The sequence below is a fragment of the Adiantum capillus-veneris genome, chromosome 18 (assembly GCF_014529385.1).
Source record: "Adiantum capillus-veneris isolate H3 chromosome 18, ASM1452938v2, whole genome shotgun sequence".
NCBI lineage: Eukaryota > Viridiplantae > Streptophyta > Polypodiopsida > Polypodiales > Pteridaceae > Adiantum > Adiantum capillus-veneris.
Window position 1 is genome coordinate 154,103,611 of NC_140948.1, and position 72,089 is coordinate 154,175,699.

At 41.9% G+C, this 72,089-nt stretch overlaps 1 protein-coding gene across 1 annotated transcript; it reads left to right on the forward strand.

The window, feature by feature from the left end:
* The first annotated feature begins 30,672 nt into the window (after positions 1-30,672).
* Positions 30,673-52,436, forward strand: XYLT (beta-1,2-xylosyltransferase). Its single transcript, XM_086489492.1, has 3 exons — positions 30,673-31,506; positions 50,757-50,906; positions 51,568-52,436. The coding sequence occupies exons 1-3, from the start codon at positions 30,790-30,792 to the stop codon at positions 52,291-52,293; spliced, it is 1,593 nt and encodes a 530-aa protein (XP_086345618.1). The 5' UTR covers positions 30,673-30,789; the 3' UTR covers positions 52,294-52,436.
* The last annotated feature ends 19,653 nt before the right edge of the window (positions 52,437-72,089 follow it).

Sequence of the window (72,089 nt, forward strand, 5' to 3'; positions counted from 1 at the left end):
ATGCTCTTCTTGAAGCAACACAGCCCCAAGGCAATGTCCACAAGCATCACGATGGACTTCAAAAGATTTTGAGAGGTCCGATAATATTAACATTGGTTGAGAAATTAACTTCGCTTTTGAGACTTTCAAAAGATTCATTCTCTTTCGCAATCCATACATATTTAGCGTTATTTTTAGTGATATAATGACCCTGGTTTGAATGAGAATTTTTCTATGAAGCGTCTATAGTATGTACTGATTTCTATGAAGCTTCTCAATTCATGTAGATTCATAGGTATAGTCCATCCTTTTATTACCTCCAACTTTTCAAGGTCAATCTTGATCCTTGCTTGGGAGATAATATGACCTAGTGTAAATGGTTCGGGAATGAGGGACAAGCCTCGTTCTTCTCATGGTTGGGTGGTGAACTAGAGACCAGACCCTCTCATGTCCGTAGCGACGTTATGCTAGTGTAACATTGGTATCAGAGCATGCCTCGATTTTGGAGTGACTAGGCGCGTAAGCAATCCCGAGACCTTAGCTATTGATTTTATTACTCTTGAGAGTAGGTGGATAAATCTGGTTGAAGGTTTGTGGAGTTGAGGAGATAAGGAATCAATTGTTACGAGGAAGAAGGGGGCAGTACAGAGAGGGAGGCTATGGAGAAGCTCGGTTAAAAACCACACACACACATATTCTCTAGCTCGCTTATTTGCTCACCCACAATCTCTCTCTCGCTCACGAGCTTGCTTCTCTCGCTCTTTCTCCCTCACCCCATTTTCACCCCCTCTCTCTCTCTCTCTCTCTCTCTCTCTCTCTCTCTCTCTCTCTCTCTCTCTCATTTCTCCCTTACACTCTATCCTAAGTGTGTTCACACACATCACAACCACATATGTATGGTAACAAATCCCCCTAGAAGTGATGTAATGAACGAGAGCTGGCACATAGTGTTTAGGGGAGTGTCATGCCCTAGGGACATGATCGATCTACAAAGGGGAGTAAGCCCAAAGCTTTGCGAAAAGCTTCAAACTTCTCACGAGGCAATGGCTTTGTGAATATATCTGTAAGGTTGTCTGATGTCGGCACATAAGCCAAGCTGATCTCTCCTGGTGAGAGTCTTTCTCTGACATAGTGATAATGCACATCAATGTGCTTGTGCGAGGATGTAAAACTGGGCTCCTCTTAGAACTGCCAATTCCCTCTGACTATTAGTGTAGATGATGTTGGTAGTGTCTTGTCCAACATCTACATCTATATCAACATCACAATCTCCTTCTCGAGAACATTCTACAATAGTTGCACTTATAGTGGATTCAGCCTCTTTCTTCTTGACCTCTTTTGCCTTCAGCTTAGGACATTGCTTTATCAAGTGATCACTAGCCTTGCAATAATGGCAACATATCTTCTTCTTGCCTTTTTCACTAGAATTCCCAGAAGAAGTGCTGCCAGCAGAAGCATGAGAAACAGGTAATTAACCACTCGCAAAAGAACCATGAGAAGTGGCTACATTGCTATTACCACTTTTTCTTTGAGCAATAACAAAAACCTATCAGTTGTTCCAAATGTTCCATCGTAGGTAAGAAAAGTGATACTCTTTCCTCCCTCTTTGAACTTTTTAAGCTTGTGTGACCTCTTCCATACTGCATAGCTCCTCCATTTACCTCTTCTCTTTGCTCTCTTGGGTGGCAAGTCATTGCTCTCCTTTTTAGAAGATGATGACGATGAAGAGGAGAAAGAAGAAGAAGGCAAGGATGGTGACCACTTTCTTTGCTTTCTGCTTCTCCGATTGCTTTCTCCCTTCTTAGGATTTGCATGGGAAGGAGTGCCTGTTGACTTTCTCTTCATCTTGGGAGGGCTAGGTGACCACCGTGCCCACTGCCTTGTTGGGGATGCATTACATTTAGAGGTAATGGGGGTCTTCTTCTTGAACAATTTATCTTGGAGGTCCTTCCATCTTTTCTAAGAGGTTACTCTTTTGGAGGTCTCACTAGGAGGCCTCGCAGGAGCTCTCTCTTCTTGGGGGTGCTTGGAGAAACTTGAAGGGATTGTATTCGGTCTCAAACCTTTGCTTACAAAATACTATTTCCCATAGCTTCTTGAATCTTGCCAACAAGATAGTTGACAACTCTTCATCCTTCATCAAGGGTTATACTATGTGCTAAATTTAATTTGTCAGTATTACTTATATTCTCTTGATTATGTTGGGCCATGATTAGAGCTCTTTGTATGTGTGTGCTACCTTTTCCCTTGGCACTTCCAAAACCTTGGCTACTACTTCTCTTAACCCTTGAAAAACAAGCACTTAAGTTTTTACACCAGTGGTTTAGAATATTGTTAAGTACAAAGAGTAGTGGAGTGGGTTTAATAGTGTTAAGCTGACACTGGTTCCTATCAAGCTTGTTAATAGATCAATAATGGTTAATCCATAGAAAAATCTAGGAAGACTTCAATATGAAGACCATAGTTCCCAATGGTGTCCTCGTATCTTGTAAACATGCATGCCAATCGAGATAATAAATCCTAATCGCACTTACCCTATTGCAATGAACGACTCCAACCTTTCATAGATCACTAAAGGACCTCTCTTCTTAGATAAGAAAAGAGAAACCTTTCTGATACCAATGTCAAAGAATCTAGTATTTTCTTACAAACACAACAAAATTAAAATTATGAAAGGGGAGTTTTTCTTTAAAAGGTTTCTTTAGATTAGAGCTTTAGATTGTGTTAAACTAAGTTCATTGCACATTTTACATACATTAGAACTTCAAATCACACACATAGCTTGAAGAGAATAGCATAATTAAGACTGACAACTTGTAGGGGACTAGATTTCCTTGGAGCCGCACACCCCTCCCAAAAAGGACTATGTATTATAACTACAATACAAGCTTGTGCTCTTGTGAAGATTTCCTCAAACCAAGAAGATAATGAGCTTCATGATTCCATTATGTAACCCTCCTTCCTAAGCCCTAAACACCCTAGTGGGGAGCAAGAAGTGCGGGGTAAGAGGTAGATGAGGATGAAAAGCAGTATTTCTTAAGCAAATAATTAACTATCTCTTATATGCTTACTCCATAGCAAGCTCTTAGCATATTTAGCATAATAGAGAAGGACAAGAAGATCTTTTATGCATTCATTTGCTTGGATTCGCATCCATAGGCAAGTGCTTGGGCATAGAAACTCACTCTTAAGCTCCCGTGTGTGTGTGTGTGTGTGTGTGTGTGTGTGTGTGTGTGTGTGTGAGAGAGAGAGAGAGAGAGAGAGAGAGAGAGAGAGTGAGTGAGTGAGAGAGAGAGAGCTCGCTCTTGCTTTGCCATAACCCAAAACTTCAAAAATGGAAGAGAGAGCATCCTCAAATTCCCAGGGGCCATGAGCCCACCTCTTTTGTCTCCTTGCTCACTTGTCAAATTTCTCAAAGGGAAAGTTAATACATGGACCAATGAAAAGTAAAAAAGTAAAGTGTAACTAAAGGCTTGCTTTGACATTTGTTCCCCCTTCCATTCTTGAGCAACTTGTCCCCTCTTCCTTTTGACTTGGATTTGGCAAGGGTCCAATCACTCACTCTCTCTCTCTCTCTCTCTCTCTCTCTCTCTCACACACACACACACACACACCAACTTCCACAAAGCAAGTGTGAGCTACTTGGGACATGCAGCTTAGCCAAGCTTGGAAAAGGAGGACTAGAGTTCACTTTCTATATATTGAAGGGCTGATCTAACCTTAATATTTTAATTTTCCTTAGCATTAATTAAAAGCTATAGACCTACCTTTAAATGTATTGGTTCGAGTGTAAGACCTTTGCACTATTCTTTTGAGGCTTTATGAAGCGGACCCAAGCAAGATCCTACCTACTAATTTAGAACACGCTAAATTAGGATGAACTCTAGTAAAGGTTAAACTCACCCTTGGGCTTTAGAACTTCACCTCTTATGAAAAACTTTAGCACAATGCTTTGAAGGTACCACAAAGTTGGTCCCGAAACCTATTAAATATAGACTTGCTAAATTTAGATTGACTTTGGTAAGTTGTAACTTTATCATAAGGCTTCCCAGACTTCATACTTGGAGTCTAATGAGTAATTTTAATTACTTGAAATTAACACATCTACTTTTAAACTCCCATGATTGCTTTAGGTAATCTCATTTGTCATGTACTTTTGATTAAGGCTGCTTGGGATAGATTCATCCTTCCTTGACCTATATCTTTGATTGTGATAAGTAAACAACAATTATCCCTGCTCTTTTATAGGCTTCTCTCCTTTGGTCCCAACTCTTTGACCGAGCTGGTCTATAAACACTCTAATCAACTTTACTTGTTCTCTTTTACTTTGCCCATACTTAAATAGCCAAATTAAGAAAGATAGAAGCTAATTTTCATGACACTTATGTCTTTAGAAACGCTCTTATCTCCTCTTTTTAGAGATTTGGCTTCTTTAAATAGTATTCTCTCATCTTTTCTTGACTGGATTTACCTTGCGTACCATATTTTACTAAAATAATACAAAGTATTTAACTTTAGAAAGTGTGTACTTAGCCTTCATAACTTTCACATCCGAGGATAGATTCTTGTTTGGTGAATGTATCTTTTTGGAGAAAACATCAAAAAGCACACTTGCTTTTTTGGGGATCCCTTCTGCTTTACGAGAAGAATGACTTTTTAAGTATATTCTAAATATAATTCTCATAAAAACCATTCATAAATCGTAAAAAGTATAACATAGAAAGCATAATTCATGATGTCGAGAGTACACCATGGCATGGCAACTTAAAATATCACAAGCAAGCATAAAATCAATGGTAATGAACTCTCCCTTGTTCAATGTTTTTATAACAAGAAAGTCCCGACAACACTTGGGGAAAAGCATATGTTTCCCTTAAACATTGGAGGGAATAAAAGTGGTGGGGGAAGAAAACATTCTCTGCAAAATTATTAAAAATGTGAAAATCATATGTACACTCATGTGTAGGTATGGTATTTTCTTTTTTGGATGGGCACAAGCATCCCAATGCACGAAATGCATCTCTTTCCAATTAGAATGTGCAAATTTTCTCCTCCACATATCCATTAATGCCAAATTTCATTTGTGTTTTGAAGTGGTAGAGCTTCCATAAAGGTTCGAGGAGAGATACTACGAAGCCCTCGAGAATACAACACTAGGGTATAGGGGGCCAAGACTTTGATAAATTATGTATAAGTGGGACCAGATCATGGACATCAAACAACAAGAGTCCTCTTGGCTAGCGCAATTGAAATCAAGTCTTGACCATTTGATTTGCATTGATAGTTTCTTCTTTGAAATGGCCTGTGAAAATTTTGCCTCTGGCCCTGCTTCTTGATACACGAGACAACACCGGCTGATATCAACTTGTGAAGTATGAATTACACCAACCCTTACGTTTGTTACCATATACATCTGGTAGTGATGTGTGCGAACACACTTAGGACTGTCGGGGCATTTTTTCCCTCTCTAGGAGGTTTTTTCCCCCGTGCATTGTATGTACGCCCATTCATTCTAGGGCTATCTATCTTTCCATCACACACTAAGTAATACACTCTCTGTTGTGTGCCTTGAGCTTCCTTCGTCTTCTCCAAGCTGTGTGTGTTTCCCTACAAACCTAATTCCAACAATTGTATTAGAGCAGGTTGCATCCTCCTGGGCTTAGTCACCAGCAGCTCCAACACACGCCTGCTGATTTCAGTGAGCTTTGGTAAGCAATCGTAGGTCGACAAAAATTTCAGGAACACTCCAAGAGCTTAGTCTGCTCAGATTTTTGATTCGGGCTCATTTCGGCCTCCGTTTCCACTACAAGCAGTACTATACATGCTATTTTGTCATTTTGTGCAGAATTTTTGTCTGTGTCATTTTTTGCATAACATGTCCCTTACAGTCTTCTACGGTTTGTGCTATATAACATGTGTTGTTCCCGCTTCGTTTTTCCTCTTTTTGGACAATTTTCACATCAATTGCAGCATTTACCATGGCTGACAACAACACGGATGTGTTCAAGATGTTTGCTGGTAAGGATAGATTGGATGGGGACAATCACCCTATGTGGGCTTACATGATGCAGCATGTTTTTGTGTCAAAGGGCATCTGGAACATTATGCAGGGCATTGATCTACGTCCTGGTTCTCAGGATGTAGGCGATGTTGAGGATGTTGCAGGTCTTGCTGCAAGGATTGTTGTTGTTAGAGTTGTTTTGCCCACCACAGAACAGGCTCTTTGGGATGTAAAGGATGTGTAGGCTCATGCATTGATTGTGTTGTTTGTGAAGTGCACCATTACTCCTCACATTTGTTCAGTGAAATCTGCAAAACAGGCTTGGGATATTTTGGTTGGTCTTTATGCAAGTCGCAATGAGGCTAAAATTGCATTACTGCGTAAAGAGCTGGAATCAAAGATTATGCATGAAAAAAGATGACATGGACACTTTCCTTGTTGGTGTCAAGGATATCAATGAACGACTTATTTTTGCACGTGAAGTCATTTCAGACTGTTCCCTTGTGCAGACTGTTCTTGATGCTTTGCTAGATTCTTACTAGACTTTTGCTAGTACTTGGAGACTTATGACCCAAGGAAATCCTGAAGTTGTCAAATTTGATGCATTGTGCACATTGCTCTTGTAAGAGTCACTTTCAAGAAAAATAAGGACTAGGCAGCGTGCAGTTGAATTAGCTTTTATTGCTGCTCAAAGAAAGGGTGGTAACAGGGAATGCAACCACTTCTTATGGTTCTTTTGCGAGTGGAAAATCACATGCTCCTAATTCTTCTGATGGCAGCAATTCGTCTGGAAATTCTAGTGATAAGGGCAAAAAGAAGATGTGTTTCCATTATTATAAAGCTAATGATCACTTGATCAAGCAGTGTCCTAAGTTGAAGGCCAAGGAGGCTAAGAAGAAAGAGGGTGGTTCCACTACAAATGCTGGTTCCACTACAAATGCAGCTATTGTAGAGTCTTTTGTAAAAGGAGACTGTGATGTTGATGTTGATGTGGAATGAGCTTTTAGTGCAGAGTGTACCTATAATTGTGATGTCCATGATGCATGCATGTCAGTTGTTGCTGCAGATTCACATGTGTGGTATTTTGACAGTGGTGCTACAAAGCACATTACCTCACATCGTGATTTGTTCACCTCTCTCGAGTCTGTCCCTCATGGGAATTCAATCAGTTGTGCCAACAATGCCTCTTATCCGGTTCAGGGAGCTGGAAAGATTGTGCTTACTGCTGCGAATGGTAGTTCTTTCACACTTGTTGATGACATTATGTACTTGGGATCAAGAAGAATCTTTTGTCTGTATCTGCACTTGCTAGACTTGGTCTTGTAGTCAAACTTGTGGATGATAGATGTACAGTACATGATCTAAGTTTCAGTGAAGAAATTGTTGTATCTAGCATTTTTTATGATGTGGGTTGTATAAGCTCACTTTGTATGACAAGTGTGGACAAAATTTTGCAAATGCAGTTTTGGATGCAAAACTTTGGCATGCACGTTTTGAATTGTAACATTTAATGGCCTAGTAACTTGTGTGTAGCGGAAAATAGCATGAACATAGTGAGCATTTCAATAGAATAGATTCCTAATGAGATTAACAAGAGTGCTTGGGTGGAGAGAGCAACAAAAAGCATAACACCTAGTTAGATAGCATGAACAATACTTTAAAAGAGAGAGAAATTAAGCAATTGACAATAGTTGAGGACCGGATTTGCATGGAGCCGGTCCACCCTCCAAAAGGCTTTGTAATGGTTTCTCCCATCAAGAGAGACATTTTACAATACAATTTCTTGTGTTCCTTCAATACTAGCTAGTGCAATGAAGATGGAAACTTCATGCACTATGCAAAACACTTATCAAACACAACATCAATTCCCTCACGGTCTCAGACCCAAGACCTCACACACCTTCAAATATGGTGAGAGCTAGCGGGGTATGCGAGTAGATTGAGAGGAAGAAGGAGTATTCTTACGAGAAAGATGTACATCTCCTCACATAATCACTCATATTAGCATAGCTTAGCTTAGTAATTAGCATGGTAGAGGAGATGAGCATGCATTGAAGCTTGGCTCTTGGTTGGATTTGCATCACAAAGCCAAGAGTTGTTGGTGTAGGCCTTCCTTCTCACAAGCTTGGAGTAGGTGATAAGCTTTCCATTAAAGCTTGAGAAGGGGAGAGAGTCTTCTTTACTTCACACATGAGATTGTGTGTGTGTGTGTGTGTGTGTGTGTGTGTGTGTGTGTGTGTGTGTGTGTGTGTGTGTGTGTGTGTGTGTGTGTGTGTGTGTGTGTGTGTTGTGTGATAATGCCTTGCAAAAATCAGCCCCCTCTCTCTCTTGGTCGACCCCTCTTGCTATTTGCTCTTGCTAGCATCCTCTTGGACCTCCCCAGGCTTAGCCAATGGTAATTAAGCAACATAAGTGATAGCCTTCTGATATGTGTCCCTCATTCCCCTTTTGTGAGAGCTTTAGGTAATTATTTAATTCAACTAAACTCTCATTGGACCCCTTTGCCTCCTGGCCAATAGGAATCAGGCAAGCCATAGGGATGTTGAATGCTCATTGGTCACCTTGGGAGACTATCCAATAGTCTTCTAGAGAGCTTAATTCTTATTGGTTCTTTTATTAGGTGTTTTTAAATTAATTAAACTAGATTTATTCTAGACTACTTCTCATTGGTCCACCTCCAAGGCCATCCAATAGGAATTGGGTACACCTTGTGGACATCTGGGCTAGGGAGCTGACATGTGTCCCTCATTCCCTTTGTGTAAATGGATCTTGTATGTGTGTGTGTGTATATGAGTTTCTCTCTCATCCCCTACTTGCAAGGCTCTCCCCCTCCTATGTAGGGATTGCCAAAGACTTTTGGGACACACACAAAGCATCCAATTCCCCCAATGTTTGACCTTTGGACACAACCTTTGAATTTTGCAACCTTAGCATTTTGGAAGTCTTAATGGGCTGAACCTTAGGGTCTTTTAAGCCCATTGTTGCACATGGCTCTTTTACAGATGGCCCCCCCTTTGGATCCCTATTCTCCCTCCTTTGGATCCCTAATGTGGCATGTCTGCTAGCTTAACCAATATTCTAGCTTTTTCTCCCCTGGCACTTCCCATATTAAATGATCAGTTTAACATGAGAAAATCATTTAGGAGAATTAGATATTGATTATTATGACATTACCTCTTTCTTGAAATCATAGTCGTCCTCGACTATGGGGTAGAGAAAATAAAGCATATTCATTAGTCCTTTTCTTAGCGGGTAGAGGATCCCTGTGTTATCCTACGACATCATTCCACAATGGATGACTAGTCCATTTGGCGCTTGAGAGCCTGAGGCTGCCGCAAGAATGTCTGCACATTAGTCCTACCATCTTCCATAGTAGAGTGACAAGCTCTACTTGGTGTTTGAAGGATTTCGTCTCCGCAAACTTGATCTAAGCACGCATACTACTTCATTTTTGTGCACAATAAAGAAAAAGAGAGTCTTATAAGACAAAAATTTTGTTCATTTTTAACATTTGTACATTTGCTTACTCTTGGGAAGCATTGTAAGCATTGACAAGGTTTAGGTTATCCTTTAATTGTATGCCTTGCATCCATCTAGCATCTTCAAAAGGATAATTCTTAAACTTAATAAGATATCATCGGATAGTCCTACCGCCTCTTAGTACCTTGTCTTCATGTCGGAGAATGGACTCGGGCTTCAGCACCTCTTCTTGGTCCTCGATCTCCGGTGGGTCTTCAATAGTTGGTTCTTGAGGTGGCTCTCCTTTGTAAAGCTTTAGTAGGCTCACATGTAAAGCATTGTGTATGAGCCAATGGTTGGGCAACTTGAGTTGATAGACCATCTCATTGATTGGCCTAAGAATTTGGAAGGGACCATAGTACCTTTTTGCTAACTTAGCATAGTACTTTTGGTGTCCCGTAGGTTTCTTGCCCGTCGTGTGCCTTAATCGAGCCTTGGGGAATTTGAGTAAGACCCAATCATTTTCTTTAAAGGCTTGGACTCTTCTGTGCTTGTCAGCAGCAGCCTTTTGCCTTTACTATGCGATAGAGATAGCATCCTTAATCTTTTGGAAAGATTCTTGTAGGTCTCGGCTATACTCATCTGCAGTGAAGATCTTCCCAATAGAAATATGTTTCAATTCCCTTTAGGGTAGACTGAATCCCTCTATGCCCCGCATAAGGAGGAGCATGAGATTCATACATTACTTTCTCACGTAGTGAGCTAGTAACGCATAGTCTATTGCCATAGAGAAGATAACCATCTTGTAAAGTAAATGGTTCCTTTTTCTTCCCTAGTGCAAGGGCTGAAATCACATCTCTAAAATCGGGATCAATAGCATACTCATCTATCATAGAAGATAGATCATTGTGAGTTGCTATGGAAACCGCATTCACTCTCGGTCGTCTTGAGAGTGCATCAGCTACTTGATTATGCTTGCCAACAACGTGAGCAATATGAAAATGAAATCGCAAAATGAAATTTGCCCACCCCATTTGTTTGTCGGAGAGCTTGGTCTGCATCATGAAGTACTTAAGACTTTGGTGATCTGTTCGCAGAATGAAAGGAGTCCCCAATAAATAGTGCTTCCATGAGTCTAAGGCATGTAGAACTGCAAGGAGTTTGTTTCCATATATGCCTAGAACTTGCTCAACAGGGTCGAGCCTTAGACTTTCATAGCCTATGGTGTGCCCTTCTTGAAGAAAAATAGCTCCAAGGAAATCACCACAAGCATCACAATTGGACCTCAAATGGCTTTGAGAGATCCGGTAGTGTAAGCACAGGCTGAGAGATAAGTTTTTCTTTAAGCTTTTTGAAAGCATTGTTCTCCTTGGAAGACCATATGTACCTAATGTTTTTTCTTTGTTAGGTCATGTAATGGTCCTACTATTAGTGAGAACTTTTCTATGCAGCGTCTATAGTATGCGCACATACATATAAAGCTTCTTAACTCATGAAGATTCCTTGGTTTAGGCCATCCTTTTATTACCTCTAACTTTGATGGATCCATTTGGATGCCATCTTGAGAGATAATGTGACCTAAATACTGAATCTCTTGCAAGAAAAATTCACTTTTCTTTCGATTAACATAAAGTTTATTCTCTCTTAGAGCTTGAAATATTACCTGGAGGTGTCGCTTGTGTTCATCTAATGAATTAGAGTAGATGATAATATCATCAAAGAACACTCCAGTAAAGGTTTAGTGAGGCCTGAATAGCTTCTCCATCAAGCGGTTGAATGTGGCTGTTGCATTGGTCAAGCCAAAAGGCATGACAATGTATTCATAAAGACCAAATGTAGTGCGAAATGCGGTCTTTACAATGTCTTGATCAACTATCCTTATTTGATGATAACCACTTTTTAGGTCAATCCTACTGAAGTAGGTGGAGCCTTGTAGCTTATCAAATAGGTCTTCTACCCGTGGAACGGGAAACCTATTTTTGATAGAGATCCTATTTAGTGCTCTATAGTCGACACACATACGATATGTGCCATCTTTCTTTTGCACTAGTAGCACAGGAGAACAAAATGGAGATGAGCTAGGCCTGACCATGCCCTTCTCAATCAACTCATGCACTTGCTGCATAATCTCCTCTTGTTGAGCTTGAGAAACTCTATAAGGAGGTTTATTAGGCGGTGAACTTCTTGGAAGAAGTTCAATTGCATGGTCATCATTACCTCGTTTAGGAGGTAGCTCACAAGGGATGTCGTCAATAAAGACATCTTGAAACCCCTTGAGAAAATTGGATAATTCTAATTCCTTTTTGTTGTGTATATTTTCTTTTGCTAAAACATTAGGTTCATTTTGAGAATCTTTAACAAAAATCATGTACACGGAAATAGAGCTCTCCATTGACTTGTTGAAAGCTTGTGTATGTACAATGGGTATAGTGTTACCCATTTCCTTAGCATCTATATACATATCTTTTCCCTCAACTTAAAGGAGATTCTCCTTTCAAGGAATTTAACATTGGCAGCAATGTAATCAAACCATGGTTCCCCTAGGATTACATCCTCATGCTTGAGAGGAGAGATAAAGAAGTCCTCTTGTCCACATAGCTTTGGACATGGAGCCTCAATTTCCCGATTAAGGGAGCGACTGAAGCTTCTTGCCCCTTGAAAGCACCGTCTGCACGGGTAGGACACCTCCCATCTCTTAGGCTTGTATGCTTAGCTTGGTGGCCAACTCTATAGATATAAAATTATGAGTAGAACCGGTTCAAAGAGAATAAAAGCATCATGTTCTCTTACCTTTCCCTAAGCATGGCATAGAGGAGATCCTTTGTGGTGACTTTCCTCCTCTTGGATTTCGACCAAGGTAGCTCTAGGAGGATCATGGAGGTTATTCTTTTGGGGACAAGCGCGGTACGCATGCCCTTGTTCGCCGCACTTGAAACATCGGTTATCCTTGCGATAACGCTCAAGCTCTTCAGGAGAGAGTTTATTTTTGCCTTTATACACTCCCTTCTCTTTAGCTTTTTTGGAGTTGCCCTTGGGAGACTTTTGGACATTGTCCTTCCCTTTAGGCTCATTGGAACCCTTGTTTTCAGGGGGCTTAGAATTCCTCTTAGCCCTTGTTTGGAAATTGATTCGAGAGGCCACCATAGTATGATGTATTACCGCCAATATGGTCCGTGGCCTTTGGGAGTCGACATACTCCGCCATTTCTTCGGTTAAGCCCACACAAAATTGCTGCTTTTGCTCTCTAAAATCCAACTTTTTGAAGACAGTGTCTTTGAGTTGTAGGTCCCAAAAAATTGTCTATATATTTGTGGATGGATTCATAGGGAGAGAGCTTCAAGCTTTTCCATTTGGTGAGTTCTTTGTCTTTGGCATCAGTGGCCAAAAATTGCTTCATAATGGAAGCTCTTAAAGCTTTCCATGTTCGTGGAGCTTCACCGTTGGCCCGTAGGCTAGACCACCATTGTCTGGCGGACTTTTGAAAGTGCATAGCTACATGGCGTAGCTTAGAGGACTCCATAAAGCCCTCATCTCCGAATGCCGCATCAAATTGTTGGATAAAGGCCAAGACTTTGTCCGTAGCACCAAAAGTGCCATCATAGGCAAGGAAAGAGACGCTCTTCCCTCCCTCTTTGAATTTCTTGAGCTTGGACGACCTCTTCCACGCAGCATAGGATTTCCTATGGACTCTTCTTTTTTATGGTTTAAAGGTTGCACCATCACTTTCTTCAAAAGATGAAGAATTTGAGGAAGATGGAGAAGTGGGTGACCTCTTTCTTGCCTTTTTCTTTCCTTGATCTTCTTTGTCTCCACCATCACTTTCATAAGAGGAAGAGGATGAAGAATATGGAAAAGAGGGTGTCCTCTTTCTCGCCTTTTTCTTCTCTTGCTTTTTGTTATCCCTCTTTGAAGTATGGTGTGGAGAAGTATGCGATGGTCTTCTCCGTTTTGGAGGTGATGGAGAGCGTTTAGCCCGCCATCTTCGTGGAGCCATCTCCACCGAGGTGGCGGGAGACTCACTTATTTCTCGTTCCTTTGGTGGAGGTTCTTGAATTCTCCTTTGAGAAGGAGATGCGTCATCAAGGAGCAAATTTCTGAGCCCTTCATAGGGATCCTCTTCTTCTTCCGGAATTGGAGAGAGACCTCTTTTGGAAGTCTCACAAGGAGGCTTCCTAGGTGTTCTCTCGTCATGATGGGGAGCTTGAAGAATCCCATGAGCATGAAGCTACCGTTGCACTTCACTTTGTAGGGATGGATTGCCCATGGCTTGTTGAAGCCTAGAAACAAGATAGTTACTATTGTCAGCCATTCTAACAACTTTTAGGTATAAACTTTTTAGGTGAACTTTGGCACTTCAAGCCCTAGTTGTTACTCCTCTTTACCCCTTTAGAAAAAGCACTCAAGCTACTATACCCGTGGCTCGAATACCATTAATTGCAAGGAATAGAAGAGAGGTTCGTTCAACACCAAAACAGCACCGGCTCCTGTCAAGCTTCTAATAGCTCAATAGTGGTAAGCCGTAGGCAAGCCCCGTAGGACTCCACTATTAATACCATAGCTCTCGATGGTGATGCCCCGTTAACTACACAAAGGCAGGCGCACTGCAAGGCTGAAAAATCCCTATTCTACTTACTCACGTGCAATTAATAGTACCAACCATTTATATCTAGCTTGAGGACCTCCCTTCTTGAGCAAGAAAAGAGAACCCCTGTGCTCTGATACCAATGTAACATTTAATGGCCTTGTAACTTGTGTGTAGCGGAAAATAGCATGAACATAGTGAGCATTTCAATAGAATAGATTCCTAATGAGATTAACAAGAGTGCTTGGGTGGAGAGAGCAACAAAAAGCATAACACCTAGTTAGATAGCATGAATAATACTTCAAAAGAGAGAGAAATTAAGCAATTGACAACAGTTGAGGACCGGATTTGCATGGAGCCGGTCCACCCTCCAAAAGGCTTTGTAATGGTTTCTCCCATCAAGAGAGACATTTTACAATACAATTTCTTGTGTTCCTTCAATACTAGCTAGTGCAATGAAGATGGAAACTTCATGCACTATGCAAAACACTTATCAAACACAACATCAATTCCCTCACGGTCTCAGACCCAAGACCTCACACACCTTCAAATATGGTGAGAGCTAGCGGGGTATGCGAGTAGATTGAGAGGAAGAAGGAGTATTCTTACGAGAAAGATGTACATCTCCTCACATAATCACTCATATTAGCATAGCTTAGCTTAGTAATTGGTATGATAGAGGAGATGAGCATGCATTGAAGCTTGGATCTTTGTTGGATTTGCATCACAAAGCCAAGAGTTGTTGGTGTAGGCCTTCCTCCTCACAAGCTTGGAGTAGGTGATAAGCTTTCCATTAAAGCTTGAGAAGGGGAGAGAGTCTTCTTTACTTCACACATGAGATTGTGTGTGTGTGTGTGTGTTGTGTGATAATGCCTTGCAAAAATCAGCCCCCTCTCTCTCTTGGTCGACCCCTCTTGCTATTTGCTCTTGCTAGCATCCTATTGGACCTCCCCAGGCTTAGCCAATGGTAATTAAGCAGCATAAGTGATAGCCTTCTGACATGTGTCCCTCATTCCCCTTTTGTGAGAGCTTTAGGTAATTATTTAATTCAACTAAACTTTCATTGGACCCCTTTGCCTCCTGGCCAATAGGAATCAGGCAAGCCATAGGGCTGTTGAATGCTCATAAGTCCCCTTGGGAGAGTGTCTAATAGTCTTCCAGAGAGCTTAATTCTTAATGGTTCTTTTATTAAGTGTTTTTAAATTAATTAAACTAGATTTATTCTAGACTACTTCTCATTGGTCCACCTCCAAGGCCATCCAATAGGAATTGGGTACACCTTGTGGACATCTGGGCTAGGGAGCTGACATGTGTCCCTCATTCCCTTTGTGTAAATGGATCTTGTATGTGTGTGTGTGTATATGAGTTTCTCTCTCATCCCCTACTTGCAAGGCTCTCCCCCTCCTATGTAGGGATTGCCAAAGACTTTTGGGACACACACAAAGCATCCAATTCCCCCAATGTTTGACCTTTGGACACAACCTTTGAATTTTGCAACCTTAGCATTTTGGAAGTCTTAATGGGCTGAACCTTAGGGTCTTTTAAGCCCATTGTTGCACATGGCTCTTTTACAGATGGCCCCCCCTTTGGATCCCTATTTTCCCTCCTTTGGATCCCTACTGTGGCCAGTCTGCTAGCTTAACCAATATTCTAGCTTTTTCTCCCCTGGCACTTCCACGTATTAAACGATCAGTTTAACATGAGAAAATCATTTAGGAGAATTAGATATTGATTATTATGACCTGAATTTTGCTAGTTTTGTGCGTTTGCAGAAATTTGATATGGCTATTTCTTTGCCGCCTCTTGAAGCACCTGTCAAACACGTTTGTGAAGGCTGCATTTTGAATTAGATGCAGTGTTCTAAGTTTCCAAAGAATGGTTCAGTTAGGGCCACAAGCAGGTTGTAGCTTGTGCATAGTGAAGTTTCTGGGCCCATGCAAACTCCTTCCTTGGGCAATTACCTTTACTTTGTGGCTTTAATTGATGATTACTCCAGGTATTTCCGCTTAAAGCAAAGTCCGAAGTATTTATGTGCTTCAAACAATTTATGGCTATGACTGAAAATGTCTCGAAATGTACTATGGGCACCCTCCGTTCCAATCGAGGGGGGGAGTATATGTCTCATGAATTTAATGCATTTCTGGCTAGTTGTGGCATAAAACACCAATGTACAGTGCCTTATACGCCTCAACAAAATGGTGTTGTTGAGAGGGAAAAAAGGTCACTTACGAAAATGGCACGATGTATAGTCAAAATTCGAGCTTTGTCGTATTCTTTTTGGCTTGAGGCCATCATGTGTGCCACTTATGTACTAAACAGGTGTCCTACAAAAGCTTTGCATTCTATTACTCCATATGAATCATGGCATGATAGAAAGCCTTCTATTGAGCACATGCATGTTTTTGGATGTTTGGCAGAAGCTTTGGTGCCACAAACACAACTCAAAAAATTGGATGATAAGGCTGTCAAATGTATTTTTGTTGTTTAAAGTGTTGAAAGCAAAGGTTACAGGTTGTATCATCCACAAACAAAGTGTATTCTGGTTTCACGGGATGTTGTGTTTGTGGAAGATTCTGTTGAGCCCTTGTTGTCATGTACTAGAGACAATAATGCAAGCCGGATGGTGAGATTGATCGCTATAAGGCTCGACTTGTTGCAAAGGGTTATGCACAACAAAAAGGCATAGATTATGAAGAGACTTTTGCTCCCACTTATCGTATGACTACTGTGCGTTTTCTATGTGCATTGGCATCTCATTTTGGATGGGATGTACATTAATTAGACATCGTTACTGCTTTCTTGAATGGTGACATATTTTAGGAAGTTTATGTAACACAACCTCGTGGTTTTGTCAAAAAAGGACAAGAGGATAAGGTGTGCAAATGTAACAAAGCTTTGTATGGGTTGAAGCGATCTCCTCGTGCTTGGTATGAGAAGGCTGACACTCATTTGGTCAAACGAAGCTTTCGTAACAGTCCAACAGAAAGCACATTGTATGTAAAGCGTGAGGGTGATGTACTTCTCATTGTGGTTCTATATGTGGATGCTTTGCTGATCACTAGACCAAATGAGAGACATATTTTTGAATTTAAGGCAGATTTAAATGCTACTTTCAAGATGAAAGATTTGGGGTTGTTGCATCATTACTTGGGTATACACTTTAAACAGTGTGATGGTGGTATTTCCTTGTGCCAGAAAAGCTACATAGAGACATTGCTATTGGTAGCCGTTTTTTCGGCTCTCATAAAATCTTTAAAGAAGCCACTTCACCCCACAAAAACACCCTAGCACAATGACTAGGCTCGCTTTTTCATTGTAAATAGCGTGTGTGCGATTAGTGTTTTTATCACATTTTTTTATTAAATCATTGAGCGAGTCATTGGGCTAGGAGACAAAAAAATGAATTTATAATATTACGGTCCTCTTTACATGTAAACATTATCCATCAAATAAAGGACCTAAGTATAAAGGGTTTTTTTCAAATTTTGGTATTTATGTAAATATATATTCCTAGGTGTGCGTTATCAGGCCTAAGTATGCTAGCTTCCATTGCGTGTCATTCCTTATACATGTTTTACTATTATTCTATCCCTTAAGCTCTACTTACACAAGCCTTGAAAAAACTTTGTGTGACTTCACCGTAAAAATTCACCAATCACCTTATCAACTCCGTCATATTTTTCCATTCCTCCCAGATAAATATTCACAAGTACATAGGTTTCATCTTCAAATAAATCCCATAAAGCACTCAAACTAGAGAATAATTGAGGGTCCCTTCCCTCGTGATTTTTCTCCTTTTATTTTTTCACATATATATTTTTAGTTGCCACCATGCATCCCATGTGTCCATTTCTTCATAAGATCCATGACTAGCTAACCTATCTTCTTGACCCACAAATATATATCATATTTGATACTTATCCTATACCATACATGTGTGCAATATCCTTGGCAAAGTTAGGTCATGTTTGATGTATGGGTGGCTCACTTGGAAGCTACAAAGGAAAAAAATCAAATAATGGCCCACTTCAAGCCTTATGAGGTGCTGCACGGACAGCTTTTTGCTCGAATTTTGGTGCCCTCTTCTGCTCCGAATCTGAGGATATGTTTGAAAGAGAAAATGTAGCTCGTAAGCTGAAGTGTTTTTCATAAATTTTCCAGAATTTTTGGAGTCAAGGGCGATTTTACATAAATTTTATGGCCGACTTCAAAACTGCCACCTCATACACCCAAAAGTATTCCTATTTTCTCTCACCCTTCCACACACCTACTCACTCATACACACTCCTCCCTCTCCTTCCCACACCCAAACCTACACATTCCATGACTCTTATCAACTTCTTCACTATCCTCATTCCCTCACTTCACCATAGCTTCCATGATACACACACATACTCTCATATATCTCTACACCTACTCCCATATTCACATTCCCTCTTCACCATCATAAAAATTATATAAAAACAACAAATTGGATATGATTTATCTCTACAAATGAAGTATTTTCAGCAAGAGGACCTTGAAGTCTTCAAATCGACACAACATCACCATCAACCGCGAGTCTCTCACATTGACGCTTCATCCACCGGTGTCACTAGGTGAACTTCCTCTCCGATTCCATCTATCCCCCTAATTTTCAATACCTTTTTAAGGCATTTTACCATTGTCATGCACCTTGTATGCACCTCATTGTAATCATAATCACTAACCTACTAACACTAACCCTAATGACAAAAGAGCCTCACCTCAAGGAAGTAAGGATAAGTAGTGGTAGAACTCTCTTTCTCCCTCTTTTTTTTCCTATCCTTTTTCATTCACCATCATTAATAATGCTCTCTCTCTTGAGCCCACATGCATGTGACTCAAGGAGATAAGAAAGGCCCACTCCATTTTGAAAATGCAAAAAAATGCTAAGCTCGCTTTGTTAGCGTATAATTCAAATTAGCCATAATCCAAATAAGTGATCTCCAACCTATAAATAGACCCCTTCCCTAAATTGTAAACACACATAGATAGAATTCTAGCACTAGAGGGGTGAGAAGAGATTTGGTTGTAGACACTATAGTGTGAGATTCACACTTTAGTGCACTATAACATTGATGCTACATCTTTTAAGTGAGAGAGTGTGAGAGTTTCACATCTCAAGCCACCATTGTACCTGTCCTTACAGTCATCAATAAATTTGAGGTCTTGGTGCTCCAAAGGCGTGATTTTGTCTCCAATTCATATTCCATCCGGATGTGTAATGCCAGTCAAAGATTTGAGGTGATATGTATGCAAGGTTTAGAAGAGGTAGGCCCTTAGGAGAACCAAACTTTGCATGATGAAGAAATGCTAGATGGTATGTTATCAAAAGACTCTTACTTGGGAGGAAAGAGAGGAGTTCAAAAGTGTGCTAAGAAAGTTTCCTAGGCTTTTTGCTAAAGATTACATAGATGTACGTGGAGTGGATGCCATTCAACACAAGATCGAGCTAAAGCCAGAGGCCAAACCTAAAGCACAAAAGCTACGAAGGTAGGAGTCATTAAAGAGCAAGCACTACTCAAAGAGGTAAGGAAGATTCTAGCAGCAAGGTTCATCTACCCGTAGAGAATTTTGAGTGGGTCTCTCCAATTGTGGTCACTCCAAAAAAGAATAGTAAGTAGAGGATATGTGTCAATTATCATCCACTCAACGAGGCAACAAAAAGGGATCACTTTTCCCTCCCATTTCAAGATGACATTCTTAATGAGGTAGCATGTAAAGAAAAGTACACGGTATGTGATGGCTACTTTGGTTACTTTCAAATAGGTATTGCATTGGAGGATCAATTAAAAACAACCTTCATCACCCCTTGGGGTTGTTCTGCTTTTTAGAGTCATGCCGTTTGGTTTGACAAATGCTCCAGCAACGTTTCAACAATTCATGAACATGGTGTTTCAAGCATTCTTTGGGAAGTCTATTAGAGTATTCATAGATGATTTTTGCATCTATAGCTCTAAATCATTACATCTACAGAAGGTAGAAGAAGGCTTGAAGAAGCTATATGATATGGGAGGTCAACTCAATCCCGATAAGTGCCACATAGGTGAGGATGAAGTGATCTTTCTTGTTCACAAGGTTTTTTCCAAAGGCATTGAGGTGGATCCAACAAAGGCAAAAGCTCTCATTGAGCTACCATCACCAAAGAGTCTTAGGGAGGTAATTTCATTTATTCAAAAGGTGAAGTACATGTCACACTTCATTCACTTGGCATCAGAGTTACTTCACCCTCTCCAAAAGTTGACACAACATGTAGAGTTTGCATGTTTTGATGAGCTTGAAGAGTACTTTTCTTGTATTAAAATGGTTTTGGCAAAACTACCGATACTCATGCCTCCACGTTGAGAGTTTACATTCTTTGTTAGCTCAAGTGTGGGTAAGGAGACATTGGGTGCAGTATTGTTGCAGCAAGATCCTGATAGCACTAGAATGCGGCCTGTCTACTTTGCTAGCCGGGTCATGAATGCACTTGAAAAGGATAACACACAAGTGCATTATGTGTGGAAGTTTAGATCCTACCTCCTGCCAAAACCCTTTATCATAATCACTGCTGAAAACTTGTTTCCTTGGGTGTCATCTCAAATGACACTAAGTCCCAGGATTTCAAAATGGATCATGGAATTGCAAGAGTTCCAATACTCTTTCAGAGTAGAAGATAGTGTGCATGCACAATTGTTCAACATTGGTGTAAAAGCTGCCACAATTGTCAAATTAATGGAAACAAGCGCCTGTTGCATGGTCCACGTCAGTTAGTCCTTGCAAATGGTCCATTTGAAAAATGGGGCATTGATGTTATGGGTCCATTGCCTAGGACTAAAAATGGAAAATTGTATATCTTGGTGGCCATAGACTACATGACTAGGTGGGTGGAAGATCAAAGTGTGGCAAGAGTCAATGCTAGGATAGTTAGCAAGTTTGTGTACACTCACATTTGTTGCAAATTTGGCACACCTTTGGAGATTGTCTCTGATAATGGTCCAGGATTTAGGAAGGGCTTGCTCACAGAAGTTTGTGATGAGCTTCACATTCTACAGCGACATAGCACACCCTACTATCCTCAGTCAAATGGTTTGGTAGAAAAGGCTAATGGTATCATTGCAGGAATCATTTGGAAGATGGTAAAAAATAAGACAAAGCTATGTGATGACTTCTTGGATGGAGCATTGTGGGCCTATCGGACGACCTACAAGGAAGCAACAGAGTTTACACCCTTCCACCTAGTCTATGGTCAAGAATCTTTGCAACCCATCGAGCTCAACATTCCAACGATGCGACTTCATGAAAAGGTGGCACAAGGAGGAGAAGCAGCATGGGAAGATCGTCTTCTCACCCTAGCAGAACTAGAATGGAAACGGGAGGCAGCTTATGAGTGCTATAAAAGAAAGGCTACACAAATAAAGGACAAGCTCGACAAAAAGGTGAAAGACAAAGGGATCAAGGAAGGAGATTTGGTGCTAAGGTACGATAATTGCTTTGACAATCTCTTTGATGTCAAGTTCAATACTAGATGGCAGGGTCCCTACATTGTAAAGAAGACCTACTACTCACGCTACTATCAACTCATGGATTTGGATGGCAAGGAGCACCCCAAGAAGGTGAATGGGTATCAACTAAAGCCCTACTTGAGTCGCGCTCTACATGAGGATCCACAAGAGCATCGAACAACTACAATACCATGTAAGTCTTTGAGCTTGGCACTACAAGATGAAGATTCGATTGAGGCACCAAATATCACAAAGGATGGAAAAACACTCTCATTGGAAGATATGTCTTTCGATGGTACATGAATGTACCATCATCTAGGGGGGGGACTAAATGATAGCCGTTTTTTCGGCTCTCATAAAATCTTTTAAGAAGTCACTTCACTCCCCAAAAACACCCTAGCACAATGATTAGGCTCGCATTCTAACACTAGAGACGTGAGGAGAGATTTGGTTGTAGACACTATAGTGTGAGATTCACATTTTAGTGCACTCTAGCATTGCTGCTACATTTTTTAAGTGAGAGAGTGTGAGAGTTTCACATCTCAAGCCACCATTGTACCTATCCTTACAGTCATCAATAAATTTGAGGTCTTGGTGCTCCAAAGGCGTGATTTCGTCTCCAATTCATATTCCATTCGGATGTGCAATGCCAGTCAAAGATTTGAGGTGATGTGTATGCCGCAATTTCTCATTTAAGCTTGTGAGATTAAGTGTTTGGGTGCTTTTTATTGCCTAATACTAGTTCATTGTAAGAGGTTTAAGTGGTGAGAGGTCTCCCACAACCTAAGACGATGTGTGTGTTGGCAAAGTGTTGAGCATGTGTTGGTGTAGTCTCCATGTAGGCTCTTTGACAGTGTAGCAAGGTGTTCTTTCACCTCTCGAATTGCAAGACAATTGTTTGAGCAACTTCACTCTCCATCTCTCTCCATTCTCTCAATGGCTCCTTCTCTCCTCCTTCTATAGAAAATTGTTGCTTGTTTGTGTGTGTTTTGCGTGTCTCCTTTAAGTCTAAGGACACTCTCTTGCATCCTAGTTCGCATCCATAACTAGGTGGTGCCCTTTTTAAGTTGGGTTTGGCTAGGGATTTTGCTTGGTTGTGTTTGTGTTGTGCCCTAGCTTCATTGAGCAGCACTGGAGCCGTGAAGGGTGTCTAGAGGCCGCTCTTCTTGTTGCCCGCCCCGGACCGCTTCACTATGTAAGTTTGGACTTGAGGATTGCAAACCTATTGCCACTCCCATGGAAACATGTTTGAAATTCGGTCTTCATGATGCTGGTGATTTTGCAGATGTCACTCTTTACCAAACAGTTATTGGATGCCTCATTTATGTATGCAACACGAGGTCGGATATTCAGTTTGCAATCTCACATGTCAGCAGATTTATGCATAGCCCAGGGTCTAAGCATTGGAAGACTGTCAAGAGGATTTATTGCTACTTGAGTGGCACTCTACACCTTGGCTTGTTTTATCCCAAGGGGGGATTGTTGCCGCTAGACTTACATGTTTTTTCAGACTGAGATTGGGCTGGTTGTTTTGATACACGAGTGTCCACAAGTGGTTTTTGTTTCATGCTTGGCAGTTCATGTATATCATGGTTTAGCAAGAAGCAACCTACTGTGGCCACTTCGAGCTGTGAGGCTGAGTACAGGGCAGTCTTCACAGCTACGATTATGTGTGTATGGCTCAGACGCCTTATGGATGATTTGGGTGTTTGACAAGAAAATGTCAACACTATCTACACTAACAGTCAGAGCACATTGGCAGTTGCAAGGAACCCAATTTTTCATGCTCGCACAAAGCACATTGAGGTGCATTGCCACTATGTCAGGGAGAGGCTCTTAGCAAGAGAGATTAGCTTGGCTTTTGTGCCAACACACGACAACCTTGCAGATCTTTTCACAAAGGCATTGTTTTGTGAGAAGTTCAAAGATTTCCACAAAGCTTTGGGCTTACTCCCCTTTGTGGACTAATCATGTCCTCAGGGCATGGCACTTTCCTTCACTCATGTACCAGCTCTCGTTCACCGCATCACTCCAGGGGGGATTTGTTACCATATATATGTGGTAGTAATGTGTGTGAACACACTTAGGAGGGCTATCTGTCTTTCTATTGCACATTAAGTAATACACTCTCTGTTGTGTGCCTTGAGCTTCCTTCGTCTCCTCCAAGCTATGTGCGTTTCCATGCAACCCTAATTCCAACAACGTTGCATGTCTTAACCATCACTTGGATTGCGGCCCTCCTTGCCCAAAATGGAGCAAAGCCCATTTCCAACACTTCAAGATGGCTCGTCATTTACCACTAGTTAGGCCGCTTGATTTATAAATTTTGTTATGCCTAAAGCCGATAGGTCTTTACCATCGCCCCTCCTTGCCCAAAATGGAGCAGCACAACCCAATTCACGATGGCTCATGAGTTGTCATTTGTAGGCAGTGTTCGGGAAAGATTTGCCTCAGCTTAGCCTTGAGCTGATCGAAAGTCAAGATTACAAGGTAAAGGGAAGAAAAATCGGTAAAATCTATACTATATAAAGCAGCTTAAAATTTCCAAGGAAGGAGAAACCCTCCATGTGTCACATTCTTCTTCATTTCAAAGACAACCTTTAAAAAACATTTAATTGAAAATGCAAAAGTAAAGGGTAAGTACTAGGATGGTAGAAAATGAAAATACTTATGAGTCTTGGCAGTAGAAAGTCAAAAAGACCTTAGTACTCTATTTAAATTTATAATACTTACACCTATAGTTTTTGGGAGGCCATTTCACTCCAACCCTCAATTTCAAAGCTGACCACTAACTACTTTTATTTTTGATAATCATTTGAAGGGTGGCCTTCCTTTATACGTTTTGAAGGCCATATATAATTTTTCTCATGTGTTTCTCAATGAACCTCCCTTCGAAGGTTTGCAGAGACCTTCTATGTCATAAATGATCTTTGACCTCGATGCTCGAAGTTCAAAAGCTAGATGCATGTATTCATGTGTGTGCGTATGTGCGTGCATGTGTGTGTGTGTGTGTGTGTGTGTGAGGGAGAGAGAGAGAGAGAGAGAGAGAGAGAGAGAGAGACCCATTCTCTCGATGCATGTGAATATAAGAGACAAAGTCGATGTGCCATTCCTGGAGGTGTTGGTGCATTACACGAAGACTTTCTACATTTGCATTGCATTAATGAAGTACGTTGAGCTCGACAATTCAGTGATAGGAGTCCAACAATTTGTTATGGATGTCTTGCACGCATTATATGTGTGTGTGTGTGTGTGTGTGTGTGTGTGAGAGAGAGAGAGAGAGAGAGAGAGAGAGAGAGAGAGAGAGAGAGAGAGAGAGAGAGAGAGAGAGAACATTAAGCTCTCCTTGGCTAGAGAGAGAGAGAGGGAGAGAGAGAGAGAGGGCTCTCACACTGATACTAGAGAGAGAGAGAGAGGGAGAATAAGCATTGGTTTTACAATCAGCAATCGCCAGAGCGACAATAGACAAAAGCCACAATCGAGAATCAAAAATAAAAAACCGGCATCGACATCTACGAAATTGAGAATCAACAAAATTGAGAGTTGACACAATTTGGAAAGTTCAATCCAACAAATCCAAAACAGAAGATGTGCAAGCCCAAGGTAGAAGCAGATCTCAACAAACGGCAAAGGTGGATGAAGGGAGGGGAACTCTGACAATTCTTGACTATTTTTGAAGGTTTTTTTTCTTTAGCTTTGTCAGTGCTCCCGCCTTTGGGTTGACTTGGAATTCAAAGGTGAATTACAAAATTTGTAAGCGGGATTGCACTAAGTCTAGGTTTTCTAGAGCGTTTAAAGGCAAATTAGATTTTTTGAGGCAAATCTCAAAAGTTTGTAAGGGGGGTAACACTAAATTGAGTTGAAGCATAGTGCTTTCTCTTAAAAACTTAGAAAACTTGCATATGAGGAATTTTAGGGACAACTTTATTATATTTGAAGGCTTTTACACTCAATTTCTCACCTTCAAATCTATAATTTAGAGATAAATTTCAAAATTTGAAGGTGGAATTACACTAAATTGAGGATTTTTTAAGCATTTGACTATACCATACCTTTTTTCAAATATTTTAGAGGTAAATTTACTATGTTTGCAGGTTTTTGCTCTAAATTTATCTGCACTTTGTAGATCCTCCAAACCTTAATTTATGTTCTCTAACCTTTGTAGTTTTTTTTTAAAAAAATGCTCTTAAGAGCTTGGTTTGAATTAACTAAAAAAGAATACATGCAGACCTTGGCATATCCTTTGCATAGGGGTCTCCAACCAATACAACATATGCACACTGTGATCCAAAACATACTCGAACATTTTTGCAAGTACACTATATTTCTATCAAGTTCTTCTTCTCGGCAAGCCGCTTCCTCCTGCTTGATAAAATCCATTCACAATTAGAGATAAATCTCAAAAAAATTAGATGGGATTATACTAAAACTAAGTTTTTTCCTCCAATCGTTGTGGGTGTCCTAACATTCAAATTAAATCTTACGAGTGTGTGGCCCTTTCTAGAGAGAGAGAGAGAGAGAGAGAGAGAGTTTTCTTGGCACCCAATCCACTCTCTTTCTTTCTTGGCCTTGGTCTCCCCCTCCCCTTCCAAGCCCTTTTCTTATGTCACGTGGCAAGGGCCTCCAAGGTGCATTAGATATAGTTGAGAAAATTTGTAGGTGGGATTATACTAAACCTAGGTTTTTCTTGAGCACTGAGGCACATAATAGATTTTTGATATTATTCAATAGTCCATTATCTATACTCTTTATAATGGAGTTTGAAAAATTAGAGGAAGGAAAGGGCCTCCATATGTTGTTTTTTGGTTGATTTGCATGGCTTGTTGGATCAACACCGAAAATGAGTTGTTGAGTCCCTGTTGGGTCGTCCTCCTTACCATAGACACATTAGAGAGCCTTTGAAAATTGAGTGAAGTAGTTCAAATTCTATGCAATTCCATCCTTTTTCAATGACCTGCAATAGTCAAAATTGTACGTCTGACAACATGTTGTCAGCCTATATGTGTGTGTGTGTGTGTGTGTGTGTGTGTGTGTGTGAGAGAGAGAGAGAGAGAGAGAGAGAGAGAGAGAGAGAGAGAGAGAAAGAGACCACATAGACTGTGCAAATCATCTTTTTTTAACAATGTGTAGACTGTAGTAGCTAAAATTGTGTGTGTGTGTGTGTGTGTGTGAGAGAGAGAGAGAGAGAGAGAGAGAGAGAGAGTGAGTGAGAGAGAGAGAGAGAGTGCTCTGCCACTAGCAAGTATACATAAAAAGATAAAGAGTGAGGTGGATCATCGAGACCAAGACCAAGACCTTGATTAGTATAGCTACTAATGATCATGTAGAGGTGAGCAAGGGACAAACATTGTCCATTGGTGGGGAGTGCTTGGTAGTAGAAATGGGTGCTCAAGGCAATAGGTGCACATGGGTTTGCTTGAGCCACTAAGAGTTTGGTCTGGTAGTAAGTGAGTAAAGAGCTAACGGCTTAGGTGGGAGCAATTGTAGCCACAACTCGGACAGACTGTGTGTGTGTGTGTGTGTGTGTGTGAGAGAGAGAGAGAGAGAGAGAGAGAGAGAGAGATTGAGAGAGATGTAGAAGCCCATTCCATTGTCCAAACTTAGGGGACACATTCTTCTCCATGCTCTCTCTCACCCCCCCATCAACAGCGATGGCACTTCCTTGTACATTAGAGCGCTGTGGGGGACTGATGTATTGAGAGATATTTATCTGCAGGTTATGATGGTGATGAAGTAATTGAAGCAAAAAGTTAAAATGGGTCCTTTTCTTGCAATGATGAATAAAAAAAGACCTTAATTGGGGATAGAAGGATGTAAATCATTTGAGCATTTAAATGCATTTGGGCTTCTTCTATGGCTAGCAATGTTGTTTTAGCTTCTAGGAGCCACTTCCGTCGACTATTTAGCTTCACATATTTGGAGAATCTATATATTTTTTACATCTATCCCAAGTCATGTGTGTGCGTGCGCGCGCGCGCGCGCGTGTGTGTGTGTGTGTGTGTGTGTGTGTGAGAGAGAGAGAGAGAGAGAGAGAGAGAGAGAGAGAGAACATAATTTTAAACAACATAGGAACAATCCAAAAAGGTACATTGGTGTGTGTGTGTGTGTGTGTGTGTGTGTGAGAGAGAGAGAGAGAGAGAGAGAGAGAGAGAGAACATAATTTTAAACAACATAGGAACAATCCAAAAAGGTACATTGGTGTGTGTGTGTGTGTGTGTGTGTGTGAGAGAGAGAGAGAGAGAGAGAGAGAGAGAGAGAGAGAGAGAGATTGAATTATCGTCCATGGAGGTCAGATATGACCTATGGGACCGGACACAGAAAAACAGTACATTGTCAGATACATCTCAGTTAAGGACTGAGGGTCCATCGAGGGGTGAACAAAAAGAAAAGATAAAATGAACAAAGCCTAAGGAGGGCTAAATGAGGAGGGAGCCGGTTTGGGAGTTCAAAACTCCTAGATAATGGCTTTGCCTCCGCGGTAAACTACCCATTTTCCTGCAGTGCGCGCCTCTAGCATTTTTTGTAGTTCTACCTTCTTCTGCTTGAGTTGGGCAGGAGTAAGGTCTTCTGTAAACTAGATTTTAGTGTCTTTGAGAAGCCTCGATTGCTCGAGGAGTTTGATTCGGTTCGCCTTGGTCTTGAAAGTGATGATTGCATGGTTCATACGATGTTTGTGTGTAAGGGAGTGGATTGTGACTGGATCCCAGTGTATCATGTGGGTTGTGGATTGGATGGGGGCAAAGGACTTGTTATTGAGATCCCCCTCACCTTGCCAGTTGCTTGGAAGCCACACGATCGTCGACCTTGTGGAGGATGACTTCTTGCACTTGATTCTTGACCGTCTTGGTGATCTTGACTTCCATCTGTTTCATCTCTTCCGTCTTGGAGTTCTCTACTGCGGTGAGCCTAGCCTCGATGACCACCAATCTTCCGTCTTGGAGTTCTCTACTACGGTCAGCCTAGCATCGATGACCACTAATCTTTGTTTCAGCTCATCGTTCTCCTTGTGGAGTCTTTCGACTTCATGTTGAAGGTGGGTGGTGTTGTCCATCTTCGGGGGTGTTGCCACAACCCCAACAAAAGTTAGCTTGCCTCGAGTTGAGGCCCGAGTGGCCATGATTGTTGCTTGGAAGATGCACCCAAGAGAAACTTCCAGGATGTTGTTGCAGCCCTTGTGCTCGAAAGATGCCCCTGTGTTTACTTGTTGTTTGTTTTCGAGAGATGCATTCAATCTCTTTTCTCAGAGCTAGGGGCACAATAGAGATGTTGGCAGTTAGGAACATTTGAGTATACACGGGCTCGTGGGCGAGCAGGGCATCAAACCCGCACTCACGGGCATGGCAGTAGGGCGGAGTTTTACTGGTAGGACAATGGTGAGCAGGGCATCAAACCCGCACTCACGGGCATGGCAGTAGGGCGGAGTTTTACTGGTAGGACAATGGCGAGCAGGGCATCAAACCCGCACTGGCAGGCATGACGGCAAGGCAGAGTTTTACCGGCAGGACAAGGGTTAGTGGGGCGAGGCAACATAGGTCGACAGGGGTTCGTGAGCGGTGTAGCAGAGCTCGTCGGTTGGGGCAGAGCTGTCAACGCCCCCCCATAGGGTAGTCCCTCGCCCAGGGGGAGGCTGAGGGACGCATGAAGGGGGTGGACGCGACACAGAGCAGGGCTAGGGTTACGTACCAATATACAAGAAAATAGTTCAAAATTCCTACAAATTTAGAAAATTCTACTAGTGTTTTCGATAAGGAGGAAACCCAGTAAATTTGTTAACCCGTTTGCATTATCTTGATCTAAACTATATAACGAGGTCTTTAACGAACTACTCTTTTTTGGCCTCTAAAGGCCTTAGTATCCATAGGGATGAATGTTGTCCAATTCTTGGTGTTTGATAAGTGTCCTTCAAAAGAGCCTTAAAAGTCTTGAAGAGCATTGAAGAGAAAGCATGAAGAGCATTGAAAGAGAAAGCAGCCTTTCTTATGATCTTTCCCAACCTACATTTAGTTTATTTTGAAAAGGGTGCAACAAATGATTTGAAGTTTGAACATAATAATTTTTGGCTTTTTAAAAGAAGCCTTAGAGGAAAGTTGGGGTGGACATACTATCAATGTTTTTAGTGATGATTGAGACTTACCTTAAATGTCATTTAAGCTTTAAAATAGTAAATGGATCTTTTTATTTTACCTTTCATTTCACATCCTAACATGTCTCTAGTTTTCTTACATTCTATTGTTTTGAAATGCTAAAGTGAAGCTTCACCTTGCATAATTTTAATAAATTCTATAAATACACATACACACATATATTGAAGAGTTCTTTTTATTTCATATTTATTTTCACAGCTTTACATAGCTTGACTATTCTTGCATTCTACAAATCAATTCTAGTCAATATTCGAGAACGTCTCTTTTCTTAAGCGGCCGTTAGGCGAGTTTTCTTCTTACAAAGAAGCGAATGGAAAATACTAGCATAAATTTAAAATTTGTAAGATTTTTGAACTATTTTCTCACATATTTCACTGTTTTTCTTGCCTTTATCACTGTTTACAACTGGCTAGTCTCGATTTTCAACCAACTCAAGGCTAAACCGAGGCAATCCTGGCTAAACTGAGGCAATCCTTTCTTGAACATTGATTCTAGTTTAACTCAACCTAATGACTTGATCACTTTCTTATTTTTATAGAAAGCCACTGTGACCCTTTCTCTTTTATAAAAACTTTTGATTTAAAAAAAAACCACAAATCATTTTAAACTTAAGAACATGGCTTGCTAAAAGCATTTTTCCTAATCAAAGAAATTAAGGGCATACTTGAAAGTTTGCCAATTTATAGGTCAAAATATTAAAGATTTATCGATTTTTACATTAAAACTTGTAAAATATTTACAAATTTTTGTCAAAGCCATCTCATAATCTAACCAATTAAAAATACATTAAACTTCGTATAAGAAATAAACTGAAATCCACAACTTTACATTAAGGACTAAATAAAAGGTTTCTCCCCCTCCGCCCCTTTTTTCTCTCTCTATCTATCACCCAAGTGTGGTAGATTGGTTATGCCATTTCTCTCTTAATAACAGGTCTTGAGTTCAACTCTTGTCGTATAGATCTTTGGGGTCTCTTGGGATAGCTTCCTACGATGTTGAAATTCTCCTCCTCCTCCCCTCTCTCTCTCTCTCTCTCTCACTCTCACACACCCACACACCCACCCCAGTAGGCTCAATAGTCACCTTTTGGGTTCCTGTGAAGGCTTCACCTTGTTCAGAATGGCGATCGCCAAGCAGAAATGCCTGTTAGCTATGGCAGCCTCCGTCTTGATGGTTCTCAACCTCTCGTATATCATTAACCTGCACCCGCCCCCTACCTCGTCGCTCTCCCACGCACACAGCGACCCGTCACTCCGTGAGCTCATCCGTGGTGAAGAAGGAAGTCAAGATCAAGCTAGTTCCACTCGTCCTCCTTCCAATAAGTCTTGGCCTTCCCTCCCTTCTCAGCTTCCATGGACTCCGCGCCCCAAACTGCCTCTTGAGTCCTGCGAAGCTTATTTTGGTAACGGCTTCACTCAGCATGTACCAGTCTTTCCTCGTAAGTCCACAAGCCCATCCAAAAAATCATTTCCCTTCAAGAGCACAAAAGTCCAAGCGAAGGCAGACATGCCTTCGCTGCAATGCTTCTACAGTGAAACTTTACGAACGTCTCTCTGTGAAGGCCGCAACATTGTGATGCATCCAGGGCGGATTTACATGTCATTGGGAGGGGAGGCCCTTGATTCTGTGGTTGGGCGTACAGATGCTGAGGAGCTGCCTTCCTTCTCCCCTGGTGCTTTTGAGATTGTTGTACCGGCTGGTAGAGCATCAGATTGGACCATCTCTAAGGAGCTCCTAGACTTCATTTTGCCTCAGGGGCATATTCTCGACCATAGACTGCGCTCTCTGTTCAGTAGCATTCAGACCGTGAGCTCAGATGAAATAAACTGCTCTCAGGTACATGGTTTATATGTATGCTTCAACCTCACTCATTTATTTTCACTATGATTGCAAAAAAACATCGCCTAAAGATCAAAGGGCCAAGGTAGATATAGAAGATAGTGAGAAACATATGTCTTTGTTTAGCCGTGTTTTGTCTACCAAGATCTTGGATTTTATGCTAGAGGCATCGCCTAATGACTGGACTTGAGAAGGACTTTCTGTTACGATAGGGTCACCATTGGCGAGGTGGCATGTGTGCTTTATGCGTATGAAACCCAACAATGAGCTGGACTTGCTAGCATTTGTTGAAAAGCTTTACTTTTATACTAGCTTATTGAAGGCACCCCAAGAGGTTGCTAGAATTTTTTTGAATTGTTTGCCATCCTCCACTTTGGTGCGAGGTATGATGGATTCCACTTTGAGCCCGTTTACAAAGGCATGGGTCTAAGTGCACTATACTTTGGCAATTGCACATGCAACACATTTACAGAGGATATACTAATCAAGATAAAGCATGAATATCCATTTTATCAAACCCATGATGTGACAAACTCTTTTCCAACTTTCAACAATGCTACATGCAAAAATCTATGGAGCTAGGAGGAGGAGGTATGACTGGAGAGGTAGTTGAGAAGGGGAAGTGCGATGAAGTAGAACTAAGTGCAGATGAAGAGGAGGAGCTGCTTATAATTGAAATTTTTTGATGGATGAACTTAAGTGCAAATGAAAAGGAGACACTAGTGCAGATGAAGAAGAACCACTTCTTATGGATGAAATAGACTAATGGAATTTCAAAATCCAGTGGGTGCGTCCAAGGTGCAGAGTTAGTAATGTTGTCGATAGTCTAGAGAATCAAACCTTGCAACTCAATCTCAAATACCTTTCCCTTCGGGTTTTGTTCCTCGTAATTTTGTACGTAAGACTCATCAAGAGGACGCTTGAAATCCAAACGGGAAAACTTCCTTCAAGAATCCTATTGGGTTTCAGGCCCTGTGGCCGGATATGGCCGAGCGAACACCTGCCCACTCATTCTTTGATATGGTTATAATGAGAAATAAGGAGAGTGAGTAGTCAGTCTCACATGCTCCACAAACACAACCTGCGTCTACTGTTCTTCTTCTCCTTTCCCATCCCTTCTCTTGCACACTCCACCTTCGCTCCATCAATTGGTATCAGAGCTCAAGGCACTCGACCCCAAGCCTTGGCTAATCGTGCGTACAGCCCTCTCGAGTCGAGAAGGAAGTATGAGAGCTTTGAAGCTTGTAGGTTCTGTAGCAAAATTGGTTTTGAGCATCGAAGGCTTGAGAGCCTGGGGATAAGCTCACAATAGTGCTCGAAAAGGTTTGGTAATGAGCAGGTAGAGCTTGTGAGAACTAAAGAGAGCTTTGGAGATTTGAGCCATAGAGCAAAGCTTGCAAGGGAATCCAATGCAATTGAGAAAAATGCACAGAAGCAAATCGAGAAGCTGAGTATTGAGGCTAGTTGAGTCGGGAATGCAGCAGTAGGTCGAGCTGAAGCAAGTAATCGGGTTGCAATTTCAAGCTACAACGAGTTGAGCAAGAGTCGCCATTCGGACAGCCAGCAGGATTCAGATAGCAGGTCACGAGTTTCGCTGGGACAGTCAATTGGGGAAATTAGAGAGCCTTAGTCTCGGGCATTGGAGTTCATTAGTCTCAGCCTTAGTCATTAGAAGTGAGTCAAATCGTCAGTTAGCAGCAGGAGAGTAAGGGCGTCGTAAATAAGGCGTCCATACACCCCTCCCCCCCCCCCCCCCCAATCCTCAATTTCTGCATCTCGTTAGATGTTGCAGACAGAAATGGACCTTTAAAAAAAAAAAACTTTGATTACACCCCTTGTGTGTAAGGGCTCACTCCCATGGAGCCCTCGACACCCTGATCGTGTGACCTATCCGATCCTTCTCACACACACATCGAGGCAAAGCTGTGAGAGACAACTGAGAGAGATAGTGAGCGAGTGAGAGAGAGAGAGTGACCAGGATGACCTCGACATCCGCAAGTGCTCCCGTCCGATGGCGGGAGGTGGCCTCGACGTCGGCGATTACCCGTTCCGACACCAACTTCACAGACACTCTTGATTTTAGTCCGTCGACCTCGACATCGGACATCGACGACTTGCTGCTCCGCTCCAGCAATGCCGTCTGCGTACAGAGCAACAGAGAGTGCACACTTTCTTTCTCAGCACTCTGCATCGTCATGACACTCTTCTATACATAGGCGGATTTTCGACATCTGACCCCGACGCCGAGCGTTCCCGCGATCGAGCGCTTTCTCGCGAACAGGCGTGCTTGCCACATGCACGAGTAAGGTGCCTCTATCATAGATGAGTGACACTTGGCATTGGCACCGATCGCGCTCGATGGCATGGTTTTTGGCTACGACACTTTTGGCGGCTACTCAACTAGCGTATAATTGTCCTACGGCAAAAATCGGCACATACCGACACTGACACGCCGGTTACAGGTTACAAGGGGCTTTTGAGCCTAGTTTCTCTAGGTTTCAAACACTTTTAGACAACACTTTTTCAGGCGATTTTTGCAGTCATTTGAACAGCAGTTTTTCTGCGGACAGATGCGTTGACAGATGCATTTTTGTGTGAGCACACCTAGTGCTACTGAGCTCTTTTGAGAGCAGATATCCCCGCAGGGATCACTTTTGTTGCATGCAGCAGTTCTTGACGCCTATTTGATCACGGTTCACTCATGTACTTTGACTTGCGGACACTGCCTATTGTACTACGTGTGGAGCCATTTATGGCTATTTTGGCAGTTTTTCCCGGCCGTTCCTGCGACTTGGACAAGTAGAGCCCTTTCTAAGACTGTGGCTAGTCCTTTTGTGTGTGCATTAGCCGCTGGAGGATCGATAGCGTGAGGTTTTCTTTGAGCTGGGGTATTCTCGAATGTTGAGATACCTTTGGTGATACAGGTAGCTGGAGTTCCCCTTTACGGTACCCTTGCCATAGAACATGTATCTGGATGGTTTTTTGTGCTTTTGACGCCGAGTTGGCGGTCACAAAGCAGTGGTTTTGCGTAGTATATGCCCAATCATTGTTCTTTTTGAGCAGTTTATGGGTTTTTGAGTTGAGTTTTGACTCCTCATATGTAAGGTGCAGCGGAAGTGAATGTTGAACTTTGCTCAAGATGAGTGCTCCGAACTGTGCTCAAGGGTTCCTTTTACTTACGGAAGAGAGCCTTCCGTTCTTTAGTGGGAGAGTGCAAGTGATCACAAACAAGTGGATAAACATTGTGAATGAAGGTGCTGAGACTGAGAGATAGAGAGAGAAGAATACGACACCAAAATGTTGTCAAACTCTCCTCCGAAGGCCCCACTCTCTATGGTGAGAGTGGTCTACTATTCATTGCACAAATCTCTACAATGCTTGGACTTGCCGACGATGTCGACGACGATGAGAACGATGAGAGACGGGCGGCTGAAATCTGAAAACGCTAAAGGCTGAAATCTGCAAATCTTTATCTGCTGAATTTTGACTCTATGTCGGTGACGACGGCGATGACGACGATGCAACGACGACGCGCTGAAAACGCAGATGCTGAAATCTGCGTTTTCCGGGCTGAATCTGCAAACTATGCGGGATCTGACCGTGCGGTGAGGATCTGCTGCGGGAAGGTGAGATCTGCGAGGTTTGGGGGTTGTTTTGCTGTGGGTCTATGCTGAAAACTGAAAACGCTGATCTACTTATTGATTCTGTCGCGATGGAATTGCAAAACGCTGAGGCAACCAAAAAGGCTAGGGCTGAATTCTTGTCCTTGTTGCAAAAACGCTAGGGATTTGCTGTCCTGCTATTGCCGGGCTGCTCTGCAATGCAAAAACGCTGGGCTGATCTTGGTCTTGGTGCAAAATGCTAGGGTTCCTCTGTTGAGGGTCCTGCTGAGAAGGTGCCTGTTGAGCAAAGGTGCTCCTGCTGCCTCTTTTGCTAGAAAGTGCTAGCGTTTGGTTTCTATAGATACAAACTTAGCAAAATTGCCCTACCTAGTTTCCAAAAAAAAAAAATAAGTGAAAAATGTCAAAAATAGGAAAAATAGGTACTGTGCATTGGAAAATACTCCTGATGGTAATGCTTATGATCATGCTGTGTGCAACTAGAGGATATGCATCTAGTCTAAGTGCCTGGACATGCACGGTCTGCGAACAGACTCACAAAAGTGCGAGTACACTCCCTAAGCTAGGCTAACTGAACTGAACTGAACCGAACCCATGTCATGAAGTAGCTTTTCCACGTACACATAGGGTTTAGATGTGCACGTGACATCCCCTCCTTTTCAAAGTAAGGTACTGGTACCGAACTGTATGGCATCGAGGGAGATCGCCAACAGTGTCTGGAATCCTGGGAAGGACTCTTTGCCGGCCCACTCTGATGTGTGGGTCGTGCGATACTTGAACTTCATAAAGGTCTGCAACAGTTGCTTCTTTGGGCTGTGCCGAAAGCGACACAAAGTCATCTGTGGCTCCTTCAATGCTTCAACTTCGTCTATAGTCATGCGTCTACCTTCTTCAAGAATCTCCGAGGATGAAAATTCATGAAACCACTTCCAACACAAAATGAACATACCCATTCTATGTAAAGTGACTGGAAAAATACTATTCCTTCGAAAAAAACTGTGCATGCAATGGAGATGAACATAGAGACGGAGTGCCAAACCGTTCCATCAAACACACGCAAACAATGGGGTCGAATCGTGACTTTCTGATCTAACTTAATCAACTGTGGAAAAACACAATGGAAATGCCGATGCTTGATGCTCAATCTTTCTTGTGCTCTTTCTGATACTGTGTCATACCAAGGAAGAGACACGGAATGTAAATTCCTTGAATGCAAACATTTCATCTTTTCATGAATTGTCCACATACATCTGTGCTCATTCATGAGTGAATCGTGCTCAGCGAACAATATGTCATGCCTGTGAAAAGGGATCATTTAAGGACGGTGACTAAAATACAGGAAAGCATCATGAATGAAACACTCGAACAATGCATACGGACTAATCATTCGTACACATAATACTTCATGTGGGGGTTCTTTGGACATAGGGTTGAGAGCCAAGATCGGTTCTTCGTGATTGATCGAATCTGCAATGAGGTTAACTATACTAGAAAAAGTATCAACTAAACCATCATCTTTGTGAACAATCACATCATCTTCCTGCAAATCATTATGCTTGTGAGAAATCACATCTTGATCATGCAAATCATCATGCCTATCCTGATCATGCAAATCATTTGTGTCATCTTTTAGAAAAGAAGAGACTGAGAGAGTCTGCGTTTCTTGATCCTTTGCAATCTGTGCCTGCACATTAGCAAAAAGTCGGAACAACTCTTGCATGTGTTGGGCTTTCTGTTCAGCTGCCAAGCGCGCTTGCTCGCGCTCGCGATCCAGTTTGGCTCTTCTTTCTTTGTGTTCACGTGCTAGGGCTGTCATTCTTTTTGTGTGTTCTGTCTTTCTTTCTGCTTTTCTTGCTTCGCGTTCTAACTTCCTGTCCATCATCATCTTGTCGAAAGCCTCCATAGGAGTTAGTGTAATCCTTTGCGTAGATGGGGAAGGGGGAGGGTCGGAAAAACCTCCTGGTGGGGAAACTCTTCTTCGTTACTCCCATGCTCACTACCTCCATGCGAAGTATCCATTCCGCTTCGGGTGATGACCATCCATTGAAGTCTTGGGTTCTTAAGTTCACGAGGAACTTGGGTTTGTGTGGGTCATGGTTCTTGGGTTCTTGACCTCTTGAGGTTCTTGAGGGTCTCGAGGTTCTTCTTTCGCTTGCCATCTGTGTTAGAGAAGGATCTTCTCTTCACCCGAGTTCTCTTTTTCGCGGGCACACCCCTTGGCGGCCTTGTGCTCACACCAAGGTTGCTTTTCCACACCTCACGTCGATTGGCTGGCCACTAAGTGCACGGTCCGCTCTCTAGGAGTGAAAAGAGGCACAAGGGGAGGCTGGACAAGCCCTTCTTTCTTGGGTTTCCCATCACTCTTCAAAAACACGATTAGGAATCGACATGCCCAAGAGGACTTGGGTTACGTGCGACTGCAACAAGCAAGAAAAATTCTTGTTGTTCTTTCCTTGAGTGATACAGAACATTGTCAAAGCTCTGATATCAATGTAAGGTGAAGCGGAAGTGAATGTTGAACTTTGCTCAAGATGAGTGCTCCGAACTGTGCTCAAGGGTTCCTTTTACTTACGGAAGAGAGCCTTCCGTTCTTTAGTGGGAGAGTGCAAGTGATCACAAACAAGTGGATAAACATTGTGAATGAAGGTGCTGAGACTGAGAGATAGAGAGAGAAGAATACGACACCAAAATGTTGTCAAACTCTCCTCCGAAGGCCCCACTCTCTATGGTGAGAGTGGTCTACTATTCATTGCACAAATCTCTACAATGCTTGGACTTGCCGACGATGTCGACGACGATGAGAACGATGAGAGACGGGCGGCTGAAATCTGAAAACGCTAAAGGCTGAAATCTGCAAATCTTTATCTGCTGAATTCTGACTCTATGTCGGTGACGACGGTGATGTGACGACGACGCGCTGAAAACGCAGATGCTGAAATCTGCGTTTTTTGGGCTGAACGTGCAAACTATGCGGGATCTGACCGTGCGGCGAGGATCTGCTGCAAGAAGGTGAGATCTGCGAGGTTTGGGGGTTGTTCTGCTGTGGGTCTATGCTGAAAACTGAAAACGCTAATCTACTTGTTGATTCTGTCGCGATGAAATTGCAAAACGCCAAGGTTGATCTGCAAACCAAAAACGCTAGGGTTGAATTCTTGTCCTTGCTGCAAAAACGCTAGGGATCTGCTGTCCTGTTGTTGCCGGGCTGCTCTGCAATGAAAAAATGCTTGGGCTGATCTTAGTCTTGGTGCAAAACGGTAGGGTTCCTCTCTTGGGGGCCCCGCTGAGAAGGTGCCTGTTGAGCAAAGGTGCTCCTGTTGCCTCTTCCGCCAGAAAGTGCTAGCGCTAGGTCTCTATATACACAAACTTAGCAAAATTTCCCGACCTAGTTTCCAACAAAAGTCAGTTAAAAAATAATAAGTGAAAAATGTCAAAAATAGGAAAAATAGGCTCTGTGCATTGGAAAATGTCCTGACGGATTCTGATGGTAATGCTTATGATCATGCTGTGTGCAACCAGAGGATATGCATCTAGTCTAAGTGCCTGGACATGCACGGTCTGTGAACAGACTCACAAAAGACTGAACCCATGTCATGAAGTAGCTTGTCCACGTACACATAGTGTTAGATGTGCACGTGACATCATACAAAGGAGACTTTGCCGGATTTTTCCTGTGAGTCCGTTTTATGCGTTCTTGGCAATTCTAGCTGTTCTTACACAGTGATTGTATTACATTTTGATTTGAGTTTTCCCTCCTATTCTAGGGAAAACTTTGCCGAAATTATCCCAGGCAATTTGCGATACAGTTTTTTGGCTACATTCTCTTAATCATGGCTGCATGTAGTGCTTCTGAAAGAGAAGATTACTACATCAAAAGTTTGATGGCTCAAACTTTGTTATTTGGCAAGAGCGTATGCAAGATGTTTTGATCAACAAAGACTTGATAGCACCCTTGCGTGCAAGAAGAGAGAATGCGTACACTAATGATGAGTGGGATGACTTGAATGAGCGTGCTATGGAGACCGTTCGCCTGCACCTTGGTGAATCCATTTACTTTACCATAATGGATAAGACCAATGCCAAAGATTTGTGGGATGCTCTATGCCAGGCTTGGGATGTCAACAATGCCTTTGAACAAGGTTTTCTTGATGAAGAAATTGATGCACATGAACATAAAAGAAGGCAGTAATGTTAGTTCTCACCTGAACGAGTTCAACAACGTGTTTTCACAGCTTACATCAAAAGGCCTTAATTTCGATGATAAAATGAAGGCTGTTTTCTTGCTATGTTCGCTACCATCGTCATGGGATACTTTCAACACAACCATAAGCAATTCTGCGTCCAATGACAAGCTAGATTTTAGTAGTGTTACTGGTGCGTTGCTCGCTGAAGAGAATCAACGTCAATCTCTTGATGTGAGTGGGCATATGATGCATATGTGGCTAGTGGCAATCGTGACAAGCAAAAGCAGCGTAGTCATAGCCGCGGTCGTTCACAGGATCGCAAGCAAGGTCGTAGCAAGAGTTGCGGCAAAGACATGCGAAATGTAGTGTTACTATTGCCCTAAAAAGGCACTTGAAGAAAGATTGCCGCACAATGCAGCGTGAAAAGAGCAAAGAAAAAGCGAAGTCTGACAAACCTAAAAGTAGCGTGAAGATTGAAGAGCTTAATGTGGTTGAGTCTCCAACCATTGAGACAGTTTCTGACATGTCAAACGATGTGTTGATTTTCGCATTGGATTTGAGTCCTGATGCATTGTTAGCTCATGATGAGTGTTACACGCAGAATTGGATTGTGGACTCAGGTGCTAGCTTTCATGTGACTCCTCACAAGGAGTGGTTTTCTACATACACTGCCACACATGGCACAGTGAAGCTAGGCACTTTGTATGAGCTTGATATATGCTGTGTAGGCAAGGTCAAGTTTTCTATGCGTAATGGCACTGAGTTTATGCTGCACAATGTCAGACATGTACCGAAATTGACAAAGAGTTTGATGTTAGTTGGACATCTAGATGATTTGGGTTACACTACCATATTTGCGTATGGTTCTTGGATTATCAAGAAGGGAAATTTGGTCATGCTTAAAGGCCAGAAGTCTGGCTCATTGTACTCACTTTATGTCTCTTCTGTGAAAGAGCATTCTACTTGTGTAGCCGAGATGCCGTCTGTTGAGTTGTGGCATAGCCGGCTAGGACATATGAGTCAAAAGGGAATGAAAGTCTTGTAGCGTTTTGGTTATATGTGTTAGAATACTCTAGCTTCTCTTTATGTGAGCATTTCATTTATGGCAAAAAGACTAGGTTGACATAAGCGCCTTTGGACAAGGAGTTAGGGAGTCCTCTAGATCTTGTTCACAGCGACTTGTGCGGACCTGTGCCCTTCAAGTCTCTGGGGGGAGCGTTATACTTACTAACATTCATAGACGACTCTACTAGAAAGGTGTGGGTTTATCTCTTGAAGCAAAAGAGCAACGTCTTTAGTGTCTTTCAGAAGTTCTTAGCATTTAGCATTGGTCGAGAACCAATCGGATAGAAAGCTTATAGCTTTGCGCAGTGACACTGGAAGCGAGTATATCTCCTCCGAATTCAAGGACTTTTACAGCAAAAGAGACATTAGAAGACAATTTACCACTCCTTACACACCCGCACAAAACGGTGTGGCTAAGAGAATGAATAGAACCATTCAGGAACGGGTCACTTCTATGTTGTCTACGACCAACTTACCTCAAGAATTTTGGGGAGAAGCTGTTACGATGGCTGCATACTTGATCAATTGATCACTTAGTACACCACTAAAGTACAAGGTTCTGCAGGAGATGTGGACGGGCAAAGAGCCAAATCATGACAGATTACGTGTCTTTGGGTGTGAGGCATTCTCAAATGTACCAAAAGCGCTTAGACAAAAGTTGGACCCCAAATCACACAAGTGCATCTTCATTGGTTATGGAGTAGACGGAGAGATGCGATATTGTCTCTGGCACCCGGAATCTAAGAAGGTCATGTGCAGCTCACAGGTGATATTCAACGAGTCTAAGATGCATAAAAGTCTAGTAAAAGACATTTAGTATCGTAGAGTACGGTTTGAGGATGTTTCCTCACGGCCAGTTACATAGAATGTTGGACGTGCTAGTGTTGCACCTTCCACTAGTACACACACATGCTGCTCAAGAGAGCGAAATCCAGCAATCATGAGGCACTTCGGAGATCTACTCGTACATCTCGTTCACTTGAGTGTTTTGAGCCACTACTTACTACTCACTGATTGCGTTGAACCCACTTGCTACAAAGAGGCCATTCACATGGATGATAGTGTGAAGTGGGAAGAGGCTATGCAATCTGAGTATAATTTGATTTTAGCCAATGAAACTTGGGAATTGATAGAGTTACCTACGCGTAAACAAGCATTGCCATGCAAATGGGTGTTCAAGAAGAAGTATATCACAAATGATCCCGAGTCTAAGTATAAGGCAAGATTGGTTGCAAAAGGGTTCAAGCAAACAAAAGGTGTGGATTTTTATGAAATCTTTTCTTATGTGGTCAAGATGAGTACATTGCATCTTGTGCTTGGTCTAGTAGCCATCAAGGACTTGGAATTGGTCCAAATGGATGTGAAGTCATCGTTTCTTTATGGGGATCTTGAAAAGAATGTTTACTGAAACAACCGAAGGTTTTACGATAAAACCTAAGAAGCCAACATGGGCAGAACTCGTGTGTAAACTAAAGAAAGCTTTGTATGGATTAAAGCAAGGCTCAAGGCAATGGTAACTTGTGATCTCGTAATGCCTGAAAGACCTATAGCAAATGTTGTCTGTGCCTCATGAAGACTATAATGTCGTCAAAGAAAGTGCCAACAAAACATCTGTACTCTCTGAAAATCTTGTCCATCATTCAGTTAAAAGTCGTTGGAGCATTGATAAGGCCAAAAGGCATCACCAAAAATTCATATAAACCGAAGCTCGTCTAAAAAGCTGCCTTGTAGACATCTCCCGGCGCGATTCGGATCTGATGATATCCTCTCTTCAAATCGATCCTTCTAAAACAAGAGGATCCGTGTAGTCAGTCAAGAATATCATCGATCCTCGGAATCGGAAATTTCTGGACAAGACCCTTTTCCAAGAGGTCTTTCACTTGGTTCATAATTTCTTCATTCTGGGCTCGGCTCACACGGTAAGGTGGCCGGTTCGGTGGTGTGCTTCTAGGTATCAGATCAATAGTATGATATTCAGGACGAGCGGTTGGTAACTCGCCTGGCAGGCCCTCTGAGAAGCAATCGGCATGAGTGTGGAGAAAATCTTGGCGTTCTTTATCAAGTTCAGACACATTTGTCCTATTCTCATCATTCATCTCTCTCAAGAAGATCGACTAAACAAACAGACTGGATTTCATTAATTTCGAAACGGCCGAAGCCGATACAATAGGGACAGACTCGCCCTTCAATTTCACATCAAGTACAAGTTTTCGGCCCTTTTCATTTGTCAATGTCCCTTTCTTTGCATGATAATCGACCATGGCGTTGTTCTTATGGTACCAAGGGACTCCAAGGAGGACATCACAACCTTCCAAGGGTATTATGTAGAAGTCCTCGTGCCCCAAATACCCCTGACAATGCAACCGAAGTTTGCCAATGACGGGTGTAATGGCTACGTCCCGTCCGGGTGCCGCTAGAACTGCCTCTACTTGTGGTCCCATCCGATGGGGTGTAATCTCGAGCCGCGCCGCCAATTCGGGTGAAATGAAGTTGGCCTTGGCTCCTCCATCAAAGAAACTTAGGGCTTCTTGATCTTTCTTTTTTTGTAAATCTGCTTTGATTAATTTACAAGTGGGAAACTTCAAAGCGAGGAAAACCCACGTAAAGAAAGGGATACAAAAAGCGGAGCACTATGAGGCTCTGAAGGCTAGAAACAGTCAAAGTAAATCGTGTAGGTATCAAGAGTGATGTCTCCAGCATCATAGGCAAAATGCAGCGCTTGACCAAGAGATAATTTGAAATAGGGAAAGGGGTCAATATAAGTGCCTTGGAACATTAAGGAGTTCCTATGGTACCAGATGGCCCACAGAGTCCAAAATCTGACCGAGGTGAAGAACACCGCAAACTGAGATTGCGGTGATTGGAGCACCCAAAAAGCCAAAAGCGTCTGTGAAAAGAGCCGGAGTGAAAATGCAGCCGAAGAGCAGTGGAGACTTGCCGAATGAAGGCTTTGGAGTGGCGACAACGCCACAACAAGTGTGGCATGGTTTACTCAGTTCAAGGCATCTAGGGCAACGGGAAGGCGCAATATGCCGAGCATGTAACACATTGTGTCACGAGGACGTGGCAGTTATTAACCATGTCACAGAGATGTGGCAACCGCTAACCTTGGTTGTTGGTTTCTTTCCAATGGGGTTTATTTTATTTGTTTTGAGACCCTCTTTTTGAAGTAGCAAACGGTCGGACATTGTATGGCCAATGTGAACGGTAGATTCACCTGCAGACGGGAAGTGGTCGGCACTGGAATTCGTATGGTAAGAGGATGTCTAGGCTCAGAGCAAGATCATATAGGTCCCCCCGTCGCACTTAGCAAGTTGGTGGATACTAGGAAGTGAACTCAATTAAGGCGTAAAGTCAAGGTGGGACTACCAACAAAAAGTATCCGATAGTTGGGCCACATTGCACTTTTGGATGCGGTCCCAATGAGGATAGATGGTCAGAAGACCAGTGGGAGCCCAACGGAAGCATCTCCTAAAATTTAGGGAACTGCTATTTTGGGCCGTGAAATGTGTTTGCGTCATTACCTCCGGTATGACTAGGGGAACACTTTATCGCGTCATTACCTCCGGTATGACTAGGGGAACACTTTATAACTCTGCCGCGAAGTCAACTGACGCGTCGGTTGGGATATTTTTAAGTGGCGAACCCGAAACGGGAAATGCTTGTAAATGCGCCAAGTGTCACATTTTCATGCACTCGCCTCTTCCAGAAAAATGGGTGCTGAATTTTTAAGTTGGGAAGGCCTCATTATGCAATCTGTCACAGGTTAAGAGCTATGGAGTGCTTCCTTTCCCTCTCATGTACAGTGTGGTGCTAGGAGTGATGCCGTGCACACTACACACTGCTCTCTCTCCCCTATGTGCAGTTATGTGATGCCCCACAAGAGGGCTCCTCATTTGACTGATGTACAGCTGTGTGGGTTCATGCTTTTGTGCTGAGGCAAGAGCCTCCTTGAGCAGGAACAGGGGTAGCTAGCTGCTACTCCAAAGCAGGCACTGGTGAGGGTCATAACCTCACCATACAGGTGCAAAATCAGCGCTGTGTATGCGCTGTAATTTGACTGTTTTTCAGCCATACGGATGCCAGGACACTTGGGAATCGTGCCCCATTGGCAGAGGACAATAAGGGGACTGTTTGGGGCTGAAAACAGGGCAAAAACCAGTAAATACAGCATGCTGAATTTACTGTTTTTGGGCAGGAATCAGAGGGTATACGCTAGTGCAAGTGAGTTCTAGCAGGGGAATTGGTTTCGCGCAAGTTTTGGGGCTGTTATGTTGCCGAAATTTGGCCAAATCAAATGGTATCTAGGTGGATACACGTGAAGGATTCCTAGGACCTTACCTTGTAATTTACCCTCCTAAAGAATAAAGAAATACCGAAAGGGGCGCCAATTTTGGGACCTACAGGTTGTCGGCGTCTGCTCGGAGCATTCTAGCTTCCGAGCCGTGTGTGTGATTAAGTGTTAATTCCCGTTACAGGTCTCCTTTGCAAGGTGCTCTGTGTGTGTGTTTAAAGTAAAGAATTTCGGGTGAAAGCCAACGCCTACCGCCCTACGGGCCGGTTACACATTGCCAACAGGTACAGCTCCCACCAAGCAGCGCCACAAGAAAACACGGTCCTTCAAAGGTAGATGACTCTGCCAAATGCGAGACAATGTGTGTTGCCACCACAAGGATGACTCGGAAAGCGACCACAACTGATTACCATGATGCACAAGCCATACATCAGACTGAAGGATGACATAGACACTACCAGCTGAGATGCATTCTAATCTAGTAGTACCCAGATTCCAATCCGAGAAGCGAGAGTCCACATCCAAAGGAGGAATGGGTGAGTGAGCAGCAAGCATCCTTTGAATTTCCCGCCAGAGAGGAGAATAGTGAAGACCCAACCGAAAGCGGAACATTGCATCAGCGAACGAAAGAAGATAACCCGAGTCGTCAACTACCTGATGCACCTGGCAAATTCCTTTTTGGGAAAGGAAATACGCTTGGCGAGGAGACCGTTGAACCAAAGTCGAAGCGAAGGCCCTGCTCCAATGTAGACTCTCCAAACGAAGAGAGTTACCCACCGAGGATTGTCGACCATTCCAAGCCAAATGCGAAGTGACAACCTTCCAATCAACAATGAGAGAAGAAGTAAAGGGACATCCAAGAATGTGTCCTTTAAGATTCCCAAAAACAACATCCCAATAAGTCGGTTTCCAATGACCAAAAGATGCGGTGACAATGTGCGTACACAAATGTGTGACCATGAGAGCCCAGGGTTGTTGCTGCTCCACCAAAATTGGCAACAACATAGCTTTCCGAGCCAGAAGATGACGTCTCAAGTCCAAAATATTTAACCCTCCAAGCCGCTTGGGAGAACACAGCTTGTCCATAGATAGAAGCCGAAGACCCTTATTGCTAGACGAGGTCCGCCAAAAATGCTCTAAAATATTGGACATGAGAGACTGCAAGCGCTACCGAGGCTAGGGTAACAAAGGCAAGTAAAACTGCACATAAGCCACAAGGATGCATTGGGCAATCCTGAGACGCACATGAAGTTGCCTCGTGGACAATTTCCAATAATTCTACTTGGAATGTAGACGTTGGAGCACCCAATCCAGTTTCTGCATAGCTAATACATTCCAACTCAGCGGATAACCCAAATGGCGAACCAGAACATGTGGAGGAACAATCTCCCCAAGCCACAATATCTTATGCTAGTCACACTCTTCCAGAGGCAATAGCTTGGATTTACAAAAGTTAACTTTGAGACATGCTGCCAATCCAAAGAAGTGAAGAGTATGCATATTTGCTGTACATCATCATAGTGATTGCGAGGCATAAACAAAGAGTCCGCATAAGCGTGACCAACAAACTTCCATCCTGAAGGTAAAGTCAGGCCATGTAGTCTACCGGTGGAAGTCAAGGAGTCCAAATATATAAACAAGGCGTGAGTAGAGATCGCATAAAGCAAACCACTCAGAGGGCAGCCCTACCTTACCGACCGTCCCAAAGGCCAAGCTTCTGTGAGAGATCCATCCAGCAAACTTGCAGAAGTGCTGTGTGCATACAAGAAAAGCACGGCACGGGATAGCCTAGGCCCAAAGCCCAAGTGCTGCATGGTATCCGCAATATAATCCCAAAGAACAGTATCAAACGCCTTTTCAATGTCAACCCGCATGACCAAGACATCCTGTCGAGTATATTTTGCATATTCCATACCAATAACGACATTGCGAGGTTGTTAGTAATTTGACGTTGTGGAATGAAGCTGTATTGAGATTGATGCAAGTCTTCATGCAGAAAGCACTTGAGTCGGTTCAAGCATTTTTACCATTAATTTATATACCAAAGGCATGAGTGTAATAGGCTGCCAATGAGAGAATTCTTCACACAGTGCATGCTTAGGTATCAGCTTGAGCAAACCTTCTTTCCAAGAGGAGGGCAATTATTGCTGTTCCTAAGCTGTATTCATCATGAACAACAGAGGCAACTTCAAATAATCCCAGAAAGACAAGAAAAATTCCACAGAGAGACCATCCCAACCAGGAGCTCTCTTGGCATACAATTCCGACTCAGTGAAAACAACTTCCAAGTCTTGAGCTTGCCGCATCGAAAGAATGGGAGTAACATGCGATAGAAACATGCAACGCGCTTGGCGAGCTTCTCTCGTGGAAGAAGAAGGGGCCTCAAAAATCTTGCCATAATGAGAGTGTAGGGCTAGTGCTAGCTCTCGGAAAGTGGAGATCCACTCCCCTGACGGTAATTTAACTCTCCGTATAGCTTGAGACTGCCTTGAGTGATGCAAATGCTCTAAGAATTGTTTAGAAGCACATCCTTTATCTGCAAAAATTTGTTAACGAGCTTGAGTCTTGCCATTTGGCCAATTTCCTCTCATCATTGTGCCGTAATATAGCGCAAGCAGAAAGCAACTTAGTCATTTGAGTGTCAGTAAGAGAAGAATCATTAGCCAAGTGCATTAATCTGCTACAAGCATCCTTTGCCTGATTAACCTGTTCCCTTAATTGTGACAAATAATTCCTGCCATAATCCTGGATAACACATTGAACACGCATAACAAAGCGAAACCAGGCTATGTCCATATCAACATACATTTGGGAGATTAAAGGCGGGATAATATCCACAATCATAGCGCGAAAAGGCTCATGCTTCAGATAAGCATTATTGACATGCAAAAGTTTCTTCTTGGGTAGGCGGTCATTGACATCAAAAGAGCCAAAACGAAGTTTCAAGCATACGGGAAAATGATCCGAAAGACACATAGCATAATCAATCCTCATCTCACATACAAAGTCATCATACTGTTGCATGTGAAAAAGATACCAGCGATCCAGTCGAGCACGATACATAGATTGAGCATTATGTTGAAAAGGGAATCCTGGATCAGTAGCATGCAAAAAGGGCCACAAATCAAGCCCATTACATATCGACATAAATTGATCCCATGATTGCCGTTCCATATGAAGCATGTGAGAATGCCCAATAGTATTATCCGCAAGGTTTGGTGCATTATTAAAATCCCCGCAGAGAAATGCATTGGAACACCAACAATAAGAGGAGATAGCACTCCACAACCGTGCCCTATCTGCAGAAGTTGTGTATGCATATAAACCTCCAATTTCGAAAACTTTCCCATTAACAATACATTGGATGACCATCCATCTTCCAGCCGGGTCATTGAAAACCAAGGTCGGGAAGAGTTCATGTCGAACAAGTATAAGCACTCTAGAATAGCCAGTTGATTCACACAAGCTATCGAGTAGCCCGCAAAGTAAGTAGTTTGTCTTGCAAATTGATGTTGGTTATGCTCTTGAAGAACCACAATGTCCGCTTTACATGTATGTACATAGTGCCAGGTAAGCCGCCACTTGTCGTGATTGCATAACCCACGCACATTATAGGAGATGCAATTCAAAGAACTATGCATTCTATATGGTATATACAGTGGGCGAGGAAACGGGAAAAAGGGGAAGAAAACTCAAGTACCAGTGCCCATCGACACATCCTCCCCGGCTGCAGGTACCTGAGGAGGTGGGTCAAGACCTGGACCTAGATGATTGAAAATAAAGGCAGCTTGCGATGAAGAGGCTTCTCTTGTAACAACTTCCTTGTAAGAGCGAACCACCTTGTCCCAAGCTTCAACCAAAGAAGTGTTGTCATTACAAGGGAGTTTTTTCTGAGCAACATTCTTCAAAGGGGGCACATAATTACGAGAAGATGTCGGAATACGGGCTGTAGCAGCTTTAGTGGGTTTCTTGGATACTATCCAAGTTTGAGAGGTCGAAACCTGTTCTTTTCCTTTGTCTTTAATATTTGGAGAAGCAGAAAGTGCAGACAATTGTAATTGTTTCCCTTTGCCTTTATTCGCCCCAGTTGTCGGGGAGGAGGTTGAAGCACCTTTGGTTTGAACCTCAGTAGAAGATTTCGGAGGTGAGTGAGGTTGAGGAGTAGGGGCAGCTGAAGGAGGTGGTTGCAGATTTGGTTCCGGACATTCGGATTGCATATGACCAAATTTGCCACAGCGCAAGCAAGAATTTGCAAACTTGCCCCATTTAAGCTTAAATGAACGCTTTCCAACCACTGCATTCCCAAAATCGATCGAAATACTTGCTGGTGTGGGGATATCTGTGTCCCATAGAATACAAAAACGGTTTGTGTTTGCGTCCAGCTTAGGAGGGCAAATGACTTTGCCCAGCTGAGCAGCCAACAAAGGAAGAAAGTGACACCAAGTGCGAGGAAAGTCGACCACCGCAACCCAAAAACGGGACACTTGTGACGAATGAGACTCTGATAGTCCTTGGTGAGAGCCAAGGGCCGTACATGAGTCATCTGCGTATTGAAAAAAAGAGGAGACATTTCAAGCAAAGCATCCCGAGCATCCATGTCGGCTAGCAAGACTTAATAGAACCCTCGCGCGTCAAAGTAAACCCCTCGGATTGCTTTCCATTTGAGTAGGAAATCAACCCATTGGCCTACATCCTGAGCCGTAGGCATTCTACCCGAGAAAAAAAGAATCACCGCGTTAAGTGCATATTGAGCAACAGGATCCATAAGCTCCTGTATAGGATGCGCGCTTCCATGACGGGAGCGGATCCTTCCCAGGCTTGACGTGCATCCTTGAAGTCCTCATGCAAACATTGTTTGAAATGTCTTAAAGCATCCATACCCGAAGATTCCATGGCTTTCTGGCGCTTGTACATACACTGATCAGTCGAATCCATGTGAAGCTCACACCCACACACACACTCTCTCTCTTTTTGTTGGGGTTTTTGATATTTGATTGCTATTGACACAGAGACATACACACAGGCTGGCTGTACAGGGACTTGTTGCTTGAAAACTTTAATCAAACTGAAAACCTGACGATTTTACAGAACCTGCGTAGGAAGTTGACTGTCAAGGCAAGACCTGAACTTCAGATGGTGCAGAGTTGAGGGAGGCGAGGGGCGCTAAGAACTGTCTGGCGCAGGAGCAGGACTGCTCGCAGCAGTAAGCGCAGAGCAGACCAGAGGGGCTTCTTGATCTTTCACTTTGCCCCAAGCTCGGCAAAGTTCTGTACTTTCATCAATCGTGCTTGGGTCATTACCCATGCAATCTGGAACCAGTCCTGCTTTCATCTTGCCTTTTCTTCCACGTTCCTTAGCTGCTCTCGAACTCTTTGGCCTGTCTTCAGTCTGTTCTTGCTGTGCCTTTTTAGGACACTTCGTGGAGACGTGCCCATGTTCCCCGCATCCGAAACACTTCCCCTCTTTGATGTTGTTGACCCTCTTTCGAAGAGTGAGCCGGGGCCGTGAATCCTTGTCTTTCTTTTCTTGGGAACTCTTTCTCTTTCTACTTTCAGTATTAGAAGTCTATTGTGTTCTTTGAGTCAAGATCTCATCTGTGGGGTAAGTCAGATTGCCTGAATGTATGGCCAAACCCCGTTTCGCATGACCCATCAATTCTTGAATAGAATTTGACTTTTGTTCCAAGCAGTAGTCTCGGATCTCTGTAGGAAGTCCGCTTCAAAACCGCTCAATCTGTTCTTTAAACGAGACCTTCTTAAATGAAGAGGCTGGTAGAAAAGAGCTTCAAAATCTCTCGCAATACGCGTCCAGAGAATCTCCCTTGGTCATCCGAAGATGATTCCAAGCAGTTCGTATATCTCGTTCCTACTCCCGAGTCAGCCAAGAAGAAATAAAAAGCCTTTTGCATATAGCCTTGATTCCCGTTCCATACATATTTGGGTTCTTATAAAATGGTCTGATTTTGGTTCAATCCCGTAAAACTAGTAAACAGCTTTAAAAAAAAAATAGTATGATGTTTGGTTCAATATGTGTCTGAGATTGGAGCTTTTTTCTGCTTTGACGTTTCTTGTTGTTTATGGTTCACAGACAGTGAAGTCATCGACATTGTTCATCACTCGATATGAGTATGCAAACCTTTTTCACACTGCTACAGACTGGTATAGTGCATATGTGGCATCTCGTGTACTGAGCTTAGCCCACCATCCAAATGTGATCTTTGTCGATGGACACTGCCAGGTACTTTACTGACTAGCTGTCCTTAGTACTTTATTTCAAGACTTTTCAAGTCTCATAATGCTTTGGCAATAAGTTTTTTGGTCCTTATAATAAATGTGTTGCAACTGTAGTAATGAATTTATGTAGTTTAATCTTATCATACCCTAATTTGTACTCAAACTTAGCAAATTGATCTTGCCTTTGAGCTGGCAGTCGGATGAATGCCATTAGTAGGATTTCACATAAATCTGGCAAAGTATATGCATCTGAAAGTAGGTACCTACCTGTGGTAGCCACATTCTGGCTTGCTACCGCCACAGAGTGGGACGGGGCTGGGAGCATAGCAGTGCCTGGTGGCCATGCAGCATATAGTTTTGCAAGAACATAGTTGGAAAGTTACGTCCTTCTCGTCCTTTCTGGTTCTGGGCTTGCTAACCAAGACATTGTCCAGGGTTATTAGCATTGGTTGTAGGATTGTCTGTGGCATCGCTGGGGTAGCTTCTTTCAGTATCCGTCATTGGCTAACTTTCAGGGAAACTCTCTGGCCCTTTTCTGCTTTAATCTTCTCAATTTGTTGTTGTGTGTCCTACTGGGCCATATGCCAATCTTTACCATGCTTGCTATGTCTTATTGAGGCGACAGCTTTTTACGTTGCGTCTTGTCCATGTTCTGTTAATTGCAGTCTCCAATGGATGATGGCTGGGAAGCATTATTTAGCAATATCACGTATGCGAAAAGCTTGGCAGATTCTGTTTGTTTTGATCATGCAGTCTTCACGCCACTTGGTTATGAAACGGCTATCTTCAAAGGTTTGAATTCAGGAATTCCGTGTAAAGGCTGCACAGCAATGGAGCTCAAGCAGGCTGACGATGATCGGAAGACTGCAAGGCTTAGAGAGTTTGGTGAAATGTTCAAATCTGCCTTCGGGGTTGAAAATAGGCGGATTAAAAAGTCCCTGAATATTCTTTTTGTTCGACGTGAAAGCTACTTAGCCCACCCGCGGCATAGTGGAAAGCCTGAAACAAGGCTGCGGAATGAACAAGAGTTATTCAATTTGATGGAGAACTGGGCACGATTAAAATCCAAGGAATTTGGTCGTTTGTGGAGCACTATAAATATTGTCAATGGAACTTTAGCCCACATGAAAATGAAAGATCAGGTTCAGGCGGTTGACGATGCGTCAGTGATTCTCGGAGTTCACGGTGCTGGTCTTACACACATTTTATTTGCGCGTCCAGGGACTGTCATTCTAGAGCTTCTGAGCCCTCTTTTCCCGCGGCCTCATTACTCGCATATTTCTCAATGGATGGGGCTAGATTATCAATCAATCACAATGGCAAGCACAGCTGCAGATTGTCAAGAGGTGCTGAAGCAACTTTCAACCATCTTGGAGAGCTTGGCAGCATGAGCATATGGAAAGAGATGTCTTACCAGTACATGCTCAACAAGGAGTGGGAATTTTTATATGGCTTCAGCTTACTGTGTAATTGTTCAGGATGGAGGTATGATGCCTCAAGAGAGCTCAGTAAAGCAAGGATTGGCCTTTTGAACGATACTGTACAAAAGTCAACGGCCCTCCCAAAAAAAGAGCCAAAGCCCATTGAAGATGGGCACACAGCTATTCTACGACAAAGGCTTCCACAGTACAGGAAAAGCTGTTTTCCAAGGAAATTTTGGTCATCAACTGGCCAACCATGATGGCGTTCATGGTAGACCATAAGTCAATCCAATACATATGTAAGTAAACAAGTCAGAGCTGTATAACAAACAGTCTTCTGAATACCCCCCCCTAAACTGAGGATCAAGAAATGATCTAAAAGAGGACCGAACACATGCTCGAAATTTACGATCAAGGGCTGAGATGGGGAAGGATTTAATAGTTGGCCATTTTTGTGATGATTGAAGGTAAGTGATTCAAAAGCTTTTCATTTGCCACATAGAAACCTTCCTTCAAAGAGGCTTTTGGAATCAAGAAAGAACGTTTTAAGGTAATATATCATGGACCTCTTAGAAATTGATGTGAAGATTCATATGTAAAAGCTCAGTTCTAATTTGGAATTTCCTGGATTCATACAGGTAGGTGTATGTCTGTGGACTCGTGCAAATGCATGTGCTCATGCTTGCTTGAAGATTAGTTTGAGTTTTTGATGGTTCATTGTTTGCCAAAAATGAGGAGCTTTTAATTTGCTCCTTCATGCTCAACTATTAAATGCTGGTATGAGTGGTCAAACCTTATAACATGTTATTGTAAGTCAGCACACACAAATCCAGGTTTGATAACATCAAAAGCAGACTTTAAGTTAGCACAAACAAGGCCAGGTTTGATAACATCAAAAGCCGAAAGGCAACAAAGTAGGATGAGGTTGAAGTGAGATAAGGACAAGCAACAATATGGCACTCAATTTTTGAGGATAATAATTGTTGAATTTAGTTTTCTAATTGTTCAGCTACTTCCAATCCTCACATCATCCATCCAAGGGGACAACTACTTGTGGTGCTCACTTGAAGCTAGGCTGCCATCCCTTGAAGTCTTCAGAGACTTGATGACTGATGATATGCCTCCCCTCATCACCTCCTCCATTCTTCCTAAGAAGTGTAGGAAAAGTTTGTATATTGAGCTTTCTTATGTCAAGCATGGGAAGAACTTGTGCCCAATATGTTGCTCAAACTCTCAAACTTGCAAGGGGCATAGTGTGAATATGCAAGTGGACTCTTCTCTAGTCCCCCCCCCCCCCCCCCCCCCCTCCCTTGCCCGCAAAATTGTCTCATATTGAGGGTTGGGGCTAAACCAAATTGTCGCTATTGTGCAAATTATGGACACGGGAATAGGCTTGAGCATGCATGTATGGGAGTGTATGGTCTCCTGTCTTGGAGAAGAACATGTTTTTGTATTTGGCGACGAGGTGCATGGTGTAATGCATGAAATACAAGCCTCCACATTTTTTCCAAGTTGTAATACATTGTTGTAGGAAAGCCTCGTTCATTGTTGGGTTAGTGATGTATCATAAAGCATGAATGTTGCATCTTGTTCTAAATCACTTCTTGATTTCTTGCTTCCATCCCAAGCTCAATATTCGCTTCTATGAGTCTTCAGAATCATATTATGTACTCCACAACTCTCTCCATGCCCATAACCTTAATGGAAAGTACTCAAGGAGAAGGAGCATGTAAGGTGATTATACCTTCACTTGGAGAAAGTTTGTAACAAATGCATTACAACAATTTTAACCTTTTTTCAAGTGGAGACACTAATGCTACCTCTTCATAGTTAAACCCCATATTTTGGTAAAGACATGATAAAGGTGTCAAAAAGACATTTCTTGACAGTCCATTCTATGGTTATACACCATTTCTAATAAGTATGGCATACCATTAGACATTTGTAGGAAAAGGCTTCCAATGATCAAGCTCCTTTACATCCATGGAAGCTCAATCATACATGTCTACATCTTTTATTCTTCTTGCATGATACGACATATCTACATGACGTGTATTAAGTTGCAAAGTTCTCATGCATGCGTTCATGTTAGCCAAAATTATGACCTCACCTTTGTCCTTGAAATGAAAAATATCTTCCTCCAAATCTACAATTAGGGAGATTTCGAGGTCTCAAAATGGCCCTCTGAAGAAATCCATGTCATCACTTTCCCTCAAAACTGGGTGTCCAATAGAAATTTTGCAAATGAGCTCAAAAATTTGTAGAGGTAGGAGATTTAGATTCTACTCATTAAGAGCTATTTTTTGATACACGGGTTGCTAGGGTTCAGAAGTGGGAGGTAGGTGCTACATGGAAGGTTCTATTTGGACCAGCAAAATCATTGCAACCACCTCCCAGTTTTGGGTATACACTCTAAATTTGGCTTTACAAGTCGAAAAGTAAGTCAAAAGGTAGCATTGATTGCTAATAAGTCCAGATTTGTGACGAAAGATTGCGCTCAAGTGAAAGGCATAGATTTTGATGAGACTGTTGCTTCCACTTGTTGTATAACTATTATCAATAGCATTTGTGATCGGGGAGCCCATAATTTTGGAAATGTTCGTCAATTGTCCAAAAAGATTGTAGTTTTGAGTGGTGATTTGTCGAGGAAATGTACATAATATAGCCTCATAAAAAAGGACAAGAAAAGAAAAAGTAAAAGTCTTTGCATGGTTTAAATAGAGATTCTTATGATGGGTTTGAGATGATGCATTATTACTTTTGGATGCACATGGTTCGAAAACAAACGAGAGCACTTTGTATGCAAAGCATATGGATGATTTACCTTTGATCATTGTTCCCTATGTTGATGACTTGATGCTCATTGGAGCCTCATGAGAAACACAATGCTAATTTCAAGGATGATTTGGATACTTCTTTTTAAGGTGTTAGATTAGGGCCTCTTGCATATTTGTTTGGGTATACATGTTCTATGTTAATAAAAGTATATTGAGACATTGTTGCACAAATGTGCCTTAAGTATTGTAGCCTATTGATTATCCTATGGAGATATATTTGAAGGCCAACCTTCGTGATGCTTAAGGTTATATTGAGGTCTCTCTCTATTAGTAGGTTATTGGTTGACTTATTTATATATGAATTATAAGACTAGATATTCAATATCAAATGAGAAAATTTATGCATAGCCCAGGGTTTATGCACTGTCAAACAATGAAGAAAATCTTTCACTACTTGAGTGGCACTATACATCTTGGGTTATTTATCCTAAGGGGGGATCGTTTGATGCCATAATTATATTCTTTTTTGGAATCAAATTGGGCTAATCCTTGTACCACTCATGTTTGAAAAGTGGTTTTTACTTCATGCTTGACAACTCATGCTTATCATGGTTGAGCAAGAAGCAGCCTATTACGGCATGTCTAATTGTGGAGTTGAGTATAGGAAAACTTTCATAACTATGATTGAGTGTGCTTGACACAAACACCTTACAAATCATTTGGATGATGGGCTAGAATCTATCACCACACTCTTCATTGGTAGTTAGAGAATTGTGGCACGAATCTGCTGCTTCATGCTCACACCAAGCACATTGAGGTGCATTATCATGATATTAAAAAGAAACTCTCTATAGGATCTTGGATCAATCTTGTTTATGTGCCTCTGCCAGACAACCGTACTGATCCTTTTTGTGCATATTATGGAGGGGCAAGAATTAATATAACATGGCACGTCTAGTTGTAAAGTCAAGTACATCCTAGCTTTCATAGCGACAATTGAGTGCATTTGGCTCAAACCCCTTACGAATGATTTGGGTACTCGGAAAAAATCTACCACCAATGCTTTCAATGATAGAGCATCTTGGAGGGAACCCAATGTCTCATGCTTGCACAAATCAAATTGGGATGCATTACCATTATGCTAGGAAGAGACTCTCTATAGGAGGGCTCAATTTGATGTATGTGCCTATGCTAGACAACCCTACATGCCTTTTTACAAAAAGGATCTGCTTCATGAAAAGTATGAATCCTTTTGCAAAGCTTTTGGCTTTCTAACCTTATAGATTAATAACATTAGGGCCTGACATTTCCTTATATATGAATGCTAGCTCATGATCATTGCATCATCCCATAGGTGATTTTCTACCGTGGTATTATAGTGATGTGTGAACACACCTAGGAATCTTGAGATACTTTTTTCTTGTAATCAAAGAGGTTTTGTTGGCTTGTATATATTGTGAGATCCTTAGGGCGAGCCTTATCTTTGTATTAACACACTGAAGAATACAACTTCTTGTGTTGTGTGCCCTTGAACTTCTCATGCTGCTTCTCGAGGATTTGTGTGTATTCCTACAAGCCTAACTCCAAGATACCCCTATTTTATGTGTAATAGTCTTAATAATCCATAGAGGTTTGACGTAGGAATCAGAAAAAAACGCTTCTTGAAGGTCCAACCTTGATGCAAGAAAATTACTGTGCATATTTAAATCAATCATCACAACAAACCATCTTTTATTGTTCTCAAATTTGTTAGGTATTCGAACTAGATTGCTTATTGAAATCATACAAATCTTGCACTATATATTACCCAAAAAAAATTCTCATCATAACTAATGTATATAAGATTATATCCTAGCCTTCAATTATGCGAGGCATAGAGGGATTCAGTCTACCCTAAAAGGGATTGAAGCATATTTCTACCATGAAAGCAAACATACAAGAGTATGTTTCTCTGTGTGGTATGCCACAAGACGAAGTTGTTGGATATATACGGAGCTACAACGTGTGAAACCTCCCTATCTTCATATCTCCTTTTCTATGGCCAATAAGCATGCCTATGTGGCCTCCTCCCCTTCCCGTAATTTATAGCCACACTTTATACCCTCTCCATTTCCTTTATATTCCCCACTTGTAAACCTTTTGTTTTCAAGCTAATCAAACTATTCTTAGGTACATGTACTCTTTTCTCTCTCTTTCTCTCTCTCTCTCTCTCTCTCTCTCTAACACACAAGGTCTCTCTCTCGAGAGCTTTGGCTATGGAACATTTCCCTCCTTAGCCCTGCAATCTTTACATCCAATATGGTATCAGAGCCGAAGTGTGTTATCCACTTGACATGAGAGATCTTTTTTATCAACCAAATTGCCTCTTCGAGCGGGATTTTCAATCGTCTTCTGCTCCGCAGCTGTGTATGCAGAGGTCCGTTCTTCTCCACACACACACACACACACACACACACACACTCATCGCAAGGTTCATTGGCTATGACTTGAGAAGCGATCGCCCCTCTGCATGCATCTAGCTGCCCTATGGCACCCTGCGACACAACCAATAGGGTAAGTAGGTCCGGCTCCTAACTGTAGCAGCAAGGCTTCGTGCTGCAGGAGCGAACAAAAAACTCCAAGAGCCCTGGTATACATACTCCAAGAGCTTTGGAACCGTCTGCGCACGTGGAGAGCCAAGAGTTCCGGCTACGAGTCGTTTATGGGCTGCTGTCCAAACAACAGTTGGCGCCTACTATGATGTGGGTGGAGATGACGGGCACCGATCCCGCTACTTATCGCAGCGGAAGCGTGGCAGTCTCATAATAGGTCTGCCGGCCAAAACGGCGGTTCCTCCTCTATAGCTAGCGGAAGTGGCGGAGCTGCGGGCGGAACCGGCAGCGCTCACGGCGGAGCAGCTTCGCATAGCAGCAGCCGTGAGCTTTTATTTGGCGCAGCATGTGGCCGTCAGGACGATGAGGTGAGCATGCTCTTATAGTTATAAGGGAGCAATTTCACGCAAGAATAAGTTCACGTGCAAGCCATGGAAAATCCATGCACCTCTAACCTCACTAACATTGAAAAATTTGATGGGGTAAATTTCACGCACTGGCAAACTAAAACGCAGCTTGTCCTCATGCATCACAAAGTGTGACGTCTAGTTAAGGGGCGTGAGCCTAAACCCGAGGGTCATGAATCAAGTCCACAAGTAATAGCATGGAATGATAAAAACGACCACGCACTTGCAATCATAGGTCTTGGGCTTGGAGATAACTACATTCATCATCTTAACCTTGAATCAACCGCAGATGTAGTATGGACCAATTCGCAGATGTAGTATGGACCAATTTAATTAATGAATTTGGCACCGACTTGAATAACTCAATTCTCTTTCTCAAGCAACGCTTCTACAAAGTGAATGTTTCCAATGCACCATCACTCAAGGAACATTTAAATGCCATTAACATCTTAATTCAACAACTCTCAACGCAAAAATGTCCCCCTGACGACAACGACAAGAAAGTTGTTCTTCTCAATAGTTTAGAAGATCATGCATAATATGCTGAAGTTTTAGGCGGTCTTCGCACAACACGGGAAATGCACTATGAAGAAGTAGTAGCACACATTCTTGACCATGAGCGCCGACGTTTACAATCTCAAATAGGGGAAAGAATCATGGTTGCACGGGTTCGCTCCACTAGAACCTCTTCTCCAAGAGCCTCTTCCTCGACACTCCATTGTACCTATTGCAAAAAAACAGGTCACATTGCTAACCGTTGCTTCAAACGGCTAGATGATCTTGATGCCAAAGATAGTGCCAACTTTGTCAAAGTTCACTCCGACAAAGAAGAAGATCTTCCATCTGAGGAAGCTCACATGGCTCACCTTTCCATTGAGGATGATCTTGGCCCTGACTCTTGGGCCTTCTAAATTTCCCTTCCTATGTTTTGTAATAATGGGTTTTCTGCCCGGAGTAGTACTCCAAAAATTTGACTATTTATCTTTCTTTGTATTTTTTGTGTCCTTGTGTCTTTATCTAGCCTTGAGAGTGTGTCTTCCACATCAGCTCTTATCCTTGTACCCCAGCTTGGCTCAAGGGGGGATGTCTTATGAGCAAGCATTTTTTGTTTTTATGGTCAAGCCTTTGTATCATGCCTGCCATGAGAGTGTAGGTGCTAGCATTTCCATGACATGTGAGTTCTTGGGATGCAGCTTTGGGTCCATACCAAATTACCTTATGCTTGTCTCTTAGCTTTCCACCTTCACTCCGAGGGGGGATTTGTTGGATATATACAAAGCTACAACGTGTGAAACCTCCCTATCTTCATATCTCCTTCTCTATGGCCAATAAGCATGCCTATGTGGCCTCCTCCCCTTCACGTAATTTATAACCACACTTTATACCCTCTCCATTTCCTTTATATTCCCCACTTGTAAACCTTTTGTTTTCAAGCTAATCAAACTATTCTCAGATACGTGTACTCTTCTCTCTCTCTCTCTCTCTCTCTCTCTCTCTCTCTCTCTCTCTCTCTCTCTCTCTCTCTCCGTCCCTAACACACAAGGTCTCTCTCTCGACAGCTTTGGCTATGGAACACTTCCCTCCTTAGCCCTGCAATCTTTACATCCAATAGAAGTTTGATAGAGGGAAGCAACGTGGATTGCTTCAACCTTTGCCTATCCCTAATTCACCATGGAAGAGCATATCCATGGATTTATCTTTGGATTGCCTAAGTCTATCCATGGGAATATGGGAATATGGACGATAGTAGACATGTTCAGCAAACAAGCTCATTTTATACTTGTCAAAAAGACTATCAAAGCCCATCAAATGGCAACCCTCTTCATATCACAAATCTTCAAGTACCATGGCTTGCCGATGTCCATAGTGTCGCATAGAGATCCTAGAATGACCAGTAATTTCTGGAAGGGTCTCTTTGAGAATTTAGGGACAAGGCTAAATTTCTCTTCGATCTATCACCCGCAAACGGATGGCTAGAGTGAAATAGCTAACCTAACAATTCTTGATCTACTAAAAGCCTACGTAATGGAAGTAGATCAAAGGTCCCAATGCGAGAAGTACTTACCCTTAGTGGAGTATGCATAAAATAACACTGTACATACTTCCACGGGAAAAGCATCTTTTGAGGTAATTGAGGGAAGATCAAAAAGTCCCCTGCTACTTAAGGTACACTGGAAGATCTTCTTGCAGATGAGTATAGCCGAGACCTACAAGAATTTTTCCAAAAGATTAAGGATGCTATCTCTATCTTACAACAAAGGCAAAAGGCTGCTGCTGATAAGCACAGAAGAGCCCAAGCCTTTAAAGAAAATGATTGGGTCTTACTTAAATTTCTCAAGGCTCGATTAAGGCACACGACGGGCAAGAACCTTACGGGACACCAAAATTACTGTGCTAAGTTAGCAAAAAGGTACTATGGTCTCTTTCACATTCTTAGACCAATCAACGAGATGGCCTATCAACTCAAGTTGCCCAGCCATTGGCTCATACACAATGCGTTTCGTGTGAGCCTACTAAAGCCTTACAAAGGAGACTCACCTCAAGAACCAACTATTGAAGACCCACTGAACATCAAGGACCAAGAAGAGGTGCTGCAGCCCGAGTCCATTCTCCGATATGAAGTCAAGGTATTAAGAGGCGGTAAGACTATCCGACGGTATCTTATTAAGTTTAAGGATTATCCTTTTGAAGATGCTAGATGGATGCAAGGCATACAATTAAAGGATAACCTAAACCTTGTCAATGCTTACAATGATTCCCTACAATAAGCAAATGCAAATGTTTAAAATGAACAAAGATTTTGTCTTATGAGACTCTCTTTTTCTTTATTGTGCACAAATGTTAAGTAGTAGGCATGCTTAGAATCAAGTTTGTGGAGATGATGCTTCCAAACACCAAGTAGAGTCTTCCACTCTACTATGAAAGATTGATATGACTAATGAAGACATGCTTGCGAAAGCTTAAGCTCTCAAGCGCCAAATGGATTAGTCATCCATTCTGGAACGATGTCGTAGGGTAAGATAGGGATCCTCTACCCGCTAGAAAAAGGACTAATGAATAGGCTTTATCTTCTCTACCCCATAGTCGAAGACGACTATGATTTCAAGAGAGAGGTAATGTCATAATAAATAATATCTAATTATCCTAAATGATTTTCTCATGTTAAACTGATCATTTAATATGGAGAAGTACCAGGGGAGAAAAAGCAAGAATATTGGTTAAGGTGGTAGACCGGCCACAATAGGGATCCAAAGGAGGGAAAATAGGGATCCAAAGGGGGGGCCATCTACAAAAGAGCAATGTGCAACAATGGGCTTCAAAAAGACCCTAAGGTTCATCCCATTAAGACTTCCAAAATGCTAAGGTTATGTCCAATGGTCCAACCCTAGGGAAAATTGGATGCTTTTGAGTGTACACAAAAGTCTTTGCAAGCTCCTACATAGGAAGGGACGAGCCCTTTTAGTAGGGGATGAGAGAGAAACACACACACACACACACTCTCTCTCTCTCTCTCTCTCTCTCATGCAAGCCCCTTTACACAAAGGGAATAGTGGACACATGTCAGCTCGCTAGGCCAATTGCCCACAAGGTGCACTCAAATCCTATTGGATGGCCATAGAGGTGGACCAATGAGAATTAGGCTAGAGTAAATCTAGTTTAATTCATTTAAAAACACTTGATAAAAGAACCAATGAGAATTAAGCTCTCTAGAAGACTATTGGGTAGTCTCCCAAGGGGTCCAATGAGCATTCAATAGCCCAATGGCTTGCCTGATTCCTATTGGCCAGACGACAAAGGGGTCCAATGAGAGTTTAGTTGCATTATTTAATTACCTAGAGCTCTCACAAAAAGGAAAGGGGGACACATGTCACAAGGCTATCACTTATGCTTCTCAATTTTTATTGGCTAAGCTTTGCAGGGTCCAATGGGGTGGCAGCATGAGTATTTTGCAAGAGAGGTTGACCAAGAGAGAGAGAGAGGGCTGATTTTGGCAAGACATTATCACACAAAGACAATCTCATTTGTGGAGCAAGAAGACTCTCTCTCTCCTTCTCAAGCTTTAATGGAAAGCTCATCATCTACTCCAAGCTTGTGAGAAGGGAGGTCTACACCAACAACTCTTGGCTTTGTGATGCAAATCCAACCAAGATTCAAGATTCAATGCATCCTCATCTCCTCTACCATGCTAATTACTAAGCAATGCTAAGCTTTTATGAGTGATTATCTGAGGATATATACTTCTTTCTCGTAAGACTACTCCTTCCTCTCAATCTACTCTCATACCCCGCTAGCTCTCACCATCGTGTAAGGTCTTGGGTCTGAGACCGTGAGGGAATTGATGTTGTGTTTTATAAGTGTTTGCTTAGTGCTTGAAGCTTCCATCTTCATTGCACTAGCTAGTTATTGAAGGAACACAAAGAATTGTATTGTAAAATGTCTCCCTTGATGGGGGAAATCTATAATACAAAGCCTTTTTGAGGGGGGACCGGATCCATGTAAATCCGGTCCTCAACTGCTGTCAATAGCTTAATTCCTCTCTCTTTTGAAGTATTGTTCATGCCTATCTAACTAGGTGTTATGCTTTTTGTTTCTCTCTCCATCCAAGCACTCTTGCTATGCTTATTAGGAATCTATTCTAATGAAATGCTCACTATGTTTATGCTATTTTACGCTACACACAAGTTACTAGGCCATTAAATGTTACAAAAAGTATCAGCCATGTAAATTTGTAGAGGATGTATAAGACCGCGGGGTAACTCACATGCAACTCTCCACCCAAACACACCATATATAGGCTCGTAGTAGCTGTCTAAATATATTGTCCCTTGACCGCATGTGAGTTTTGGCCCTTAGCCCTGGCCCTTGTCTTGACATTACTCTCATTTGGAGAAGCGTTTTTGTCCTTGAAAACATAAGTGGTGATGTCTTCGTAAGAATACTAATGTTTTCCATAGTGGCATTCCTCACTTTGTCCAACAATCCATTTGACCGATACATGGTGCATTAGGAGGTTCAATGAAACCAAGAGAAACATCTTGATTTTCCACCTTGCAACCACTTGTATCCAAAAAGGGGATAAATATGATAGTGTGTAGACTCAATTTATAACTCACTTGAGTACTTGAAATGAGTTACCACAACTAGGACGTGTCAAATGAATAACCAAGTTTCAGATTTTCTGAACTTTACTGGAACATGCAATTATACCTCTTCTCAACTTTCCATGAAAGTGATATGCTGGCATAAATCATCAACAACGACCAAGTCCTTGACTTGCTATTGTTTCTCAGCAATAAGCAACCTCATTAGAACTGGTGATGAAGGTTGAAATCTTGACAATAACATGCAAGGACTAAACCTAGCCACAACATGTTTTGCATCTGACAATAACTAGAAAGGTAATCTTGCCATTTGGGTTGCTTCTTGCTAACGTATGCATTTAGCATATCCTTTAGCACTAGGTTAATACTTACCAACTGGCCATCTGTCTTTAGATGAGTGGTAGTATGTATTGTTGCTTCTCCCCAACTGTTTACAAACAACCCTCCAAAAATGAACGATAAAGGTGGGTTCACAATAGTCACAAAATTGTGGTGTAATCCATATAAGCTATACAATTTGTGATCAACCAACCTGGTTAAAAAGTGGACTTGATTGAATAAATGTATACAATTTAGGCAATCTATCTACAAACACCCATACCAAGTTCTCACCTTGTATGGTGGTGAATAGACCCGTAATAAATCACAGAGGAATAATGTACCTGTGGTGCAATATGCTTTGTAAGCTATCATATCCATGAATTTTCATGCCATTCCAAAAAAGCGTGTGTTAAACACTAGGACCCAAAATACCTAGTGTGCATGCATTTAACACAAACTCATTTTATACTTGCATTTTCATGACTAGACTTTCCACGATACGTACGTGAAAGCCTTGTGACAAGCATTGGACCATAGTAGAATGTGAAACCTTAATCACATCTAAGTACCAACAAGGAAACCTTTTCATTAACAAAACATAGCCATGCTATATATGTAAACAACCATCCATCATCAATGCTGTTTACAACACTTGTAACCTCAACAAGTCTCTACTTAGTACCCAATAATTTTTGGCCACTGAAATTGTTCCTGATATTGTATGCTCAAATGGTCAAACAAACAGACGTGACCAGTACCTAGGGACTCTATTGCAATACATCATTAAAAAACATGTGCCAGTGTCAGTCCCAGAGACTCATATTCTCCACATATGGAATATATCTCAAAAAATGATGTCAAGAAAAGTGACATCTAGCAAGTACAAGATGTACTTGTGTGAGGAGGTAATTTCAAACATCAATGACATGATGTTGGGTTTCCAAGCCTTGGTTCAATTAAACCCAATGGGAATATGTTCCTATAGCATGCATGTAAGACCAATTATCTGTAGAGTTTAGAGTGGTTTTTGCATGGAAAATTTTCAAGATATATATATATGTAATAGACTTTAATCAAATCATAGCATTGTTTTTTAATGTGTGTTGAATTTTGGTCTCTCTCTCGTCTCTTGTTCTCTGCTCCCACACTAGCTTTCATGGCACCACCACATCTTCACCCTCCCTAGCCACCCTACAATTGGTATCAAAGCCTTGAAGGCTTGTTTTCGACAAGCATCGCGACAGCTACTTGCAGAGGAGACAAGAGGGTTATTGACCTACAAAAACCCCAACAAAACCACCCTCAATCAGTTTTCTTTGGCATGTGGGTGAATTTTTGACACATTATCTCCTACTAAAATGCCATCTTCAACCCGCTGTAAATAAGCAGTTTGGCTATCGGTGCTGCCGTTTGTCTCCTAGATAATTTACCATCCTGTTTTAAATTTCACACAATTTTGAAATGGAAATCTTTTATTGGTAGAGGGTCTTCCCACCCAAGATTAGATACTCGTAGCCTTGTGGTTTTATCACAACAAATTGAACTAAATTTCTTGGATCACTGTCAAAATTTTCAACTATTGCCAGCTCTATGAAGAAGGACAAATCAAGTTTGAAGCTTATCAATGATAGTATTTGTAGTGAGCAACATTTGAATTCAACTTCATTTTTTGACTTGATTTTGAGTTTTTTTATTTCAACGATAGTGGTCATAACAATTTTTTTAATCGAGCATGGCATCAAAAGTTGATAAATTTAATGGATCTGGCTTTCTCACTTGGAAAATAAAGGTGAAGGGTTATCTGATGTGCAAAAATATATGGAGTGTTGTTAAGCCCCTATCAACCGACGAAGCAGGTACATCGGTTGCAGATACTAGAGCATTATTTGTCGAGCAACAACGAAAGGATGAGAAAGCATCATGTATTATTCTAACTTCTCTAGAAGACAACTTTATTCATTATTTGGATGACATCAATTCTTCTAGTGCTGCCTGGATAGAGCTAGAGACTCTCTTTGGTGCTAAAGCCAAATATTCCATGATGAGTCTCAAAATGGAATTATATTCTCTAGCTATTCGCACAAACAGACCACATGTGGGATGTACAACAACATTCAGACGACTTGGACACAAGAGACCAGCTGTCAAAATTTCAACAGCAATTACCTGCAAGCACTCGTGAAAAAGGTTAAGAAAATTTGGATACATAAGTCAACCATGGCATCAAAGCTACAAAAGATATGGATACCCAAAACATTGCTTGCTAATCAATATTTTCCCTCAACAAAGTCGAGCTTCTTGATTGACAAATCATCAAATCCTAAACCATGCCGATGGCAAAACTTCAAACACAAATTCATGCTTCAACAAACTTACCAAAATACAAATGGATTCCCAAAGCAACTTGGACAAGCCAAAGGCGACAAGAGCAACAACATGGAAATGGAGGCAGAAACCATCAAATGACCAATCCTTGTCGTCGTAAGCTCCCAAAACCAGCTTGAAATGGATCCCTAAAGTCGAGCTAAACCAACTATTGGACACACAAATGATATTCACTACACTAAGCGTTCTGGAGATGGCAATTCATCTTCAACAACTTCTATTCGGCAAACGCAAAATAGATGAAACCTCATGGGCCAAAACCACTGAACAATTGGTTCAATACCCACATCTTTCATAGTACCAAATGCATCTCTTGTCTAAGCATGATAGGGCCATATTTCACGACCTTGCATAGACATGTTATTTTTGCACACATCACACAAACGTTCGTCTGGGGAAACTCATAATGGGAAAGAGGGAGAAGTAACCATAGCTAGAGTAACTGGAGCATCACATTGCAAGATATTAGGCTGCAAGATGCTGAGAGACTATGGGTACAATGTATAAAGTGTGTTTTGTTGCTTAATTTTTTTTCTTTTTTTTGGACTTTTAGTAGAATTTTGATCCTATCGGGCATATAGCCGAACCATATTGACAAATTTCAACGAGTGAGATGCATAGAGTGAGACTATATACATACGAGTGTGAGGAATAATTTTGGCAAAAATTTTGACCGATTAATAATAATTATCAATAATTTTTTTTCCTTTTAATCTAATAATGATTTTTACTTTAAAAACAGAGCCAAGAAATTTGGAATCAAGTTTTGAAAGCAAATGCCAAATCTACAAAGCAAGAGCTTCGAATATGTCAAATATGGAAGGATTTGGCACAAGTCAAATTTTGGGCCAACTTACAACGGACCAAAATTGCAAAATCAAGGGCAATTAATGACTAGGTGTCCAAATGATGAGCCGTCTGAGCCGTAGGTGATATGACATGAGAAATGTGTGCAAGTAAGGTAAGTATGCAGCCAAATTCCAATCAGATTGATCACAATCATGGATCAAAATTACCAACCAAAACCAAATATGGCAAGGTTGGACCAAACCTGTCCAAACCGGAAAATAACTTCTCCAGTGTGGTAGGATATGCTATAGGAACATGGTCCACAAGTTTCACCTCAAATGGCTACTGAACATGGATCACGATCCATGACCCCCTGCAAGCTTTCCAGGCAAAAATCCTACTCTCAGGCTCCACATGTCAAAGAAGACCTAACCTTAGAATTTCAAATTATTTGACTTCAAAAGCCTCGTCAAAATGGAAAAAATCCTACTCTCAGGCTCCAAATTTCAAAAAAGACATAATCTTAGAATTTCAAATTGTTTGAACTTCAAAAGCCTTGTCCAAATACCAAAAATCTTTAAGTTTGAGAAAATTTTCAAAAACAGGCATGAATTTCAAACCAATAATCCAAAGTCCAAAAGAAGTGAACCATAGCTTCCCCAAAGCATACTTTACCAGATGGTATCGCCACAAGTTCAAATTTGACCTAGATACACTAGTTCAAACTTGACTCTGGTGCTTGTAGTTGACCTAGATACACTAGTGAAGTTTGGACTTGTTTTGATCCAGCTATTCTCATTTTTCATTTTATGATCAAGTTTGCGTTTTACCGACTTTTCTTGATAACTTTCTGGCCAACTTTTGCATTTCATTACATGAGTTTCTGATCATAGAATGCATTGTAGATGGCCAAGAAAGCAATGGGAAGGCACAACTCCCCCCCCTCCCCTCCCCCCTCCCCCCCAAACCAGGTGGTGGATATCTCCTCAAATGAGAAAGCCCACATATAGGAGAAGGAGTTAGCTAAGATATCGGGCCAATATCTTTATTGGGAGATTCAAAGCCGCGGATGGAGCAAAAGTAAAGACTACCATCTTTCCAAAGGAACTTTGGACATTGCATCAATAATAGGAAGTCATTGAAGGATCCAAGTGTATAAAGATCGACACTTTCTTCCACCGACTACAACCATTGGAGACCGACTTTTAGAAAGCACATGAGCTCATGTCCTCAATTGAATACAATGGAGAGGCTACTTTGACGGACAAAGATGGAGAAGCAATGAACGTACGTATCACCTCCGACATGATCAACCAAGCAACACATTTACCACCTAGCAGTCATAACTTGCAACTCAAGACCGGTTGGTGGGTAGCATTACATTAGTGAAACGGCTTATCAAATAGACAACAATTTTGGACGGGGGCCCATTGCAATGCCTTGTTCCCATTGGTGGAATGCATACTAGATGTGAAGATGTATCCGATGAAGAAAATGATTAAATAATTCATGAGGGTAATGCAGTTCAGTACTCAAGGAAGAGACATTACACATTCATTAATAGGATGCAAAAGGAGAGAGCGCCTCTAGCTTCTAGGTTTTATCTATTTTTTGTGCACAAAAATGTTGTCAATGTGCATATCATGATGTGGTGTTGCGGTTACAGAGAAAATTTTGGGGAGAATCTCAAAAGACACGAACAAATTATGTTTATGATGTTCTCTCAATATGCTCAGAAGGCATGGTACCAGTTTCAGATAAATGGGACTATTGTTTTTGGAAAGGCATGGTATGAGATACATGGAACACCAAAGACATAATTTTAGTGCTACAAGGAAAACTTTGAAGATGGTGTGCACCAATATGTGCATGGAAACACATGTACATTGCAAAGAGGACTTCAAAATAATAGTTTAGCAAGAGCATTGCTCAATGAATTTGTCGATAACAACTTTGACAAGATGCCACATAGAAGTAGATCAATGTTGGATGACTCAAAGGAGACTCAACTGGTAATTCCATCAACATACAAACAAGTGGATATTTTAAGTGAAGTCAACCCGACATCGAACAAATGGGGTATGAAAAGAAGCTTTCCTAGTCTTCTTTTGGTAGAATATGGAACAAAGAGTACCCACATGTCACCTTAACAAAGACAAGTGAGTTCTCTAAGTGCAATATTTGTAGTTCAATCAAAGCAAGGTTGGAAGCCAAATCTAACCTTGAAGATAGATCTCTGTTCTTGAGGGAAAAAGAAGTTCACATGGCACAACAAAAGAGTTGTAGGAGCCTATATTATGCATGGAACACATTTTTGAAAAATCAACTAGATAAATATGTATGTATAGTTCATGATAAGATGGATCAAAAGAAGACAACAATTCCCAGCGACTACGCATTGTTTCCAAGGGTGTGGATTCAGGTTAAAGATGTTGCTAATTGTCAGTATCGCTCATGAACATGGAGAAGATCATTATGGACACTTTGTTTTGAATGGTTTGTGGCTAGTTGATCCAAACCTTGCAGTTGGATCGATTGCTAATTTTTTAGACAACTTAGAAAGGATGGATAATCATCCTCTTGAAGATTTGGTAACAAATGGGATTCCAAGGACCATTATTTGACTACTACATGCTTTCAACACAAGGGATGCTTTAGACTACCACACCATTAATGACGACAAAGAGTCCATCATTGGATCACGTGAAATTGCTAAAGAGGATTTGGTGTCAACATTTGCAAGTTGCCAGCAAACTTATTGCTACAACTAGACAATTGTGATGAGGAAAAATAAAAATCCATATTTATTTTCTTATTTGTCATTGCTTGTTGCAAGGTGGTTTTCAAATCCATTGGACATACACATGAGGACATAAATGCTATATTTAGCAAGTTTTTAGAGAAGTTGAGAGTTACACAAACCTATACTTTGGCACATTTTATGGATACATTAACCACTAGTTCATCTTTGGCTCTAGCTCCATTCTTAGCCATAAATATTCTTGAATTCAAGAAATATCGTGATGGGCACCTTTGTGATGGGCATGGCATATCTGTTAGTCACCCCAAACGACTTTAATTTAGGTTCTTTATGCAAGAGAAAACACTAGCGATGCAATAAAACATTAAGAGAAAGTTGGACTCATTTTTGGGCCTTTTAGCTCTAGTGAGAGAATGCTCCTTAGCCAATAGGAAGAAGGCTAACGTTACGTTGAAAAAGCTTTTGTTCTTATTTTTGAAAATGTCCATGAAAACCTTTGGGTGAAATTATCCCTATCACTAGAAAAAGAAGGCGCTTGATAGTGACATCTTGCACAAGCACCAAACGCCTTTTTATGACGCGCTGTTGCTATCCTATAAAGTTTGATACTTGTACGTGTGCAACTCGCACACGCATCAATCACCTTTTCATGAGCTACTTGCAATTTGAATTTGAATGGATTGTATTGGATAACGATTGATAGGTACTATTAAAGACTAAGAAGAAGTCAGAACCAAGCGAATAGAGGCCCCTGAGGGGTCTCTGGGGCCTCTACTCGCTTGGTTCTGACCTCATGAGGCCCCGAGGCTTAAAAATGCCATATCTTGAGCTAGAGACGTCAGATTTCAGCGTTCTAAAGTGCTATCCTAGGTTTTTTGACGTTTCGAATGCATTCGTGGTATTCTTTTTGTATTTTGAAAACTTCTTTGATGTGTTTTATCTTATTGTACATCACATCACTCATTAAGATTCAGGAACATAGATTTTTGTGCACACTTAAGTTGGGCTCTCAAAAAGCATTATGTACGAGCATACATTCAAGTGATCGAGAAAAATTTTACGTATATACTATGCAAAATAGAATTCTAAAAAACTACTTTCATATTTTCCAAGATTTACCTCTCTCTATGCTGAGTTGGCGTTTCTTACATGGCCCAAAATTGAGTCCAACTTTCTCCTAATGCTAGAGTAGAAGCATAAAGAACCTAAATTAAGGTGTTTCAAAATGGAGTGGAAGCATTCATCTTTGGAACACTGACAATGAAAGGAATCCAATGAGGAAGTGATTCTAAGACTAAAGAATTAAACAAGGTTTTGACAAAATTTAGAAAGTGGTTCAAGTGTGCCAAGGTACTATAGATGTCTGATAGATTATTTGAGTAAGGTGATCAAAGAGATTGGGAAAGAAATCAAACCAGAAGCACTTTTGTATGAAACATTCTGGCCAAAAACTCGGGAATATCATCAGTTACAAAGGAGTGTGATGAATTTCAAACTCATTTCAAACAAGGTGCAGAAAGGTTCTTAGGCTTGGAAGAGTTGAATGGTCATTTTTCTGAACCTCAAAAAGATGCAACGGTGCCAATGTTAGCGGGTCGTTGCACAGACGTCTGCAGCATAGCTATCTGGCACTAACATAATGTCAATACTTAGGGAAGTAACTCGAATGCGGCACATAGATCCTTTGAGGGTGTCATCCTCAAGAAGTGAACCTAGGGAATGACAATATCTCTAGCACTAGCAAATCTATCACTCTTGCATATGGCAACCTGCCTATTGTTGTGAGACTGCACGTGTGCGAGAGAGAGAGAGAGAGAGAGAGAGAGAGAGAGAGAGAGAGAGAGAGAGAGAGAGAGAGAGAGAGAGAGAGAGAGAGAGATGCAAGGTATGGTGAAGAGGGGGCAATCAGTCCCTCCACTGACTACCAAAGCAAAAGACCCAATACAATGAGATCTGTGTGATCTCTGTGAGATGATGAGATATGGAAGTGGGTACCCCCTAGCCCTATAAATAGGTGCCCAATGGGGTGATAGGGCAAGGCCTGATAAAAATCTCCATGACCCAACATAAAAATGATATATGGAGATATATCAGGGCGCCTCGACAAAAGTGGGTGGCCGGCCCCAAACTCGGGCGGCCGGGATCAGGAGCAACCTAGACTATGGGTGGCCAGCCCGGAGATATACTAGCCGTACAAGTATGCCTAGACCTGTGAAGCAGTAGAGTGGTGTAAGTCTAACATCCCCTCTCAACACCTGATGCTGAAGAAACCGCATAAAGCCAAAGATGTGAGGTAGATGCTGAAGATGTCTACTGTGATGTCCAGTGAAGGACAATACTCCATGAGTGTAGCATTAGTCTGGGGTGTCCCAACCACCGAGAGGTCTCCATGGTAAAGTGCAGTCACGAGTAGTGTAGCAAACTACTGTACTCTGTCCATATAGTGTAAAGATATTGCATGAAGGTCCCGAACTAAGTGTGAAAACTATTGGGATTCTGGCCAACTGGCCGGAAATCCCACTTACTACTAACCCATCTACTAACTTAACCATGTATACACTTATTATTTAATACAATAGAATAAGGAGCTGCAATAGGATAACATTGCTATGCGCTCCACCCAAAGCAGGTCT

Excerpts from the sequence above, each read along its gene's own strand:
- XYLT (XM_086489492.1), top strand. The coding sequence starts at position 30,790 with ATGGCGATCGCCAAGCAGAAATGCCTGTTAGCTATGGCAGCCTCCGTC. Across the intron at positions 31,507-50,756 it reads ATGAAATAAACTGCTCTCAG|ACAGTGAAGTCATCGACATT; the intron begins GTACATGGTTTA and ends TATGGTTCACAG. Across the intron at positions 50,907-51,567 it reads TTGTCGATGGACACTGCCAG|TCTCCAATGGATGATGGCTG; the intron begins GTACTTTACTGA and ends TGTTAATTGCAG.